At 45.5% G+C, this 72,089-nt stretch overlaps 1 protein-coding gene across 2 annotated transcripts; it reads left to right on the top strand.

Moving 5' to 3' along the window:
* The first annotated feature begins 16,809 nt into the window (after nt 1-16,809).
* On the top strand, nt 16,810-70,894 carry GFI1B (growth factor independent 1B transcriptional repressor). Of its 2 annotated transcripts, XM_089675081.1 has the most exons (7): nt 16,810-16,893; nt 32,185-32,300; nt 62,552-62,713; nt 64,668-64,933; nt 65,995-66,132; nt 66,539-66,704; nt 69,652-70,894. In XM_089675081.1, the coding sequence occupies exons 2-7, from the start codon at nt 32,189-32,191 to the stop codon at nt 69,828-69,830; spliced, it is 1,023 nt and encodes a 340-aa protein (XP_089531207.1). In that variant the 5' UTR covers nt 16,810-16,893; nt 32,185-32,188; the 3' UTR covers nt 69,831-70,894. The 2 variants fall into 2 exon arrangements, with proteins under 2 accessions (XP_089531207.1, XP_089531208.1); XM_089675082.1 differs by lacking the exons at nt 16,810-16,893; nt 32,185-32,300 and adding an exon at nt 32,312-33,180.
* Nucleotides 70,895-72,089: the final 1,195 nt, after the last annotated feature.

Genomic DNA, 72,089 nt, shown 5'->3' with positions numbered 1-72,089 from the left:
CAATGGCTGGTCAGGGTGCGGTAGACGTGGCGCACAGATCTCAACGCCACATGACCCCTGTGGGGGCAGGACAGGAAGAAGAGGAGGAGGTAGAGGAGGACATTTGTGCTCAGGAATTATTGAGTGAAATGGGTGGTTTTTCCACTCAGCGGACAGGAGTGGAGGAGCAGGAGCATCTGGTAGAGGAGGAGGAGGAGGAGACAGAGGACCCAGACGCACCGTGGCAGTATGCTGTGGAGATGGAGGCAGGGAGTTTCTCGCATTCCTTGGCACAAATGGCCCATAGCATGCTCGGTTGCTTGCGTAGCGACAGCCGAATAATAACCATCAGACAGAGGGATGACTTTTGGCTGTCCACCTTGTTGGACCCTCGCTACCATTCAAAAATGGTGGCCTTTTTCACACCTGCTGAGAGGGAGGCCAAAATAACGTACTATAAAAACCACCTATGTAGTCAGTTGGTCTCTGCCTTTCTGCGCCAATGTCCATCCTCAGACACTGTGGGCCCTGTGCGCTCGCGTTCCGCTGCCATGGCAGCAGGGGAGGGGTGGGGTGGTAGGAGCAGTGGCAGCTCCACCAGCAGCGGCTGCCTCAGTCTGCAGTCGATGATGAGTAGCTTTCTTCACCAGCGCAGTGAGGAAACTACTAACCAGCCGCAGCAGCAGCAGCATCAGGTGGACCTGGAGCAGGACCTCAAACAACAGGCTTGGGCCTACTTGGACAGCACCCTGCCAACCGAGGTAGACAATCCCCTTGACTACTGGGCAACGAAACTTGACCTTTGGCCCCAACTAGCTGAATTTGCCCTTGAAAGGCTGTCATGCCCGGCCAGTAGCGTGGCATCGGAGCGCGTGTTTAGTGCGGCAGGAGGTATTGTAACTCCGCAGAGGACACGACTGTCCACCCAAAGTGTGGAGAGACTCACGTTTGTGAAAATGAATCAGGCGTGGATTAGTCTGGATTTCAAACCACCAGTTCCTGACACAACTGACTAAATCCGCCATGAATCATGCCTCAAACATGTGCCACTTTCAGGTTTCCTCACACACTGCTGGTGTGTTCCATTTTTTGTCATAGGGTGCTGGCAGATTACGGGCCTCCTATAGCTGCTGCCAGGCCCCTAATCTGCCATGGGCCCCTGTACCACCTCCTCATGCTGCTGCCAGGTCCACAGTGTCTCATGCCATGTGCCACTTTCAGGTCTCCTCACACTGCTGGTGTGTTGAATTTTTTGACATAGGGTGCTGGCAGATTACGGGCCTCCCATAGCTGCTGCCAGGCCCCTAATCTGCCATGGGCCCCTATACCGCCTCCTCATGCTGCTGCCAAGTCCAGAGTCTGTCATGGGTCCCTGTACGGCCTCCCATTGCTGCTGTCTCCATCGCCACACTCTGCCATGTGCCACTTTCAGGTCTCCTCACACTCTGCTGGTGTGTTCAATTTTTTGACATAGGGTGCTGGCATATTACGGGCCTCCCATAGCTGCTGCCAGGCCCCTAATCTGCCATAGGCCCCTATATACCGCCTCCTCATGCTGCTGCCAAGTCCAGAGTCTGTCATGGGTCCCTGTACGGCCTCCCATTGCTACTGTCTCCATCGCCACACTCTGCCATGTGCCACTTTCAGGTCTCCTCACACACTGCTGGTGTGTTCAATTTTTTGACATAGGGTGCTGGCAGATTACGGGCCTCCCATAGCTGCTGCCAGGCCCCTAATCTGCCATAGGCCCCTATATACCGCCTCCTCATGCTGCTGCCAAGTCCAGAGTCTGTCATGGGTCCCTGTACGGCCTCCCATTGCTGCTGTCTCCATCGCCACACTCTGCCATGTGCCACTTTCAGGTCTCCTCACACATTTTTTGACATAGGGTGCTGGCAGATTACGGGCCTCCCATAGCTGCTGCCAGGCCCCTAATCTGCCATGGGCCCCCGTACCGACTCCTCATGCTGCTGCCAGGCCCGTAATCTGTCATGGGCCCCTGTTGTCGCTTGTTGGCATATTCCGCTCGTTCAGATGCTCCTTCTCCTGCTACTCCTCTTCACGGATTCCGTCAGCAGTCTTTCTTGGAATCCGTTTCCAAGAGACAACAGTTTGCGAGCACGCACCCGACGGTGCAGAAGCTGAACGTCCTCCTGTCCAAGTTGCTGCTGCCAGGCTCGTAATCTGTCATGCGCCCCTGTACCGCCTCCTCATGCTGCTGCCAGGTCCAGAGTGTGTCATGGGCCCCCGTACCGACTCCTCATGCTGCTGCCAGGCCCGTAATCTGTCATGGGCCCCTGTACCGCCTCCCCATGCTGCTGCCAGGTCCAGAGTGTGTCATGGGTCCCTGTACGGCCTCCCATTGCTGCTGCCAGGCCCGTAATCTGCCATGGGCCCCCGTACCGACTCCTCATGCTGCTGCCAGGCCCGTAATCTGTCATGGGCCCCTGTACCGCCTCCTCATGCTGCTGCCAGGTCCAGAGTGTGTCATGGGTCCCTGTACGGCCTCCCATTGCTGCTGTCTCTATCGCCACACTCTGCCATGTGCCACTTTCAGGTCTCCTCACACTGCTGGTGGTTTCCATTTTTGTCATAGGGTGCTGTATGGCCTCCCATTGCTGCTGCCTCCACCGCCACACTGTGGCTCCACACTCTGGTTTTGGCCCCGTGACTGCCCAAATGAGTGAAGTGTGCGGTGATTCTAAGATCGACGGCACTCATCTGCATGTCATACTGACTGACAGTATTATTTCTCTTCCCCAGCAGACTCCAAGGGCATTTAAATTAAAGGTACAGTGTTCTGCACTAATATTAAGTCTCTCTGAAGCCTAGAAACACCCTTTTTTAAGTTAAATTCACAGCGAATATATTCGACTCGAATCGAAATTTTTCCACGAATTCGCCGAATCAGTCGAATCGAATTTTTGAATACTTCGCTCATCTCTAATTACAACATTTTTACATCAGGGTAAACAGAACAGTGGGAGAAAAAATATGAAAAAAAGCACTATTTCATCCACCTGTACAGCACTTGTGATTCGCACAGGAACCGCACTGCATTCCTGTGCAAATCACATGCGAATTCTGTGCGGTGCGATTTGAGCCATACATTTTGTATGGCTCTAATCGCATGCATCCACACCAAAAAGATGCAGGGCCCTGTTTTTGGTCCGCACTAGAATTGAAACACATGGGTATTCACACCCATGCAATCCGATTCTGCACATCACACCGTGTTTTGCGAATCGATTTCGGGGTGTTGTTAACTAAACATACACACTTGCAGCGGTTCGCATGAACAGGGTGCGATTGTGATGCGGTGCGGAATTTGCACAGAAACTGCTGCAAATGCTGCAACGCATCAGTGTCAATCCAGGCTTAGTAAATAAACCCCTATGATTCATAATAAACAATTCATAGATCGCAGATTTCTTTATTTATTTCAACAGAATCTTCTCAATGGTGACTCTGAGCCCTCGTTCACACCGGGTGCGAATTGACAGATCAAAGTGGCATGAAAAGTCGCACCCTTTGCCACTATAGAATCGCTCAAATCAAGTCTATGAAAAAGGTTCCTGCACTATTTTTGTAATTTCATGTGCGATTTGCATTGACATCTGTGTATGAAGTCGCACAGATGTCGGCAAGATGCACATGAAGTCGCACTGATCAGCAGCTTTGAAATTGCACCGAAGTAGCTCGACTTCAACGCTGAACCCAGTGTGAACTGGGGCTGAAAGTATGTAAGGAGATCAAAATAACAGCCAGGCAGCATTGTATTTTTAAAATGAGGCCAGTGATGGAAGCCTCATACGTCTCTATTAGTTTGAAATGCTAATTGTCCACCTTTCTTCCACACTAACTTCCTTTTTGGAAAATAATGCCCTTTGAATGTAATCTCATTTGACCTTTATCTTAGGCTCCTGGACTGTCCCTCAGTGTTCTCACATCCAATGCACAGCTATGGACCCGGCATCGGCTTTCATTATGTCAGGACCTGACAGCAGTATTTTTCCACCTGTTTGCAGATGTGGCACTCTTTAAAAGTATGCATAAATGTATGAGGCACCCCAATATGCAATGTACAAACCTGAGCCCGAGACAATGCAAACAGTCTCCTTTATGAATTTAACTTCACATGACAAGCCCCCTACACATCAGATGTCCCCCCCATCACATCAGATCATGGGCCCCCCATCACATCAGAGTCCCCTCTTCCTGTCAGAGGCCCTACAGTAAGCTCAGGTTCACACTGATACAGTGCGAAAATCACATTGGTTTCTCTACGATTTCCGCACCGCATCATAATTGCACCCTGTTCATTTGAACCACTGCAGGTGTGTATTTTAAGTTAACAGCACCCCAAAATCAGTTCTCAAAACACGGTGTGATGTGCAGAATCAGGTCGTCTGGGTGTGAACCAGGGGCGGACTGACCATTCGGGTACTCGGGCACTACCCGAGGGCCCGGGGTCAGTAGGGGGCCCCATGAGATGTCCCTGGCACTTTTTTGGTGCGGATGTGGTTCGATTTGAACCATACAAAATGCATGGCTCAAATTGCACCGCATAGAAATCGCATGTGATTTACACAGGAATGTGGTGTGGTTGCCGCACTACATCAGTGTGAACCCAGGCTAAATCAGCCCCTCCTATACATCTGAGCCCACCATACATGAGTTCTCACCACATGCAGGGTCTCCCCATCACATCAGAGTTTCCCATTCACATTAGAGTCCCCTCAGTCACACAGGCTCTCCCATCACAGAGTCTCCTCTTCACATCAGAGCCTGACCTTTTGGCTGTGAAATAGGAGATTGAGAAGGTCTGGAGAAGGCAGACTTCTGCATTTTCCTAAATGTTGGGGGTGCCCCTGCATGCCACTTGCCCTGGGTAAAAGTCATGCATTGCCATGGAGTAGATGAGCTGGTCACCATCACCATAGCAAAAATCAGCCCCCCCTATACATCTGAGCCCATCATACATGGGTTCTCACAACATGCAGGGTCTCCCCATCACATTAGAGTTTCCCATTGACATTACAATCCCCTCAGTCACACAGGCTCTCCCGTCACAGAGTCTCCTCTTCACATCAGAGCCTGACCTTTTGGCTCTGAAGGCAAGAGGTTGAAAACGTCTGGAGAAGGCGGACTTCTGCATTCTCCTAAATGTTGGGGGCACCCCTGCATGCCACTTGACCTGGATCAAAGTCATGCATTGCCATGGTGTAGGTGAGCTGGTCACCATCACCATAGCAAAAATTAGCCCCCCTATAAATCTGAGCCCACCATACATGAGTTCTCACCACATGCAGGGTCTCCCCATCACATCAGAGTTTCCCATTCACATTAGAGTCCCCTCAGTCACACAGGCTCTCCCATCACAGAGTCTACTATTCACACAGCCCCCCCACCAAGGAGTTCCCCAATCACACAGTCCCCTCTTCACATCAGAGCCTGACCTTTTGGCTCAGAAGGCAGGAGGTTGAGAAGGTCTGGAGAAGGAGGACTTCTGCATTCTCCTAAATGTTGGGGGCACCCCTGCTTGCCACTTGCCCTGGATCAAAGTCATGCATTGCCATGGTGTGGGTGAGCTGGTCACCGTCACCATAGCAAAAAATGTCGTTGCCCAAGAGCTTCATTGGTTGTTATAGTGCTGGTGGCCAGTCCACTCACACCATGACAAGTCATGATCCTGATCCAGGGAAAACTGGGTCTTGTGCTTGCAACATCTGAGAGGAATTCAGGGGGGACTGTAGGATGTCTTGAAACCCTGGTTGAGAAACACTGACCTAGACCACCTGGGGGAGAAGACACTGCGGGGACTGGTGAAAGATCAGACTGGGTTGGAACATTTTCTTTTCTATACCTCCAAGACCTAAACAAGCAGTCAGTTCTAGCAATACAGGCAGAGCCGAACTGCGAGGTAGAATTTTTAAATTTCCTGGAGTTGGGCTTTGAAGTCAGTATGTAGACTGCAATGCCTGAATGGACAATGGACAGCACTGAAGCTCCAGGACCAAAGGGTGCTGGTGGTTTCAAGCATGCCAATAATATCTTGGAGAGATAACTGCCTATCCATGGGCAGCCATAGTCCTTTTTTCTTCAAATAATTCAAATTCATTTTACATAATAGGATTATACACACAACTTTTAGCGTGGATTTACGCATGTGCAGAGTGAATTTAAGGAGGTTTTCACAGCTAATTGACAAGCAGTTAGTTTCCTGCTAATTTTCTAGAGATCCACATAAAAGGGGGCTCTTCTGTGCCCCAGAGAGCTCCTACTGAACCACTTCCAAGATCTAGGCAGTTACTCTGCTGGACTGTGTCCCCCTCAAGTGGAGGGGCATTCGGGGTTCCCTGTTGGACTGGGAACCTACAGACTCTTAGATGCCAGCTATTGTCTTATTGCCTTTATGGATGGCTGCTAATCATGGAGTCTAAAGGAATTTTATCCTACCTCTCTGGATTATTTGCCTTGATGGACACTTGCCTCTAAAGGATTATGGACTTGCTGCTACTCAGGTATGATTACCCAAAAGGCACTAAGAGAACCTCTGTACAGGGATGTATGTGAAGCTGTTACTAGAAAAACCTTTTTTGTATGTTTTGCACTACTTCAGTAAAGACTGTTTGTTGTTCCTTTAAATGCCTGGTCTGAAGTCTCTCAAAGGGGTGCATTTCATGGCGTATACAAGAACAGAGCTTGTATCACGGGACTCTAGGTAAGAGTACACATAAAAAGCAAATTTGTCAGTCAGTGCAAGCAAACAGGTGAAATAAACTGATACACATTATATAAAGTATACTGTAAATCACACCAACAAAGACATCAAAATCAAACATTTCATATGCATAAAAAGTAAAAAAAGTATGACAAAAGTGCTCCGCGCTTGTAAACTTCACCTAAAGTGCTCCTGTGATGGCACATATATGGTGGGAGTGCCCTAAAATTCAGGAGTACTGAGAAGAATTAATTTAAGTCAGAAGATAATGGGGGTTAAGGTCCGAAAGATCTAGGCATATGCTTATTCCATAAAACTGAGACTACAGTAGAAAAATATAAGAGCTCATTGACATTTCATCTGATAAATGTGGCAAAGGGGTTAATACCTAAATTTTGGCAAGAGCAGGAAATACAAAAAAAAAAAAAAGATTAGATAAGTAGGGTGGACTATGTATATAGGATGGGGGAACTCAGAAAGACTACCATCAGGAAGAAGATAGAATGATGAGATTCAGAGAAAGGTGGGAGAAATGGGATAAGTTCAAAGAGGAATTTAAAGAAAAGACAGGGAGGAGATAAGAAAGGAAGAAAGAGAAGGGTGCCTTGAGAGTGAAGAGTAAAGAAGTGGAGCGAGGAGATAAGAGGGAAAATATTAGGGAGCAGAAGGGAGCAAGGAGGTGGGAGTGGGTGGTTCTCTTTTTTTTAGAGGTATAAGGGAATTGTGTATTGTTGAATATTTTGAAATTTTTTAACAATGTATTGTGATTTATTTAAAATTAATAAAATATTTAAAAAAAATAAAAAATAAAGTGCTCCTGTGCTCAAACAGTGCTCCTTGAAGAAAAAAGGGGCCGCTTACCAAACAGAAGTTATCTCGAATTAGAGTGATCAAAAGCACTTGAATTCGAACTCCAGGCTGGCACTCAGACCTTCAGACGGTTAAATGATCTCATCGATGGAGGACAAACAAAGTATCAGCCTTAGCCTCAAATGTTGCTCATATATACAAAGCATAAACAAGGAGAAGCCTCATGGTGCAGTAGAATTAAACTTTCTTTTATTCAAAAAAATTGCATTTACATTTGGGTGGATAAAATCAAGCAGTGTATAATAAAAAGCATCCGGTCGCGGTATCAGCCAGCACACTGGTATGTGATGACGTTACAGTCACAGTAGATACAGTACATTTTAGCCCAGCATGTAGGATGTTGTCTAGTGTAGTGAAGATGGCCATTGCTAGGGACAACCGTGTATGTATTATTGCTTAAGGAATGCAGCCAGCCAGTCAGGGAATGGGTGACTGGCAAACGGTGACAGTTATTCTGGTAGTGAAGGGCTGTTATGCTTTCGCCCTTCACTAGCAACAGGTACCCCACATACTGGGACCAGATCTGCAGCACAGCATACCTAGTCTGGAAGTCTCAGGAGAGCGAGAGTTGTAGAAGGGCCCCTGAGAGAGGACAAGTATGTAATTAAGTGTTCTTGCATGGCAAGACCACTTACTGTTATCTCACATATATATTCTTATTATTATAGCCAAATTTACCACCCTAACTCCTCCCACAGTTTTTAGACTACATAGACAGTAATGTACCGAAACGTGCGGATTGTTCCCGATTGGTGTGCTATTACTTTGTGGAACATTTCGCCAAATGGTTCATGAAATATCGGCGTTTTTGTGGTGAAATTGGTCCCATAGGAATGAATGGCGGAATGTTCAAAACTAGAGTGGGAGCTGAAAAAAGCTAGAGTGTGAGCTGAAAAATCAGAACATGATTTCTAAACTGCCATCACTCCCTCATTTTCAAGCCCACCTACACGAATCTTATATCAAAACGTTCAGCTATCCCTGCTGCCACGGCTAAGCCATAGTCCTGATAGTTTTCACAATATGACCATTTGTTTGCAACTCACGCTGCCCATTGACATTCATTGACACTCCACTCTAGCCACCTCAAATTTGAAGGGCAATTTCTAAACTATGACTCTGCCTTCATTTTTAATATTTTAGAGACATACTATGCATCATAATGTCAGTCTGGGTCTTGTGATTCTCACAATATAAAGCTCTTCGGTGTAGGATTTATAATTTTTAAACTACAACCGTTTGAAGATGGCAACGGCCAATGAAGTGAGCAAGTTGGAGCAGTTTGTTTTTAACAGCTCTTCTCTGCCCTTGTTGTAGAGTGAGTTGCCATAGGAACCCAGGTGTGTGAGCAGGCAGCAGAGTGACAAGCCACTCCACCCAGTTAGTCCGCCCTCTCCAGTTGTAGACTACTGGTGGAGGTAAGAACACTTCACACAATTTCCCCAGAAATTGTAGCTTTTCTAGTTTTGAATGAAGTATGTTCCCTGTATCCTGTATCCTGTAGCAACACTGGGACAAGTCACTGGGATTGAGGTGACAGGAATTGCTGGGTTGGTGGATGCCGGTACAGGCTCTGAGGTACCTGTTGCTGCATACCTAGAAAGTGGCTTTCTCTAACTGCAGTAGTGTCTGGAGTGCTTAGTATTGGTAGTACAACAAGTTAGCCATGGTCTACTAGAGGGTCAACTGTGTTCATAGTTGGTTGCTTCGAAATTTGGAACTGTACCTTAGAACTAGAGGCAAAACCTTTTTTTTTTATTTTGGATAGAGTAAGGGAGGGTTAAAACTCCTGTCAGATTTTTTTTCGCCATCTGTGTCCCATTTCAGAGATTATTATTATTATTATTATACAGGATTTATATAGCGCCAACAGTTTGCTCAGCGCTTTACAATATAACGGGAGACAATTCAGCAATAATACAGTTTAGTACAAGAGGGACAGGAGGGCCCTGCTCCTTGGAGCTTACAATCTAGTAAGGAGGGGCTAGTGGTACAAAAGGTAATAACTATGGGGGATGGACTGGTAGGAGAAATAGAAGATTCCATTATTAGCTGAGGGCAGGATAGGCTTCCCTGAAGAGATAGGTTTTCAGAGATTGCCTAAAAGTGAGCAGAGTAGGAGATAGTCTGATAAATTGGGGTAGAGAGTTCCAGAAGGATGGGGAAAGCTCTGGAGAAGTCCTGGAGACAAGCATGGCAGAAGACAGCATGGGAGGAGATTTCAATTCACTTCCAAAACTCAAATGCGTTGTGCAAAAACACAAAATTCACCGCAAAAAGCACTGCAAAGTGGTCAAAACGCAAACTGCATTGGTGTGAACCAGGCCTTAGCGAGTGTAGTTCCTAGTGTCCCCATTAGGGTGCCTTAAGCCCCGCCCACAACTAGTTTCACATACCACCCATATTTCTGAGATGAGGAAGGACACATTATAGATCAAAGTATGTAGACAAAGTACTGTACATACCTCTACTATGCTCCAATTACGTGGACCACAAAGAATTATTATACAAAAAAGATTGTTAAAGCCCTTTCCTGCTTCTTTTCACCATAATTTTTTCTTTATATTGTCTTTTCAAAAATAGGAAAAGCAATAATTTAGAGACTGGATGAAAATGTATGTAATTTATATCTTTTGATAGGTAAATAGTACATTGTTTATAGAGTTTGTTACCATGGACAGTGGTGTATTTTTTTTTGTGCTGCCCAAGGCAACAGAAAAACTGGGCACCCCCACTATATAAAAAGAGAGAGAAAGTCGGAGACCCTCCAGCAGCCCCGTGCCTATTGCCGATGACTCATCTCCTCTACACTGTCCTCAGGAACTCCTGCAGTGCCTCACATGCATGGAGAGATGGAGATGTACTTCTTTCTTCCACCACTTACTGGCACAGCTCACAGAATGACATCCTCTTTGGACCGCCGAAGTCATGATCAGGACCAGGAAGGAGAGTCTGACACCATCCAGCATCCCACAGCGTCTCGTGGATCCCAGCTCCTACTGTGCCTGTACCCCATCCTCAGTCACTGGCTACCACTGTGTCACTTCTGTCAGGGGGCGATGTCACCCCCCTGAAAAATACCACCCAAGGCAAACACCTCGTTAACCTCGTGGCATATATGCCCCTGACCATGGACCAAAAAGAGGGACAGAGGAACTTGATTCCAAAAAAGGGACAGTCCACCAAATCAGGGACAATTGGGAGTTATGACTTCAAACTAAATAACATTGGAGTTCCTTTAAATCAGGGGTGTCCAAACTATGGCCCTCCAGTTGTTGAAGTACTACAAGTCCCATCATGGCTCTGCGTGTCTTGCCTGTGGATGTCAGAGTCTTGCAAGGCCTCATAGGACCTGCAGTTCCTCAACCTGGAGGGCCATAGTTTGGACACCCCTGCTTTAAATGCATGGTCACTTTGAACTTCTGGCACATGTCCAATCAGCACTTCCCGTCCTAAGATGTTCTCTCATTGCTATTTATACAGTCTTGACCCGATAACATAACACTATCAAGCAATCAGGGTGTGTGACTGGGAGGATTAACTGCAAAATTTCCCTTGTGCTATCTCAAAAAAATGACCCATGACATGTCTTATCTCTAATGGTCAACTTATCTCTATTCAGATTGCCAGCTCAGAGCTGCACGGATTCACATGTCAAGTTATGATATCTATACAATCTGCTGAATGCTGCTGAGAATGTGTGAATTGTTACAGTTCTGTACTTCAGGGATGAGGATGATTGCATTGGGTTGGCAGTGGCCACGGTTGGAGAAGCCACCCACTATGGTCCTCTAATGCCCTCACTGAGCACCTATTGCTCCTCCTGTTCCCTTGTTTTTAAAATGTTCCTCACAAATGACATAGCACCTAGTTCAGGCTGTATTATACATTTTCGAAGAAGAAGAAGCGTAGAACTTTCCATTTCTAAACTTGCCATAGATTAAATCTTATGTTCAGTTAAATACATATTGTTTAAATTCAGGACTAGGGACACAACTTACATTTCAATGTAAGTTGTGGGGACACAACTTACATTTCAATGTAAGTTGTGTCCCTAGTCCTGAATTTACATATTCTTAGCAAGCAGTAAAAACACTGTAAGAAACATCCTAGTTCATCTTTGTAGCTATAGGTATTGTGGTAAAATTAATCGTGGAAAAATTAATCTTCAAAGTTCATCCCAGTGACTTGGTGGTTAGCCTTTCTGCCTTGCAGCACTGAGGTTCAAATCCTGGTGTCCTTTTCGCACCTACCCGACCTGTGTCCCCTGATGAGTAATGCTCATCTCTGCTCGCGCTTGGCTGGTAAAGGTGTCGCTCTCCACCCTAGTTAGGGTTGAATAAAAGTCCTGTAGCCCTCTGCACCTTTTACTTATCTTCAATGTAAAACTATATCATCCCCTGCAATGTAACCTATGTATAAGCCAGTTTTATTTCTTTATTTGTTCTAACTCTCTAACAATTGCTTTCTTCCCTTATTCCCTTATCAATTTCAGGAGTGCAACCGATCTATTAAAAATCACCTGAGTCCTTTAATTTTTAGGAGCCAACACTGCTTGTGTTAAAAGGACTGAGCTCATCTTGCCCCTATATGGGGCATAGATATATGGTAAGTTGAGTACAATGTCGGATGACACATTTACATAGGGCACACACTATTTATAACGTATATATAACTATTTAACCATACTTACTGTATAAATTATATGCTTGTTCTTAGAAGGGATAAGCTCAGGCATGTTCAGATCCTAGTCCAAAGCCCACCAGGATGTCGTCATCTGTATGGGGTCATTCATAAGTGGCCAGGGAATTCTCCACTCCCCAGCCACACATACACAAGGTGCGTATATATGAGTGGCTGCAGGGGGAGAATACTATGGCCTATTATGATTGGCCCAGTACAGTGACAGCTTCCTGATGGGCTTAGGACTAAAATCTGAACTCAACCCTAGTTTTGAGTCCTTGACTCACTTACAATCTTTGGTGCTCAGTCGCATTTTAAATATACCACCCCTCAATCATTGTTGGTCAGTGGAATTTTAAATTACCCCCTTCCCCAATCATTGTTGGTCAGTGGTATTTAAAAAATACCCTCCATGAGTACAGGTGTTCAACGTATACTTGCCCAAGACTGAATTCTTTATCTGATGCCCGCAGGATGACTTCACCGATGGAACTATGGATCCACTGTTGATCAGGGGGTCACTCTGCCGTGCAGTAATTGCATAATACACTTATTTTATGTTGAAAAACATGGGATGGTTAGGGGTATGCAGATGTCTAGCAACCCAATTACTAGATGGATTGAAGAAAGCATAATATTAGTAGACCTGTCATTTTGTCCATTCTCTGCAAGTCTGAGTTTATACAGGGCTTTCTGTTTGGGGCTCGGAATGATGGCCAGGGAGAACTGAGAAGGTGACAATCAGAAGAAGTAGTGGGGAAGGCTCCGACAAGAGAACCTGTCACTTTGCCATAAATGCATATGTGACAGATTTACCTAAGTATATGGTATTTCTTATTTACCATATATATATATATACATATACACACATATATATATATACTGTATATATATATATATATATATATATATATATATATACACACACACAGTGTATATATTTATAACATACATTTTTATTTTTTAATCATAACAATATAATAAATATATATATATATATATATGTATATATATATATATATATATGAAAACAGTATATATATTATAAACATATATCATAATGGGAATGCAGGTTGTCACTTTAAACACACAGCTAGAAGGCTTCTGACACATTTGAAGTAGTGTTGACATTTTCTGAAAGCCTGCTGAAGCCCTTCCTTTAGCAGTAAAAAGTGACAGCAGACACTCTCATTATTTCTACAGCTCCAAGACTGGTGCTTTGGAGACTTCAAAAAAGCTGCTCAAAGCTGGTTGAAAGCTTTGCAAATATTTTGTAATGTCTTGCTGTACACACTGCTCTCAAACAATCTGACACTCTTTTGTACAAGGCTAGAAGAACGCTCAATGTCAGTCATATTTTTCCATGTGTTGGCATCATGTTAAAGTATATTAGTATGGTTAAAATGTAAAACAGTGGCTAAGTGGTTAGTGCCTGGCAGAACTAGGGTCATCAGCAGGCCCGGACTGGGACAAAAAAATAGGCCCGGGCATTTTAGATTGAGCAGCAATTTTTCCGGGAGGGGGGGGGCAGTTGCAAGGGCGTTCACGGGGGAAGTTGTTGATGGAATATTCACGGACTCGCGAAGTCAGTCCTCTGCACTGTAATGTAAAGGAGCACTGTGATATAATGAGGACTGCAGTGTAATAGTGCCCCTTTACCTTACAGTGCCCTTAGAGATCTAATCACAGTGCCCCCTATATATTCAAAGAGATGGCGAAATCCAGCAAAGAGACTTCCCAATCCAACAAAGAGACATCCCCATATAGCAAAGAGAAATCATGTACAGCAAAGAGACATCCCTATATAGCAAAGAGACATCCCAACCAACAAAGAAACATCCCAACTAGCAAAGAGACAGCCCATCCAGCAAAGACACATCCTGCCCAGCAAAGACAGATTGTACAGCAAAGAGACAGTTCGTCCAGCAAAGAGACAGCCCGCCCAGCACAGAGACAGCCCATCCAGCAAAGAGACAGCTCAACCAGTAAAGAGAAAGCCCATACGGTAAAGAGAAAGCTCATCCAGCAAAGAGGCAGCTCAGCCAGTAAAGAGACAGCCCGCCCAGCAAAGAGACAGCTCTTACAGCAAAGAGACAGCCCATCCAGCAAAGAGACATCCTGCCCAGCAAAGAGACAGCCTGTTCAGCAAAGAGACAGCCCATCCAGCAAAGAGACAGCCTGTCCTTCAAGGAGACAGCCCATCCAGCAAAGATACAGCCTGTTCAGCAAAGAGACAGCCAATCCAGCAAAGATACAGCCTATTCAGCAAAGAGACAGCCCATCCAGCAAAGATACAGCCTGTTCAACAAAGAGAGAGCCAATCCAGCAAAGAGACTGCCCATCCAGCAAAGAGACAGCCCGTCCAGCAAAAGGTCATCCTGCCCAGCAAAGAGACAGCCCATCCAGCAAAGAGACAGCCTGTTCAGAAAAGAAACAGCCCATCCAGCAAACAGACAGCCCATCCAGCAAAGAGACATCATGTCCAGCAAAGAGACAGCCTGATCATCAAAGAGACAACTCATCCAGCAAAGAGACAGCCCGTTCAGCAAAGAGACAGCTCATCCAGCAAAGAGACAGCCTGTCCAGCAAAGAGACAGCCCAGTCCTCCGCTGAGCTGTAACAGTGTGCCGGCCGGTGAAGGAGAGAGGCCGACGTTGTCCCTTCAGTGTGGCTGTGTGTGCAGCGGCTGGCCGGGGACGTGTCTGTGTGTCAGCAGTGCTTCCTGCTTGTTGTCTGGAGCTGTCTCTGCCGCTCCTCCTCTTGGCCCTGCTTTGAGCACAGCCACACAACAGGAGGTGAGAGGCGGCCGCAGTCTGTGTTAGCTTCGTCCAGACCGCGGTCGCCACTTACCTCCTGCTGTGTGGCCCATTCATAAACAGGCCACTCCTCTTAAGCCTGGAAGCCCTGGCCCACCAGGCAAATGCCGGTGTGCCCTATGGCCTGGTCATCAGTTTGAATCTCAACCAAAACACCATCTGTATAGAGTTTGCATGTTTTGCCTGTGCCTGCGTGGTTTCCTCGAACATCCCAAAGACATGCTGGTAGGTTAATTGGCTCCTGTCTAAATTGGCCCTAGAAGCCGCTCCAAAGTTCTCTGTGAGACCCTGTATTTTTGTGGACGGCAGCTAAGCTGGTTTTAGGCCAGCTAGAGAACAGCGATAGTAAATTAGAACCACTTGCAGAATTGAGTGATAATGATTCGTGGGGAAATTCGTCATCAGAAACTGAAAACGATTTTGCGACTTTTCTCAATGATGTGCAAACTTGGCGCTATATTTCAAATTTCAGTGTTTTTGATTTGATTATATTATTTAATTAAATATATTATTATTATATTACCGGTATTATTTTTTTATGATTATTTATTAAATTATAATTTATGATTTCGTGTTTCAAATTTTAACATACCCGGGATGTTTACTAGACTCTTGTTCGGACAGATTTCAGTGAGTTATTCCTAAAAATTACAGGCTTACAATAAAAAAAATACATATTTCCATGCAAAAAAAGTACCACTTTGAGCACAGAAATACTGACATAATCAGACTGCTAGGGAGGCTACGAGAGCTTGAAGAATTTTTATGAGTGTGTACATGCAAATATGCACAAGTGCTATACATCCAATGCTCTCATTTTTTTCTGCCAGGAATATCTTAAGTTCATACATCAGTACAGTGTGCAAGTCCTAGATTGTAAGCTCCGAGGAGCAGGGCCCTCCTATCCCTCTTGTAGTGAACTGTATTGTTGCTGTATTGTCTCCCGTTATATTGTAAAGCGCTGAGCAAACTGTTGTCGCTATATAAATCCTGTATAATAATAATAATAATAAGTAGTACCCTTATACCGCTCCTCTTCCATTGGAACAGCCAACATCCCCCACCATAACAGCTTTTATACAAAACATTTTCTTAACATCACAGGTGCTGAATGGTTACCGAAATACAGTGCCAGCTTCACCCAAAAATGTCCCCTAAACGCAAATTAAATCTAACTAATAAACCTTACCCTAAACTTCAAAGTCAGGCAAAATTGATATTATGATGGATACCACAACGGTGAAAATAATATCACACGGGCACTAATGGCGATAAAACTATTACATCAACATTTTCAAACAAAGTGTACGTAAATTGCTGTGTTGATATAAACTGCAACAAATTATTGGCACTGAAAACCACGAACAAAACTCTGAAAAGTCCAATCTGAAAAGTGATTCTCTACCTGTAATAAAGAACTCCTTTAATTTTTATTTCTTGTCAGAAAAAAAAAATCACCATTTTTACAGAAAAAACAGCAGGCATTTGTCTGTTTTTGATAAGCTCCAACTGCAGAAACAGAATTCAGAGAAAGTTTTTGGGACTGTTTATCGTACACACTGAAGGAGAGGTTGTGCTCAACCCTCCAAGTCTGCTGGAGTTTTGATAAGCAAATATTGTCATTGCTCAGAGCTTCCTTATTGGCTGTGACTCCACCAGATTTTGACACAAGTAATCAGATTGAAAAATCAGGGCGGGGTGAGAAGCAAGGGCCAGATAGAAGGGTGTGAGGACAGTTTGGTTACACATCAGTGTGTACGCATCACAAGCAAGTGGAGACCGAGATCCTGTAATTATCCTTGTGTCAAGAGAAGTAGACAGGTACTCTATAGTAATAATTACTGTACACTATTCAGTTTTGTGCTGCTTCTAAAATATTTTCAAATACCAGTATATTTTTGCATTTTTTTGTTAAATTCATCTTTCTTTGGAATAATAATTTGTATTTTTGAATACAAATCATCTTATTTGCTTTTTCTTTATCGTACTTTATCATACCTCTGAGACATACTAAAGCATGTTGTAAAGAGAATTGGGCTATGCCTTTTCTAATTTCCTTTCTAAAATCATGTTTTTCTACTGGAATAATATAGAATTAAGCATGTAAAATTTTATTTTTTTAAATTGTATTCTTCTAATTTTTTATGGATTTTAACAATTTTGTATGACAGCTACAAACTCCACTGTCTTTACAAAAAGCACTGAGCTCATCAGCAAAAAAAAAAAACCACATGTACAGATAAAAAAAATATGTAAGAGAAAAGGGTCTAAAATATGATAGAATTGTATCTTTACTGTGAAGCATTAAAATATGTTAAGTTATTAATAAAATTCATAATTTCCATTGTTCTTATTTTCATAAATTTGGTTAGTACAGTAATTCTAGGAGAAAAATTCTAGGAGAAGGAGCTCTAGGAGCTTTTCTTTGTATGACCTGCAAAAAATCCCCCAAAAAACTAAAACAAAACCTTTTTTTTTAATTTTGCACTTCAAAATGTTATGTATAGTTATTTTTATTAATAATAATAATAATAATAATAATAATTATTATTATTATTATTATTTTGTTTTTTAACTATAATTGCTGTAGTTATAACGGCATGTTATACCTGCTCTATAACAGCCTTTTTCATTTTCTTTACCCCAAAGGAAACCTGTAATTTACAGGTCCTTAGAGAATCCCTGCTAAAAACTATTATAACTACAGCATGTTGTACATTAGCATAATTACTAAGTTGTAGAAAGTTTTACATAAAAAAAAATGGTGTACTTGGAGTATTTGACACCCAGATTTTTTTCAACACTTATCTGCCATATACAGCAAAGTTATTTTCAGTAAATAAATAATTAAATAAGAAATAATATTAACAAAATAAATGCTGTGAGAAATGTGGTGTCCCCGAACATGTGAAGTGAAGTGACCTCTTATATTGGTGGTCCATGAAAAATTGCCCCACCTGGCATTGGTGGTCTGTGTAGGCAGGATAACAATTTGCCACTGTTCACTGCTCAAAGAACCCTCAGCATCCTCATTGGGGGACCCTACTTGAGAAAGGAAGATCTAAAATGTTGTTTTAATTTTTCCTATTTGTCAAATTTGTCAAATCTTTTATCTAGTTTATTTTTGTATGCCAGATTATGATATCCTAAGTCTACAGTTGATTAATAATGTATATGACACAGGATGCGCAAGTAATAATTTGTAGACAAATGTGGGTATTCAAAGAATCAGTGTAGAAGTGACCGCCTATATTAATGGTCCATGGAAAATTGCCCCGCCTGGCATTGGTGGTTCAGTGCAGGCATTTTGCCACTGTTTATTGCTCAAAGAACCCCCAGATGAGAAAGAGTGCTCTAGCATAGGGTTTCTCAACCAGGGTTTCATGGAACACAAGGGATCCTCCAGAGGTTGCTAGGGGTTTCTTGAGCAATGAACTATGTTTTCCTCTCAGATAAGTTCCCACTGACATCAGTGATACTTTTTGCTATCTGTAAGGGGGTAATTCTTCCCAAGGACCACAAATATAAGGAGCATTCTTCCCACTGCCCATCACACTAATGTATCATGAGTTGTAGATAGTCATTTTTAGCGGGAATTCCCTGAGACTGGAAAGTTATTTCAAGGATTCCTCTGTGTTGAAAAGGTTGAGAAAGGCTGATCTAGAATGTTGTTTTAATTTTTCCTATTAGTCAAGTGTTATCTCTTATCTAGTTTATTTTTGATTATGATATTGATTATTAGCACATATGACACAGGACATGCAGTAATCATTTTTAGACAAGTGTGGGTATTCCAAGAAGTACATTTTAGTTATTCACATCAATACATAAATTTAAATATACCATTTTTAATTGACAGTATAATAATAAAATACAATAAAATATCTTGCGTATGAAGCAAGCAAACTCACTCTAGAGAAGACTAACAGGTTTTAGAAACCCCTTTCAATTGTCCTCTAAGCGTTTGTTTGAAAAATGTGCAAAATTCTGTAACGACTGGTGGTGGTGCACAGGGTGCATCGCTGCGTATGACAAGTTGATAAAGTGCTGCCAAGTGCACCTTCAGATATAATACTTTTTTAGAAAACATATTTTAAATTTGTTTATTGTTTATATGTGTACCAGGGCATGTTATTTTTATCTATTTTTTATATTTATTTTTTTTAAATATGGTAAACCAAATCAGGATGGTTTTTTAAATAGTTTTCACTTTTTAAAATGACTATTTTTGGGCATTCTCCAAAGGCATTTAACATTTTCATGTTTTTATGACACCCTTGTGCTGGCTCATAATGCATGATTTTGCACTTAACGTGAAGAACAGTGCCAGGGAACAAGTAAAATTAGTCAGTGATCACTATTGTCTAGCAAACTCTCTAACGGTCCTTTCACACGGGTGTTCCGTATGTCCGTTTTTCATCTGTCCATTTACAGATGAAAAATGGACACCCATGTATTTCTATGGACTAGCAGATGAAAACTGATGATCATCTGTTTAGATCCGTTAATGTCTGCATCATTTTTTTTGTCCCCATCAGAGTACGCCCCTTACATCAGGGTCCCAGTTAGAGTCCATCCTTACATTAGTGACCCCATCAGTGTCCCCTTTACATCAGGGTCCCAATTAGAGTCCAACCTTACATCAGTGTTCCTATCAGAGACCCCCTCACATCAGGATCTCCCAGAGCCCCCCTTACATCACAGTCTGCCTTAAGAGTTCCCCCTTACATCAGGGTCCCATTTAGAGCCCAACCTTACATCAGTGTCCCCATCAGAGTACACCCTTAAATTAAGGTCTCAATTAGAGTCCAACCTTACATCAGTGTTCCTATTAGAGTCCCCCTAACATCATTGTCTGCCTTAAGAGTCCCCCCTTACATCAGGGTCCCAGTTAGAGTCCAATCTTACATTGGTGTCCCCATCTGAGTATGCCCCTTAAATCAAGGTCTCAATTAGAGTCCAACCTTACATCAGTGTCCCCATCAGAGCCCTCCTTACATCAGGGTCTGCCCAGAGCCCCCCTTACATCACAGTCTGCCTTAGAAGTCTCCAACCCTTACATCAAGGTCCTATTTGGAGTCCAACCTTACTTCAGTCCCAATCAGCATCCCCCTTACATCAGGGTCCCAAGTAGAGTACAACCTTACATCAGTGTCCCTATCAGAGTCCCCCTTACATTGGGGTCTCCTAGAGCCTCCCTTACGTCGCATTCTGCCTTAAGAGTTCCCCCCTTACATCAGGGTCCTATTTGGAGTCCAACCTTACATCAGTGTCCCCTTCTGAGCCCTCCTTACATAAGGGTCTGCCCAGAGCCCCCCTTAGATCACAGTCTGCCTTAGAAGTCACCAACCCTAACATCAAGGTCCGATTTGGAGCCCAACCTTACATCAGTGTCCCAAACAGCATCCCCCCTTACATCAGGGTCCCAAATAGAGTACAACCTTACAGCAGTGTCCCTATCAGAGTCCCCCTTACATCGGGGTATCCCAGAGCCCCTGTTAGATCACATTCTGCCTTAAGAGTTCCCTCCTTACATCAGGGTCTCATTTAGAGCCCAACCTTACATCAGTGTCCCCATCAGAGTACCCCCCTTACATCAGGGTCCCCATTGGTGTCCAACCTTACATCAGTGTCCCCATCAGGTGGAGGCCATAGGCAGCCTTTGCTGACCTTAATCCTCTATCTGTGCACATTGAGGGTATACCACTGACCCTAGCTGCAGGCGAGTTAAAAACTTGGATGTGACTCACAGGCCGTAGTTCGGAGACGCCTATTATAGTGGATCCATACTCACCTCCCTTCCAGCGATGTAATGTCCATGTGCTCCTCGCAGGTCTTCTTGTTGGCTTCTTCTTGGGCTGGAATCTTTAGTCTTCTTGATTGGCCTGGCTGGGATGACCTAACTCCCACACATTTGCATGAGAATTCATTCATCCCGGCACTTGCAAGGATTTTACACTGAGCATCAAACTGTTTTAGAAATTTACGAAAAGGAAATGTAAGAATCCTTTACTGCAGAAAAGACATAGAGGGCCAGATAAACAAACATTGTTGAGCAATGTGGATTTGGCGCATTGCATGTCAAATAAACTATAATGTCTCAGCACATATAGTTTATTTAGCGCATTGTAGAATGTGTTACTGTTTTGCACCATCAACTCTTAGCACACTCCTCTTTTACACCAAGTAATGACAAACTAATTTTCTGTCCCATTATTTATTTGACGCAGATTGTCAAAATTTTTGAGCAAAAAAATCTAATTTTTTTTACAATTGCCACACTAGTCACATCTTTCATTTCATACCCTTCAAGTTGAACTATTTATTGGTGCTTACAAAAAGGTTTCTGTGTGCCAAATATTTGGAGCACTAGCATTAGGCTACTTTCACACTGATCTGCAGCAAAAATGCATTACAAAAATGTATATGCGTTTTTGCCGTGTTTTCAGTGCATTTTACTCAGGACATGTGTCTCAAAAACCAAATTAAAAATGCCACACGATTGCTTTTTTGATGCGTTTTTGCCATGTCTTTCTTGTAATTCAATGGGGAGGTGCACCAAACCTGCACCAAAATTTCAACAAACAGGATTTTACTAAACGCAAGGGACCCACAATTGATCAGCGTGAAGCGTTCCATAGAATTACATGGTCACACGTTTTTTATTCCACTTTTTATAATGCAAAAGCTGAAGAAAAATGGATCAGTGTGAAAGCAGCCTTAGTTTATTGGTCCAGTATGTCTATTCTGCAACAACAAAAAAATTAATTCTTCTCGACAATTTTTAAATTTAGACTAAAGCTCTTCTTTAATTCACCTTTACCAAAAAACTGCCTATGCAGATAAGGCTTGTCATACATGGGTCGATTTCCAAACAAATCAGACCTAAGAGTAATGGACCGATTTTCGCTCTGTTAGTGGGGCAGTGGCACCAGCCGATTTTTGTGGTTCCTCTCCATTTCGTTTATCGGGCATGTTGGAAAATTTGTGAAAAACGACCGATTTTCGAAATCATTGGTGGCACCATCAGATTACAAAACGAACAACGTTTTCGATTGAAAAAACATTTGGAATTCGACCCATGTACGGCCTGCTTAAGGGACATCTGTAGATAACAACAACCTGTGCAGCTTTGACCAAATTTGAATTAATCCTTGCTCTATGTGAAGGCCATGTACTTTACACTGGAAAGCTCCTAGGAAGTTGCTAAGGATGTTGCTAGGAGATGCCTAGCTGGTACTGTTCACCTTCAACATCATAGAATCTAAGTCTGTACCATGGGTGGACTGACCATTTGGAAACTCGGGCACTGCCCGAGGGCCCGGGGTCAGTAGGGGGCCCTATGAGATGCCCATGATACCTTTTTCATAGGCTTTTTCGAGTTTGGAAAGGACACAGGGGCCCCATGATCCCCTGTTGCCCAGGGGCCCCATGAGTTGTCATTCCACTCCTGGTCTGTACAAGTCTCATGTAACGCCCTATGTATCAGAACTGGGAGAAGATAAAGCATCTCTGCAATTATTGCACAGTTCTCTGAACCTAAAAAATGCAGCTTGCTGTTTTGAGGAGAGAGCACAGAGATGACCCTATCGGTGAACCGCTGCTCCTTCACTATCCAATCACAGTCATGACCAGGCTTTTCAATGGTCATGAGCTATGTTGTCTGAATTAGAAACCTAGCTAAAAATTCAAGCTTTAAAGAGGAACTTCACTGTTCAGCCATTCAAGGATGGCTTTTAGATGATAAAAGGTGAATATTTTATGAAAAATTATACTGTTGCCTTAAATTGTGACATGTCAGAAATATAATCAAATTACTGAAATGTCCACTTTAGCTGGTAACTACCTGTGTCACCTGCCTGCCTGAATAGAATTACAAATCCTTTAGCAGGTAAAGCACTGAATATACAGTATGTGTTTAGTATGTTATTATGCTATTATGTTGGTATGCTCTGTATTTAGCTGTTTTCCTGATATTTCACTATAAGTCACTAAAGACAAACTCCAGAGCTATCAAAGATTAAACCCATTACTGGGCACTCTGTCATGTGCCCATTGCCATCCTTGCTTGTGCTTTCTAGTCACACCCAAAAGCCATTACAAGTCAGTACATTTTAGGAGGCTGAGTGCAATTTTACATACTTGAACAGAATATATGTTTTTAAACCAGAGTTTAGTATCACTTTAAGGGCATTGAAGAGTTAGGTGGCTGCATGCAGACAGTCCAGGCCAGGGGTCAACAACCAGTAGGTCCAGTAGGTCCAGTAGGTCCAGTAGTAGCTGATCCGCCATCCTAAAGCATCAAACAGAGTGCAGTGCAGAGGAACTATTTGTAAGGTTGGAGCTGTAGTCTGGAGCAGGAGCCACATAAGTTGATGTTTCCTCTGTCGTGCTGCTCCTATGCCCTGTCATGGTTGGTGGGTGTAGCACCTGCCATGCATGACCCATTCATTTGAATGAGGCTACTCTGCAATTGCCCTGCAACCTTGTGCAATACAGCAAACAAGGGGTTAAACAGTCAGTGGTGTGTTGCTTTTTCACCCCCTGCTTTACTCCTTGGACCCCACAGAAGAATGCAGTTGCAGGGCAGTGGCCTCATTTATTTGAATGGGTCTTGGGTTGACAGGCAGTAGCACCCACCATAAGCAACAAAGGGTGTAATTCCTGCTGCGACATGTGTACACCTTTGGCTGCTGCCTCAGCAGCTAAAGGGGGTAGGGATTGGGGGGCAGTAAAACCATGATTCAGCTGCAGGGGTTTACCTCCTCCCAAGTGAACAAGCCCTTATGGTGCAGCTGTCGATTACAACAAAGGGCTCATTCACAGGTGCAATAGGCACTGCTGCTCCTCTGCAAAGCGACCCCAGTGCGTTTAACAGGTGGTGAGGAGGGGATGTGTTGCCCCTGCCTCCCTCATCTGATAGATGTGTCCAGGGCTGGATTAACGTAAGGGCTATTGGAGTTGCAGATCCAGGCCCCTACCTTAATATAGGCCCAGCCGCCAAGAAAAAACAGGCCATGGCTAATTGGCACCTCCAGTGCCCTGTCTCGCTTCTCTCTCTTACTATAGCTGACAAACCCTGCCCACCACCACTGCCCCTAGAATTGAATAGGGGCAGAAATTCCTTACCGCTTCCTGATTTGCTAAAAGTCCTCTGGGGCGGTGCTCTAGTTCTCCAGGTGGTGAGCGAGGTTTGTCATCCATTGTGAGAGAAGCTGGATGGAGAGCTGTAGGGAGAAAGTAGGCGCTAATGGGGCACAGGGTGTGCGGAAGTTAGGCGCTAATGGTGCACCAGATATGCACCCTATTTGCTCAATTAAGCCATGCTTGTCCCCCAACACCCCTCTCTGTCACCCCCACTTTCATTGTAGCTGGCAAACTCCGCCCACCACCCTTAGTAGCTGAGAGAGAATATGGGTGAGGATTCTACTTTTGCAGCCTCTTGATAGGTTATCTCAAGCTGGCAAGGATGAAGAGGCCAGACCAGAATGTCGGGCTCCACCTTCTCCACCACTAGGTGTGCTGTGTGGTTGGGGGTGTACTAAGTAGTAAAGGTGATGGTGAAGGTGATACAGAGCAGACCATTTTGTTAGCCGAAGCTCCTAATGGAAGACATACTGACCACCCCCCTCTCTCTCCCCCCCCTCAACAAAAGCCCACCACAAAAGACATACTGACCACCCACTCTCTCTCTTCCCTCTCTCTCTCACCCCCATCTCTCTCTTTGTCTCTATCACCCCACCTTTTCAACAGAAGCCCACCATAGAAGACATACTGACCACCCCTCTCTCTTTCATTCCCCTCTCTCTCTCTCTCTCTCTCTCTCTCACACCCCCTCTTTTCACTCATATTATTTCTCCCCCCCTCATCCCTCTCTCTCACCCCACCTTCTCAACAGAAGCCCACCATAGAAGTCATACAGACCACCCCCTCTCTCTCTCTCACCACTTCTCTCTTTCATTCCCCTCTCTCTCTTACCTCCTCTCTCTCACCCCCTTTCTCTCTCTCACCCCCCCCCCATTCCCTTCTCACCCTCTCTCTCCTAATAGAAGACATACTGACAACCCCCCCACCCCCCCTCAACAAAAGCCCACCATAGAAGACATACTGACAACCCCCTCTTTTATTCTCCCCTCTCTCACCCCCTCTCTCACCCCACCTTCTCAAGAGAAGTCCACAATAAAAGACATACTGACTGCCCCCTCTCTCTCACCCCCCACTCTCTCTCTCCCCCACTCTCTCTCATCCCCCTCTCTCTCTCATCCCCCTCTCTCTCACCCCCCCCTTTCTCCACTCCCATTCTTTCACCCCCTATCTCATCCCTCACTCTCACCCCCTCCCTCTCTCTCACACACCCCCTCTCTCTCACCCCCCTTTCTCTCACCCCCTTCTCTCTTGTCCCCTTCTCCTCCACTCTCTCCCCCACCTCTCTCTCTCACCTCCATCTCTCTCACCCCCCCCCCTCTTATTTAATTTAATTTGTTTTAACAAAACATTATTTGCATTTTCATTTTATGTATTTATATAAAAAGACACAGCAAAATCCTTGGCACAAGGCCCGTGATGCTCTTAATCCGGCCCTGGATGTGTCCGATCAGCAATGTGCGTTATCATAGAGGCATGGTACTGGGCACCCACTGTAGCGAACATCCCTACCCAGTACCCTTTTTATTACTGATGGCTTACTTTCATGTGAATTATACAGACAGGAGTATTTATTGTTTACTGTTGGCTTTCCAGTACTTTTGACAGGATTTATGATGTCATATGGTGTCAAAGGTCTGGGGTAGGCTTTCTACTCTATGATTGATGGATAGTACTTTAAGAGGGAGATTTACTAAAATTGGTACACTCGGAATTTGGTGCAGCTGTGCATGGTATCCAATCAGCTTCTAACTTTAGCTTGCTCAATTAAGCTTTGACAATAAAACCTGGAATCTGATTGGTTTCTATACAGGGTTGCACCTGATTTTGCACTCTCCAGTTCTAGTAAATAACACCCTAAATGTTCTTGCACTACTGTATGCACTTATCACATGCCACATGAAGAGGTCCTACATGACACCAAACCGTTGAACTCTTCTGCTGTGATGTGATCACTTTGAATAAAAGTATTTAGATGTTACTTGAAGATCCCTGGTGTGATGGCAATATCTATGTTATCTTATCCCATCTTGGGAGCTACATTCCCACATACAGTGGGACCATGGAGAAGGAGTATAGCCACTTGCGAACAAGAAGTCAGATCACAACATAAAAAAAAAAGAAACTCTTTGGGCGCCAATACTTTTTTGAATTAGGAATACATATTTGAATAGAATACATAGAGAGTTTAGTGGCACTTTAAGGTCAATGGAAGAGTTAACCGGGCCAGAGGTGGATTTTTTTATTTGATTAGTCAGCAGGCTGATCAAAAAAGAACAAATGGATTCCCCCATCCAAGGTGGATGGAGGAATCCTCTTCTCTGTGCTATTGTATTCTGACAGTGAGGATTCCTCCACTGATCGATAGGCTGAAATTTGGCTGGTCCTGGCTAAACTGACCAATTTTCAAATTATCTATGGCCAGTCTTAATTGGCTGCATGCAGATAGTCCAGGGGTCAGGGAAGTCTGCTAGGTTCCCCAACCTGCCTATAATTTTTTTCCATGTGAACGCTCATTCAGGGCCCATAGTCATTTATTTCTCATAGAATAAAAGTAGAATACCTGGCTTCTACAAAATATCCAATGATGTTGTCAATGACAGATTCCCTTTAACCATGAATCCACCCACTGCCCCGTGGCTTTATTTTTAGACATTCTCCTGTATTTGTTTCCAAAAACAAGCAGAAGTTTGTCTTCGGGCCCCCAGCCAGCCCCATAGATCAATGCTGTAGTGTGCATGATTAGAACAATGCTAAATCCTTGCAGGACAAATGCAAATGTCAAACAAATGAGTTCTTGCTAAAATCAAGTCTGGTGCCAACAAAAGCTCATTTTTCTCAGACCTGTTTCAAGATTATGCAGATTTAGAGATAACAGCTATGTGATAACACACAGCAAACACTACACAAGCTGCCAGAGAGACAATGATGAGGGAACATTATTATCATACACCTGGGTTCTATGCACATATATGGCGGCTGGTAAAAATACACTTTATGCTAAACCCCAGGCCAACAACTAATTAAACCGCTTAAATATTACACATAAAACTGTCTTGGCTACCAAAATATTTAAATTCTGTTCAATGAGTCTTGTGATCCAGACACTCCTGCATACAGTATAGCTTAGTTCGTGACCTCACTTCTCCTAACTGCCCTTTAACAATACAACTTGGTCACTGAACCACCCCCTGCCAGCTGATTGGATTGTGAAGAAACATTACTGTGCTAATGAGTTCCTCTGCTCACTCAATTTCCTGCTCCCCTCAGCAAGCTCCCAGTGTTGCATTGACAGCACTTTGCAATGCAAAAAGACTATTTAGCTTACCCTGTTGATCCTTCTTTTTTCTGTTTCTGTCCTGCTGTTTAGCTGATTTTTGGAAGCTAGTACAAAAATGGATTAAATGACTTATACTAGCATACACAATGTATTAAAGAACTAGTTTCAATAAATACATAACTAATTTAAATTGCAGTTATTGTTATTTTCCTGAAGTTCATGGAAATTACAGTGTATTTTTCAGTGTATACATATTTGCTTCCCTGGAGGCGTCTTATGACTTCACTGATGCCTGTAGGGTCAACGGTTTCCAAAAGATAGAGTGTGATATCAACACCATATTACCATTTCATGTACCTTACTTCCATCGTTGTTTAACATATAAAGATTTGTGGAGTCTTTTTCTATTTGTGTTTCAATGGACTCTCTCAGGCTTCTCGAACTACTGCTGAAATAATGGGTTGGATTCATTAACACACAAGAAAAGAAAATGAGAACAAATGTGGAACTGATGCTGATGGTATCAAGGCAGGATTGGCCTTTTTTTATTGTGAATTAAACAAGAATTCTTAATGGTCACTATGGACAACAATTGCAATCATATTTTCTTTGTCTTTTCTTCTGTTATACTTAGCATGCAAAGCTCATCCACATAATAAATAGACTTTGAGACTTAGAGAGATAGATGAAAGGCAATGGTGAACATAAAGGGGTTTATTTACTAAAGCTGGAGAGTCCAAAATCAGACTCCCTTCTGCATAGAAACCAATCAGCTTCCAGGTTTCATTGCCAAAGCTTCATTGAACAAGCTGAGGTTAGAAGCTGATTGGTTTCTATGCAGAAGGGAGTCTGATTTTGGACTCTCCAGCTTTAGTAAATAAACTCCAAAGAGTCTTGACATTTGAACATGACATGGACTCTTAAGGACTACCATAGTGGTGATAGTGAACCATTCTGACCTTGGGAAAGCTTGTTGTCATACACATTGGCCCCATGTTATGGGATCTAATCTTCCCTCTTCAAAAAGGTGTGAAAAGGTGGAGGTTCCTGCAGACCACGGTAGATAACAGAGCATGTCCATGGACCAAAATACTGTTGTATGTGTCCGCTTTTCTCTGCAGGAACTCCCATTCATTATTGAGGAGGCTGGAGGTTCACAACTAGCCACAAACTGCCAAAGAGCATGCATGTGAAGATCTCAGATCCTCGCATCCTTATGTGGGCATCCTTAGCTGTCAGTCTCCTTACCTTGAGAAATGTCCTAAATTTGAACATGTTAAATAGTGTCTTACCTGGGTCCAGCATCACTCACACTGGAGTATGAAAGGAAATCATACGACAAGAGCTTCAAGATTTATCCACATTCAGCATGAGAATCCTGATTAATCTGGATGCAAATCCTTATATAATGATCAAATTAATTATCAAAGGTAAATTGCTCAAACTTTCTGGTTTTAGCACTATTGAAATATCTGCTGGATAGTAGTTCATTGACTGAATTTACTTTTTGCTTGTAGCTAACCTTTAATTTACTACACCTAATAACAGTCATTTTCCAGTAGTTTATTTTGGCCATAGGATTTGTTAACCAATGTAAGCTAAAATCAAATGTACATGTTCGGATAGAGTGCAAGCTTTTGGTAGCCATTCATATTATTAGATGAAATGTAAGTAAAATTGTGCTTACAGAATGCACCTGTGTCTCCACCATTAATGTCTGACCGGAGGCTACATAGAGACCCCCAAAGTCTTCTGTGCAGTTTGTCTAAACCTGAGTTGAAACAAAAATTTAATTCTGAGATTTCTGCATTTATATACAAGAGATATAAAGGCAAATTACACCTAAAACTCATATTTTACTACAAATACAACTTTGTGGAAACCCACCAACTTCTTGCATTTGTCTGAGACTCTAGTGATGAAACTTTCCTTGCGTTAATTTGCTCCTTCCACTAGAACACACCAAAGGTGTTACTCTTTTGCCTTAGTGATTCCCATGCGTGTGAATTATCTGCATTATGAAAAGTGCATCAGTGAAAGGTAACACTCTTTTGCTTTCTAATGTTTTTGACAGTATGGTAAACCTAGAAATTCTGGTAGAGATGTCAGACAACTACCATAACCCCTCTGAGAAAACAGGCAATTTAGCTTTCCAGCAACAAATATCAGTTTTTACAATGTTTTTCCAGTGATCACCTAAAGTATAGTGTTTATAATACTCAGTATCACTGCTTGATTGGTTGGCACTACTGGCAATTCTGGATGTGCCACAGTCACATGTACACCATTGACGATATACAGTATATCAGCCTTCTCAACCATTTTTGAGAAGGAACTCTTGAAATCATTTTTAGGTCTTGGGGAATCCCTGCTAAAATTGATATACCTGGGGTCAATTGAAATAATGCCCCTTACATTGATGATGTGGGAAGATTGTTTCCTTTACATTGGTGGTCAGAATGCCACCCTTACAGACAGCTAAAAAAAGATCATTGGTGTTATGGCACTGGATTTGCCAAGTGGGTTTGGACCCAAAACTATACAGGCACATTCAGATGGGAGGTCAATCACCCACAACGTAAGGTATCCCCAGCAAACTATGGAGGAACCATAGGATTCCACGGAACCCTGGATGAGAATGGATGGTATACATATATTATGATTTAGGTATTTAAAAGGTATTCTGTTAGAAAACTATTGGTTCTTAGAGAAGGCCCTTAGTAATGTGCTAGACAAAACAAAGTCAACAGTAAAATAGAGCAAAATCTCAACAATTGTTTGTATCACTATTTGTGTCTCCACCAAAGCCAGATCTTGATCTCTTAGGCCAGCTGTGGTTGTGCCATCTACCGACTAGCCTTAATATCATATTATTAAGATCAGATTCATAGCTAAAGACATACAGAGAATGGAGGCAGAGAGGATGGAGGGGACAGCTTACACTCTCTGTGTCAGTACAGTCGAGTTGATGACTAGAAGAATAGTCATAAGCATGGCATTCCATTGATAATCCAGGAACCTATAAAAGTGCGAGAAACCAAAAAAGGGAACAAATAAGAACAAAATGAATAATATGTACAGTAAATATTGTTCTCCCCTACAATTTTGGATTCGTCATAAAGGTGGAATTTGGCTTCACATGTAAAGTAAAGAAGGAAAATGCATTGTTGCCAAGTAAAGAGAAAAGGTTAAAGGAAATAATGTACCAGGAAAATGGAATTTGTATTACATAGAAAACTATGTAAATGGTGTAACACAGAAAAGAGTGTAGTGTAGAACTTAAAGCATTGTTAAACCCAAACACACAAAAACACAGCTGCTCAAAAAAGCATAGATGTGAACGTGTCCCATAGGAGGCCATGTTAAGTGGACTGTAGTGCGTTTTTGCAAAAAGAACTAAAAAATGCATTGATGTGATCCGGGCCTTGGGGTCTTAGTCTTCACTCTGGATGGTTGAGTAAAACACCTTTTCACAGCAGCATTGTCAATCTGCAGAGAAAGTAGTATTAGTGACACTTGCAGATTTAGATGGAATTAGCTAATGAATTAATGACATTTTTAAGCATTTTTAATTACGGCAAGAGGGAAGGGGGGGCAAAGCTTTTACATACATACATAAAAACTGACCATTGTGAGCACCCCTCTCAGTGGTAGATAATTTGTGTATCCCTCTAATTACTACTGATAAGTACTGTGCAAAACAATTCCAATTCATATAATCAAAAATAAAGACAGCGAGAATGTTCACCACAAATGACAATTAATTCCGCAATCAAGCTGCGGGATGAGATGCGTGGGGGGTGCCATTCAGAATGACAAGAGAAGCGGGATGCGGGTGGTTGCTGGTGTGGGAATTACATCTATTCCCACACCTGCAACCAGCCCACAGCGTGTGGGCTAGTGTGAACCTAGCTTAACATTGGCTTCAAGAGTGGTTGAAGCCCCTTGTACACCCTGGATCCAAGGCGACTCCTTGGGGACTGATTTGTAGACTAACTGCAGATGGCACAAGGTTTTAAATGTTTTAATCAGGGCCGTGGATAAGGGGATATCGCCAGTCCTCCTGTACGGGGCCCATTTCAGCAGGGGGGTGAATTGGATCTGGGAAGGGAAGTTGATCAGCACAGCGGGGGGGGGGGATTACTTGAACATATCCCCTGTATGGCTCTCTATGCAGCAGCTGAAAGCCACCAAGCCTGTTGGCTTTCAGCTGCTTCAGAAAGAGCCATACAGGGGATCGGTTCAATTAGTGATTGATACTGATCACTCACTGTGTTCATTCATAACTGTAAAATGTGCTTTTTTTTGGGGGGGGGGGGATCAGGTTGGCTGTATGGGGCCCCGTGGTTTCTAACAGCAGCCCTGGTTTTAAGACTAAGTCAGGTGCTCTTTAGGTTCAAGGAATCAAATTCAATAAACTGACCGTACTATCCAGGAAAAAACTGTGTTAGGATCGGAGGGTCAACAAAGATGACCTCCATCTAAGTTCTGTGCAATCCACCGCACCTGGGTGTTTTTGGGAATCACTCTGCTGTGTTACAAACATTAGAGCAAAAGGGGTTATGGGGTCATCAAAAAATCTGATAGAATGGTCCTTCACAAAATTGCCTGAAAGACTGAAGCTTTGAGCTTGTAGGCTTTAGTTAACTGTTGTGTTACTTACTTGTAAACCTCTTTTTTTGCTGCAGGAAAATGCCTCGGTCTTTTCTGGTCAAGACAAAGAGAACTCACACATACCAACAGCACCGCTACTCAGATGACACATCGACGTGGGGAGATGATCCGGTCACAGCTTTGTGTCTAGGTTAGTGTATGTCGCTGCTGAAGACCTATGTAGTTGTATTATCTGCACATTGTGGATAGAGCAGCTATATAGAAACAGGTACATTTGTCACGTAACAGTTTCCTGGTCAGGCACAATGCCGATACTGTAATTTATAAACTCCACGATTAAATAGATTAAAGTAGTATTAAAGTGTTAATAAACTCACAACAGTAAAATCAGTATGTATATGCAATAAATTATGCTTGTTATACTCACTGTGAAACCTAAGGGGTTAATCCTCTGCATTGTGTAAAATGGCTGTTTGATCCTGTCTTCTTTGATCCTCCCCTTCTTCTACTGTCCCCCATCCATCTGCTGACAGTACAAAGCTCTAGGAGTCACTCAGCACATGCTCAGTTTAGTGTGTATTGCTACTGAGTTTTTTTTTTATTTGGGAGAGTCCATGTGATCAGTACTGTCCAGACAGAGGGTCAGGGGTCCTGCAGCCTTATAGGAAAATCAGGGGAGAATGAAAACTCCTCCTACAAGCTTTAACCAGTGTTTTGCTGGACACAGATAGAAGTCACAAGACTGCTCTAACTGTTGATGAGAAAAGGTATTTAGCAATTTATATTTACTAAAATAAATGGCTGTTTGATCCTGTCTTCTTTGATCGTCCCCTTCTTCTACTGTCCCACATCCATCTGCTGATAGTACAAAGCTCTAGGAGTCACTCTGCACATGCTCAGTTTAGTGTTTATTGCTACTGAGTTTTTTTTTTATTTGGGAGAGTGCGTGTGATCAGCACTTTCCCGACAGGGGGTCAGGAGTCCTGCAGCTCCTCCTACAAGCTTTAACCAGTGCTCTGCTGGACACTGATAGAAGTCACAAGACTACTATATACTGCTGATGAGAGAAGGTATTTAGCAGTTTATATTTACTAAAATAATTGTCCTTCCATGTTATGTGTACTGTCTGTGTACCAGATATAGTGAATGCAGAGTCTTGGGTTTAGTAACACTTTAGACCCTCAATGGGTTTTTTTTAGCTTAACACATTGAGAACAATAAAATAAAACTTTGCCAGCTTTCCCCTTCTCTCTTAGTGTCACTTCCCTGAATGTCTGGTCTTCACAGGAAAAAGATATCAGTGGACAGTGCACCTTAGAACCAGCCTGTTAGCTTGGAGAAAAGGAAAGTGGCTGGGGAGTGCTTTGCCATCCTAGGTTGTGGGGTTGAGTGTTTCTATTGAATCACATAGTACAGAAAGATGAAACTCTAGTGCTTGTATACAAGGGTGGCTCCATAGGATGCTGCATGAGAAAGGTGCCACCCTGAAACAGGAAATTTGGGACAGTGGTCATAGCAACAACTTAAACTGGAACATAGACAGGGAATAATAGAAGAATAAGTTACATATACAGTGAGTGATAAAATCAGCTGCAAAACTGCTTAAAACAAACGGATAGTTTCATATTACTTTAATAACTTCCATATTTATATTACACATAACATACATCACTCAGGATGAATGGCTGACACAAACCTCAGGGGTTGTAGCCTTCCCATTAGTATCAGATTGTAATTTGACTGAGACGTGTGTTTGTAACCTTTGTGAAGGGGTCATGTGTTGCAACCATGTTGGGGTGCCTTCAAGAGGCTCAAAACATAAAGGGCCAGTGTGTACCACTGAGCATTGCCCAGCTGCTTGGGGACATCTGAGACTGCTACATGAAGAGAAATGATGGACAGCTATAGCTATTGTCCATCCACTGGCCAGAATTCAGTCTTCTATACTCTATGGCATAGGTGTCAAACTGGTGGCCCTCCAGCTGTTGCCAAACTACAAGTCCCATGATTGACAGTTACAAGCATGACTCCCAAAGGCAGAGGCATGATGGGACTTGTAGTTTCACAACAGCTGGAGGGGCCGTCAGGAGGCCTGACGAATGAGTGAGCATGCTCCCAACGCACGCCATCTTGGAAACCCGGTCCATACGGTGACATCATCCCTGCGAGCCTCCTTGCACCCCTCTACTACTTCCCAAGCCTTGGACACCACCGGAGCGGTGGGAAAACACCCAGAGCGCGGCCAATGGAGCTGATGCTCCTACTGGACCTCCATCACTTGACATGCCTACTTGTTACCTACCTATGTGAGTGCAATATTACCATGAAATCTGCCTGATTTTAACCTTCTACACATAGAGTGGGGCTGCTGTCTCTCTTCTCTACCTTTGTTTGATTTTTAGCCTGGGTTCACATATATGCGGTGCGGTACATCACATGTGATTTGTACAGGAACCGCACCACATTCCTGTGCAAATCACATGCAATTTGTGTGCGGTGCGATTGGAGCCATACATTTTGTATGGCTCTATTCGCACCGCACCTGCACCAAAACATATAGGACCCTTTTTTTGGACCACACTAGAATCGGATCACATGGGTATTCACACCTATGCAGTCCGATTCTGCACATTGCAGCGTGTTTTGCGGACCGCTTTTGGGGTGTTGTTAAGTTAACATACATAGAGTCCTACTCTTAATCAGCGTCTCCGTATCCTAAACACCCAGTAGTGCTGATATCTTCTTAATGAATATTCTTCCTCCACAAGTAACTTACAGTTTATGTCCGACGTCACGTCCTGGCGTGTTTCGTCACTTCCCACTTCATCTTGTAAGTACGTTTTGCTATGTCAGATACCTTGCATTGTAGATAATGCACTATATGCTATTTAGATTTCTTTGAGGTCATTAAGTGGAGGAAGAGCATTTTTAACACTTGTGGAGGAAGAATATTCATCAAGAAGATATCAGCACTACTGGGTGTTAAGGGTATGGCGTTGGACTGTGTGTTTTGGACTTTTGCTGGAGAAAGTATATTTTGTCATCTGGGGTTTATTGTGTTAGCACATAGTATCATATCGATATATTTACTAACTTAACCCCTTGACGCCGATGTCACACAAATATGTGGCCTCATGGAACTGGGCTTTTTTCCATGGGGCCGCATATTTGCGTACTTGTCTTTGTGCTGCGAGCACGCCACTCGGTGCGCTCCCAGCACAAAGACCACAGTGTCACTGAGAGCCCCAGGTCCCGTTCTAATGATCGTGACCCGGGACTCCCGATTCCAGGTCACATGATCGCTGTGATAGCCTCTCATTGGCTATCACAGTGATCAGTCACTGTGCAGTCCGGCCCCCTTGTTTTTTTTTTCTCTCTATGAATGGAGAACAGAGATACATTGTATCTCTTTAACTCCTGGCATAGAGAGAAAAAAAAGTTTGTTAAATAAATAAATAAATATTACAAAATAAAATAAAAAATAAAGAAAAATATCTAGATCAAGGTTTGATCTAGTTCAGTGCCAGGGTTATTGTCAGGGTTAAAGGTCAGGGTCAAAGGTCAGGATTTAAAAAAAATGGTATTAGTGTCAGTTAGTGTCAATGTTAGGGTCTATGTCAGTGTGTTTTAGGTAAAAAAAAAGACAAAAACAAAATGTGCACTATTGTTTCTGGGCTGTACTAAGGGTACAAACAACAAATAGCATACACATATATGGTATTGCTGCAATCGTCAAGAGCTGGAGAATTTATTTTGGGTTGTTCTTTGGTGGTAGGTTATGGTAGTAACAAGCTAAATAAAAAAAATGATTTTTTTTTACTATTTTGGGCCAGTTTTCCTTTGATAATAAAAAAAAATCAGGAGCTATTCATTACCATCAAATGAAAGCACAATTTGTCCTGAAAAAATCAAGGTATAATCCTCCTGGATGTACAAAGTAGTTGTGATGATATGTACGGTTTTACTAACACATGTCAGCATTGCAGAATTGTGCTCTGGCATTTAGATTTGATTAACCCAGGGGCGGACTGACCATTCAAGCACTCAGGCACTGCCCGAGGGCCCGGGGTCAGTAGGGGGCCCCATGAAATGCCCCTTGTACCTTTTTATAGGCTTTTTTGGGTGTGCTTTGAGTGTGGGCAAGGACACAGGGGTCCCATGATCACCTGTTGCCCGGGGGCCCCATGAGTTGTCAGTCCGCCCCTGGTTTTACCGTTAGGCGTGAAGGGGTTAACATACACGCCCGCAGCGGTTTGCATGAACGGGGTGTGATTCTGATGCTGTGCAGAATTCGCACTGAAAACACTGCGAATTCCGCACTGCATCACTGTGAACCAGGGCTTAAAGGGATGAGGTGGCAACCCTAGTGCTTCCATATGTTTGAAGTTAATTAATGTCTCTGTGTATTGTTTTTAAAAAAAATATTTTCAATAAAAATGTATTGAAACTGAAGAAAGGAAGTGGCTCCAAAAAGGTTGGAAAGAAATACGACACTGAGATATTACAAAGCATTTTATTAAAATACTAGTTGTTTATGATACACGGTGCTTTAGCAAACAAAATATCATTGAGCTACGTTTTCCATCTATGTTTATGCTGGGTATGCTGCAGAGGGGGAGAGTGAGGTCTGGGGTAGTTCCCCTGGTCTCATGACAGGTTTGCTTTAGAGGTGCAGAGAGCAGTCAGGTGCGGCCGTGTGAATCATTATTACACAGCCTGTGTAATGCCAACAGTTATTCCTAACCCTTCAGGCTTATTCAAATGAGCTGTAGTCAAATCTAGCAGTGTGGATCGGTTTTCTGTGTAATCCACAAGCATGTATAACTGTTTCCCTGGAACTGATCTTATGTTCACATCACTGTTTATTCATCAGATAGATAGGGCAGTTTTTGGATCCAGAAGCTCTGCACTTATTGCGTCTCAGTCCTTGGAACCAATTCTTGCTTTCAAGGTCTGAGCATCATTGCTCACTTCCTAGGGACACCTTTTAGCACCCAAAGTTTTAAACTGGCCATACACACCACAATCTGATTCCACAATCTCTATATTCACCTTTAACAGCTTCCTGACAGCCCTATAACAGATATACTGCTACAGGGTGGCACAGGCACGCAAAATCTTGTGTGTATATATATATATATATATGTGATTTTACATTACCAGGTAGGGGGCGCGCGTGTGCCCTACCCGCTCCACCATTCGCGGCTGTCAATCACGGGGTCCTGGCCTGTGATTGCTGAGGATCTCAGACGGGGAGGAGAACTGTATGTAAACAATACAGTTCTCCTCTCTGTCAGCTCGTGCACACTGCTTTGGATGGCTGTGCAAAGCACAGCCATCCAAAGCAGTGTGATTACAGTGAAGCACACACACAGAGCTTACTGTGACCCCTGGTTCACATATCTGCGTTCCTGCGGTCCCTGCGGTCAGAAGAAGTCCCTGCACTTCTTCTGAAAATGCAGCCCGCACGGGAACCTCAGTTCCCAGTACGGTTGCGATTTCCAGTGAAGGCGGCGTACCATTAGAATTAATGGCACCTGCCCACGGGTTCGCATTCTTCTGCATGGTTTTTTATGCAGATCCGCAGCGACACCACCTGCACATATGTGAACCTAGCCTGAAACAGCACACAGTTAAACCTTTGCTCGCCCCTCATGTTAACTCCTTCCTGCTCAGTGCCATTAGTACAGTATCAGTGCTTTTTTTTTAGCACTGATCACTGTATTGGTGTCACTGGGGGTGTCACTCTGGGTGGATAGGGGAAGGAGCACTCTGGTGGAAAACCATATTCGCTGCCTATTTGGGATTGTCCACATTTAAAGTAACGGGCACCAGATCCCCTATCCAGGGATACCTCCAAATTGTTGGGTGAAGAAGAGGAGTTCATCCAGTACCTGGGGTGGTACATTAAGGAGACATTGAGTAGTTCTTCAACAAAGACTGCCACACGGAAGGCTTGGAAATATTTCCAGGAAGTTGTCCTCAGTTTATAATTTTTCTTGTACACCCCTAACCCTATCCCAGTTCGAATCCCCTAAATAAAACAACAAAACCAAAGCTCAAGGACTGATCTCTGACTGTCGATGCAACCCTGTGGGAAGATGCGTAATGCCTGGTTGTGTAGGACTATAAGGAGACCCAAATCTTTCAGCGACTCCTAAGGGAGTAGTTAGAGATGAGCGAATCGAAGTATCCGAAGTGGAATTCGAGTCGAATTTCGGAAAAATTTCGATTCGTGCCGAATCCGAAAAACAGCCTAATTCGGACGCGCGAATCGAAATTTTTCCGAAAATGGCGGCTGACATGTGCGGCGACGGAGCGGGGATGTCGGGGAAGGCGCGCAGACAAGGCGCGCTGCCCCATAATGCATTCCTCAACGACATGTGATCGCATCAGCCAATCAGCAGCCAGCCAGCCAGCACTGTGTAATGGTCGAGGTATATATAGCGGCCATTTTGGAAATCTTCATTTGCCTGCAGTCATTGAACAGAGGCAGACCGCTCTGTACTAGGGACAGGGACAGAGTTAGGGCCACAGAAACGAGAATTGGGGACAGAGAGAAGTTACTTAGGGACAGAGAACCATTACTCAGGGACACAGACTTGTTAATGAGGGCCACAGAATCGTTATTTAGGGACAAAGAAACGCTAGTTAGGGCCACAGAATTCATACTCAGGGACAGACAGAATTGTTACTCAGTGCCAGAGAATTGTTACTTAGGGCCACAGAAACGTTATTAGGGCCACAGAATTTTTACTCAGGGACAGACAGAATTGTTACTGAGTGCCAGAGAATTGTTACTCAGGGACAGACAGAATTGTTACTGAGTGCCAGAGAATTCTTACTCAGGGCCACAGAATTCATTCTCAGGGACAGACAGAATTGTTACTCAGGGACAGACAGAATTGTTACTGAGTGCCAGAGAATTGTTACTCAGGGACAGACAGAATTGTTACTGAGTGCCAGAGAATTGTTACTCAGGGACAGACAGAATTGTTACTGAGTGCCAGAGAATTGTTACTCTCACAGACACAAAATTGTTACTTGCACAGACACAGAATTGTTACTTGCACAGACACACAATTGTTACTCAGGGCCACAGAATTCATACTCAGGGACAGACAGAATTGTTACTGAGTGCCAGAGAATTCTTACTCAGGGCCACAGAATTCATACTCAGGGACAGACAGAATTGTTACTCAGGGACAGACAGAATTGTTACTGAGTGCCAGAGAATTGTTACTCAGGGACAGACAGAATTGTTACTGAGTGCCAGAGAATTCTTACTCAGGGACAGACAGAATTGTTACTGAGTGCCAGAGAATTGTTACTCTCACAGACACAAAATTGTTACTTGCACAGACACAGAATTGTTACTCGCACAGAGACAGAATTGTTACTCAGGGCCACAGAATTCATACTCAGGGACAGACAGAATTGTTACTGAGTGCCAGAGAATTGTTACTCAGGGACAGACAGAATTGTTACTGAGTGCCAGAGAATTGTTACTCTCACAGACACAAAATTGTTACTTGCACAGACACAGAATTGTTACTTGCACAGACACACAATTGTTACTCAGGGCCACAGAATTCATACTCAGGGACAGACAGAATTGTTACTCAGGGACAGACAGAATTGTTACTGAGTGCCAGAGAATTGTTACTCAGGGACAGACAGAATTGTTACTGAGTGCCAGAGAATTGTTACTCTCACAGACACAAAATTGTTACTTGCACAGACACAGAATTGTTACTTGCACAGACACACAATTGTTACTCAGGGCCACAGAATTCATACTCAGGGACAGACAGAATTGTTACTGAGTGCCAGAGAATTGTTACTCAGGGACAGACAGAATTGTTACTGAGTGCCAGAGAATTGTTACTCTCACAGACACAAAATTGTTACTTGCACAGACACAGAATTGTTACTCGCACAGAGACAGAATTGTTACTCAGGGCCACAGAATTCATACTCAGGGACAGACAGAATTGTTACTGAGTGCCAGAGAATTGTTACTCAGGGAAGACAGAATTGTTACTGAGTGCCATAGAATTGTTACTCAGGGACAGACAGAATTGTTACTGAGTGCCAGAGAATTGTTACTCTCACAGACACAAAATTGTTACTTGCACAGACACAGAATTGTTACTCGCACAGAGACAGAATTGTTACTCAGGGCCACAGAATTCATACTCAGGGACAGACAGAATTGTTACTGAGTGCCAGAGAATTGTTACTCAGGGACAGACAGAATTGTTACTGAGTGCCAGAGAATTGTTACTCTCACAGACACAAAATTGTTACTTGCACAGACACAGAATTGTTACTTGCACAGACACACAATTGTTACTGAGTGCCAGAGAATTGTTACTCAGGGACAGACAGAATTGTTACTGAGTGCCAGAGAATTGTTACTCAGGGACAGACAGAATTGTTACTGAGTGCCAGAGAATTGTTACTCAGGGACAGACAGAATTGTTACTGAGTGCCAGAGAATTGTTACTCTCACAGACACAAAATTGTTACTTGCACAGACACAGAATTGTTACTCGCACAGAGACAGAATTGTTACTCAGGGCCACAGAATTCATACTCAGGGACAGACAGAATTGTTACTGAGTGCCAGAGAATTGTTACTCAGGGAAGACAGAATTGTTACTGAGTGCCATAGAATTGTTACTCAGGGACAGACAGAATTGTTACTGAGTGCCAGAGAATTGTTACTCTCACAGACACAAAATTGTTACTTGCACAGACACAGAATTGTTACTCGCACAGAGACAGAATTGTTACTCAGGGCCACAGAATTCATACTCAGGGACAGACAGAATTGTTACTGAGTGCCAGAGAATTGTTACTCAGGGACAGACAGAATTGTTACTGAGTGCCAGAGAATTGTTACTCTCACAGACACAAAATTGTTACTTGCACAGACACAGAATTGTTACTTGCACAGACACACAATTGTTACTGAGTGCCAGAGAATTGTTACTCAGGGACAGACAGAATTGTTACTGAGTGCCAGAGAATTGTTACTCAGGGACAGACAGAATTGTTACTGAGTGCCAGAGAATTGTTACTCAGGGACAGACAGAATTGTTACTGAGTGCCAGAGAATTGTTACTCTCACAGACACAAAATTGTTACTTGCACAGACACAGAATTGTTACTCGCACAGAGACAGAATTGTTACTCAGGGCCACAGAATTCATACTCAGGGACAGACAGAATTGTTACTGAGTGCCAGAGAATTGTTACTCAGGGACAGACAGAATTGTTACTGAGTGCCAGAGAATTGTTACTCTCACAGACACAAAATTGTTACTTGCACAGACACAGAATTGTTACTTGCACAGACACACAATTGTTACTCAGGGCCACAGAATTCATACTCAGGGACAGACAGAATTGTTACTGAGTGCCAGAGAATTCTTACTCAGGGCCACAGAATTCATACTCAGGGACAGACAGAATTGTTACTCAGGGACAGACAGAATTGTTACTGAGTGCCAGAGAATTGTTACTCAGGGACAGACAGAATTGTTACTGAGTGCCAGAGAATTGTTACTCTCACAGACACAAAATTGTTACTTGCACAGACACAGAATTGTTACTTGCACAGACACACAATTGTTACTCAGGGCCACAGAATTCATACTCAGGGACAGACAGAATTGTTACTGAGTGCCAGAGAATTGTTACTCAGGGACACCTAATCGTTGAATTAAATAGTATGTCAGACAACATGCAGAGGAGTGGCAGAGGAGGCAATGTTTTAGGAGCGAGCAGACGTGGCAGCAGAGGAAGGGGTCGAGGCAGCAGTATTCGCAGCCAGAGGCCAGTGCTCCCGGTGTCATCCAGCGGTCGTGTCTCCACCGACAACCCTGCCGTCATTGATTGGTTGGCTCGGTCGTCTTCCTCTTCCCAGGTCACCTCTGACACCTACAGCCAACGGTCGGTGGGTACGTCAGACACAACCGTTAGTTGGCATGGCCCGGGACCAAGCCCACTGAAATCACGTGTCCTCTACCTGCCCCTGTCCTTTGCTGTTCCCTCACCAAGCGAAGTATCGCATGCTGTGGGCTCAGCCCCACTGTACAGTGAGGAAGAGCTAACAGAGGGCGGTCAGGAACGGGGGGAGACATCGGCCTTTTCAGCAGCCAAGCGAACAAGTACTGGCGAGGAGAGTGGCTCGGTAGCCGGTCTAGAGACAGGTCTGTCTCCTGACCCAGACGCAGCCGAGGGGGCTAGTAGTGAGGCGGAGACCCTACTTGATGATGAGGAGGTTGATCGCACTTGGCAGCCTCGTCGTCATCAGGCAATTTCTTCCGCATCATCAGGAGAAGAGGGTGGCAGCTTGGCAGCGAGCAAAACAGTCGGTGGGTTGCCCAGGAGACAGCAGCAGGGTCGCATCAGTGTCAGTGGAGCCAAACGTCCACGGAGTAGAGCACCAGCTCCACTGCAGCCTACCACCACGGCCAGTAGTGGTGCCGGTGCGCACGGAGGAAGTAGCAGTCAGCCAGTGAAGAGTAGCGGGGGCAAAGTTTCCTACTCGGTGGTGTGGCAATTTTTCCTCAAGCCGCCCGAGGAAGTAAACGTAGCCGTATGTCGACTATGTGGCCAGAAATGCAAGCGTGGCCAGGGGGCCCATGTTGGGACTACAGCGTTGCGTCAGCATATGCAGCGTCACCATTCGGTGGCCTGGGAAAACCGTGATAAACATACGGCGGTTCTGCCTGCCCCAGCCCCCGCTCCATCACCCGCTCCGTTACTTGCTCCGTCACCCGACGTCGTCAATCGCCCTCTATCAGCCAGTCAAGGCTCCAACACCTCTGCTGAGGGGAGTTGTCGCTCATTGGCATCTTCCGCTCGTTCAGATGCTCCTTCTCCTGCTACTCCTCTTCTCGGATTCCGTCAACAGTCTTTCTTGGAATCCGTATCCAAGAGACAACAGTTTGCGAGCACGCACCCGACGGTGCAAAAGCTGAACGTCCTCCTGTCCAAGTTGCTGGTGCTGCAGTCCCTCCCTTTCCAACTGGTGGACTCAGCACCTTTCCGAGAAATGATGGCTTGTGCCGCGCCGCGGTGGAGAGTGCCAAGCCGTCATTTCTTTGCCCAAAAGGCAGTGCCAGCCCTGCATTCACATGTAGAAGAGATGGTGGGCCAGTCTTTGAGCATGTCGGTCTCTGCCAAAGTGCACGGCAGCGCCGACGTGTGGAGCTGTAACTACGGTCAGGGACAGTACATGTCATTTACGGCCCACTGGGTGAACGTGGTGCCGGCACAGCCGCACCAGCAACTTGGACAGGTCACGACGCTTTTGCCTCCACGTTTGCACGTCCTTGGTCCAGCAAGCATGTCCGCCTCTACCACCTCTTTTTCCGCCGTGTCCTCAGCCGCCACCCCCGTGCCAAGTCCCATTACCCGACCGGCATATCACATGTGCAGGGCGCAACGGTGTCACGCTGTGCTGCACCTGGTATGCCTTGGCGAACGTAGTCACACAGGGGAGGAACTGCTGAGTGTAATGAACAGAGAAATCGACAGATGGCTGTCTCCGCGCAAACTAAAAATCGGAACCATGTTGACTGACAACGGAAAGAACATGGTGTCTGCTCTGCGTCAAGGAAGGTTGTGCCATGCGCCATGCATGGCTCACGTGTTCAATCTGGTTGTCAAGCGGTTCCTAAAATCCACCATCCCACTGCAAGACATCCTTAAAATGTCACGTAAACTGTGCATGCATTTCAGCCATTCCTACACCGCAAAGAACACCCTCATTGAGCTGCAGCGGCAGAACGGAATTCCACAGCATCGCCTGATCTGCGACGTTGCAACAAGGTGGAATTCAACCCTACACATGTTAGACCGCCTTTACGAGCAGCGAAAGGCCATCACCGATTTCCTGATGTTACAAGCGGATAAAGGTACTCCCCTGTGTAACTTAGATGTCAGCCATTGGCAGCTCATGCGTGACACCTGCCGCTTGCTCAGGCCCTTTGAGGAGGCCACGCTATTCGTGAGTCGGCAGGACTATGGGATGAACGACGTCATTCCTCTGTTGCACGTCCTGGAACAAATGCTGTTAACAATGGCTGGTCAGGGTGCGGTAGACGTGGCGCACAGATCTCAACGCCACATGACCCCTGTGGGGGCAGGACAGGAAGAAGAGGAGGAGGTAGAGGAGGACATTTGTGCTCAGGAATTATTGAGTGAAATGGGTGGTTTTTCCACTCAGCGGACAGGAGTGGAGGAGCAGGAGCATCTGGTAGAGGAGGAGGAGGAGGAGACAGAGGACCCAGACGCACCGTGGCAGTATGCTGTGGAGATGGAGGCAGGGAGTCCCTCGCATTCCTTGGCACAAATGGCCCATAGCATGCTCGGTTGCTTGCGTAGCGACAGCCGAATAATAACCATCAGACAGAGGGATGACTTTTGGCTGTCCACCTTGTTGGACCCTCGCTACCGGTCCAAAATGGTGGCCTTTTTCACACCTGCTGAGAGGGAGGCCAAAATTACGTACTATAAAAACCACCTATGTAGTCAGTTGGTCTCTGCCTTTGTGCGCCAACGTCCATCCTCAGACACTGTGGGCCCTGTGCGCTCGCGTTCCGCTGGCATGGCAGCAGGGGAGGGGTGGGGTGGTAGGAGCAGTGGCAGCTCCACCAGCAGCGGCTGCCTCAGTCTGCAGTCGATGATGAGTAGCTTTCTTCACCAGCGCAGTGAGGAAACTACTAACCAGCCGCAGCAGCAGCAGCAGCATCAGGTGGACCTGGAGCAGGAGCTCAAACAACAGGCTTGGGCCTACTTGGACAGCACCCTGCCAACCGAGGTAGACAATCCCCTTGACTACTGGGCAACGAAACTTGACCTTTGGCCCCAACTAGCTGAATTTGCCCTTGAAAGGCTGTCATGCCCGGCCAGTAGCGTGGCATCGGAGCGCGTGTTTAGTGCGGCAGGAGGTATTGTAACTCCGCGGAGGACACGACTGTCCACCCAAAGTGTGGAGAGACTCACGTTTGTGAAAATGAATCAGGCGTGGATTAGTCTGGATTTCAAACCACCAGTTCCTGACACAACTGACTAAATCCGCCATGAATCATGCCTCAAACATGTGCCACTTTCAGGTCTCCTCACACTGCTGGTGTGTTGAATTTTTTGACATAGGGTGCTGGCAGATTACGGGCCTCCTATAGCTGCTGCCAGGCCCCTAATCTGCCATAGGCCCCTATATACCGCCTCCTCCTGCTGCTGCCAGGTCCAGAGTCTCTCATGGGTCCCTGTACGGCCTCCCATTGCTGCTGTCTCCATCGCCACACTCTGCTGCCATGTGCCACTTTCAGGTCTCTTCACACTGCTGGTGTGTTAAATTTTTTGACATAGGGTGCTGCAAGATAACGGGCCTCACATAGCTGCTGCCAGGCCCCTAATCTGCCATGGGCCCCTATATACCGCCTCCTCATGCTGCTGCCAAGTCTAGAGTCTCTCATGGGTCCCTGTACGGCCTCCCATTGCTGCTGTCTCCATCGCCACACTCTGCTGCCATGTGCCACTTTCAGGTCTCTTCACACTGCTGGTGTGTTAAATTTTTTGACATAGGGTGCAGGCAGATTACGGGCCTCACATAGCTGCTGCCAGGCCCCTAATCTGCCATGGGCCCCTATATACCGCCTCCTCATGCTGCTGCCAAGTCTAGAGTCTCTCATGGGTCCCTGTACGGCCTCCCATTGCTGCTGTCTCCATCGCCACACTCTGCTGCCATGTGCCACTTTCAGGTCTCTTCACACTGCTGGTGTGTTAAATTTTTTGACATAGGGTGCAGGCAGATTACGGGCCTCACATAGCTGCTGCCAGGCCCCTAATCTGCCATGGGCCCCTATATACCGCCTCCTCCTGCTGCTGCCAGGTCCAGAGTCTCTCATGGGTCCCTGTACGGCCTCCCATTGCTGCTGTCTCCATCGCCACACTCTGCTGCCATGTGCCACTTTCAGGTCTCTTCACACTGCTGGTGTGTTAAATTTTTTGACATAGGGTGCTGCAAGATAACGGGCCTCACATAGCTGCTGCCAGGCCCCTAATCTGCCATGGGCCCCTATATACCGCCTCCTCATGCTGCTGCCAAGTCCAGAGTCTGTCATGGTCCCTGTACGGCCTCCCATTGCTGCTGTCTCCATCGCCACACTCTGCTGCCATGTGCCACTTTCAGGTCTCTTCACACTGCTGGTGTGTTAAATTTTTTGACATAGGGTGCAGGCAGATTACGGGCCTCACATAGCTGCTGCCAGGCCCCTAATCTGCCATGGGCCCCTATATACCGCCTCCTCATGCTGCTGCCAAGTCTAGAGTCTCTCATGGGTCCCTGTACGGCCTCCCATTGCTGCTGTCTCCATCGCCACACTCTGCTGCCATGTGCCACTTTCAGGTCTCTTCACACTGCTGGTGTGTTAAATTTTTTGACATAGGGTGCAGGCAGATTACGGGCCTCACATAGCTGCTGCCAGGCCCCTAATCTGCCATGGGCCCCTATATACCGCCTCCTCATGCTGCTGCCAAGTCTAGAGTCTCTCATGGGTCCCTGTACGTCCTCCCATTGCTGCTGTCTCCATCGCCACACTCTGCTGCCATGTGCCACTTTCAGGTCTCTTCACACTGCTGGTGTGTTAAATTTTTTGACATAGGGTGCAGGCAGATTACGGGCCTCACATAGCTGCTGCCAGGCCCCTAATCTGCCATGGGCCCCTATATACCGCCTCCTCATGCTGCTGCCAAGTCCAGAGTCTGTCATGGTCCCTGTACGGCCTCCCATTGCTGCTGTCTCCATCGCCACACTCTGCTGCCATGTGCCACTTTCAGGTCTCTTCACACTGCTGGTGTGTTAAATTTTTTGACATAGGGTGCAGGCAGATTACGGGCCTCACATAGCTGCTGCCAGGCCCCTAATCTGCCATGGGCCCCTATATACCGCCTCCTCATGCTGCTGCCAAGTCCAGAGTCTGTCATGGTCCCTGTACGGCCTCCCATTGCTGCTGTCTCCATCGCCACACTCTGCTGCCATGTGCCACTTTCAGGTCTCTTCACACTGCTGGTGTGTTAAATTTTTTGACATAGGGTGCTGGCAGATTACGGGCCTCACATAGCTGCTGCCAGGCCCCTAATCTGCCATGGGCCCCTATATACCGCCTCCTCCTGCTGCTGCCAGGTCCAGAGTCTCTCATGGGTCCCTGTACGGCCTCCCATTGCTGCTGTCTCCATCGCCACACTCTGCTGCCATGTGCCACTTTCAGGTCTCTTCACACTGCTGGTGTGTTAAATTTTTTGACATAGGGTGCTGCAAGATAACGGGCCTCACATAGCTGCTGCCAGGCCCCTAATCTGCCATGGGCCCCTATATACCGCCTCCTCATGCTGCTGCCAAGTCTAGAGTCTCTCATGGGTCCCTGTACGGCCTCCCATTGCTGCTGTCTCCATCGCCACACTCTGCTGCCATGTGCCACTTTCAGGTCTCTTCACACTGCTGGTGTGTTAAATTTTTTGACATAGGGTGCAGGCAGATTACGGGCCTCACATAGCTGCTGCCAGGCCCCTAATCTGCCATGGGCCCCTATATACCGCCTCCTCATGCTGCTGCCAAGTCTAGAGTCTCTCATGGGTCCCTGTACGGCCTCCCATTGCTGCTGTCTCCATCGCCACACTCTGCTGCCATGTGCCACTTTCAGGTCTCTTCACACTGCTGGTGTGTTAAATTTTTTGACATAGGGTGCAGGCAGATTACGGGCCTCACATAGCTGCTGCCAGGCCCCTAATCTGCCATGGGCCCCTATATACCGCCTCCTCCTGCTGCTGCCAGGTCCAGAGTCTCTCATGGGTCCCTGTACGGCCTCCCATTGCTGCTGTCTCCATCGCCACACTCTGCTGCCATGTGCCACTTTCAGGTCTCTTCACACTGCTGGTGTGTTAAATTTTTTGACATAGGGTGCTGCAAGATAACGGGCCTCACATAGCTGCTGCCAGGCCCCTAATCTGCCATGGGCCCCTATATACCGCCTCCTCATGCTGCTGCCAAGTCCAGAGTCTGTCATGGTCCCTGTACGGCCTCCCATTGCTGCTGTCTCCATCGCCACACTCTGCTGCCATGTGCCACTTTCAGGTCTCTTCACACTGCTGGTGTGTTAAATTTTTTGACATAGGGTGCAGGCAGATTACGGGCCTCACATAGCTGCTGCCAGGCCCCTAATCTGCCATGGGCCCCTATATACCGCCTCCTCATGCTGCTGCCAAGTCTAGAGTCTCTCATGGGTCCCTGTACGGCCTCCCATTGCTGCTGTCTCCATCGCCACACTCTGCTGCCATGTGCCACTTTCAGGTCTCTTCACACTGCTGGTGTGTTAAATTTTTTGACATAGGGTGCAGGCAGATTACGGGCCTCACATAGCTGCTGCCAGGCCCCTAATCTGCCATGGGCCCCTATATACCGCCTCCTCATGCTGCTGCCAAGTCTAGAGTCTCTCATGGGTCCCTGTACGTCCTCCCATTGCTGCTGTCTCCATCGCCACACTCTGCTGCCATGTGCCACTTTCAGGTCTCTTCACACTGCTGGTGTGTTAAATTTTTTGACATAGGGTGCAGGCAGATTACGGGCCTCACATAGCTGCTGCCAGGCCCCTAATCTGCCATGGGCCCCTATATACCGCCTCCTCATGCTGCTGCCAAGTCCAGAGTCTGTCATGGTCCCTGTACGGCCTCCCATTGCTGCTGTCTCCATCGCCACACTCTGCTGCCATGTGCCACTTTCAGGTCTCTTCACACTGCTGGTGTGTTAAATTTTTTGACATAGGGTGCAGGCAGATTACGGGCCTCACATAGCTGCTGCCAGGCCCCTAATCTGCCATGGGCCCCTATATACCGCCTCCTCATGCTGCTGCCAAGTCCAGAGTCTGTCATGGTCCCTGTACGGCCTCCCATTGCTGCTGTCTCCATCGCCACACTCTGCTGCCATGTGCCACTTTCAGGTCTCTTCACACTGCTGGTGTGTTAAATTTTTTGACATAGGGTGCAGGCAGATTACGGGCCTCACATAGCTGCTGCCAGGCCCCTAATCTGCCATGGGCCCCTATATACCGCCTCCTCCTGCTGCTGCCAGGTCCAGAGTCTCTCATGGGTCCCTGTACGGCCTCCCATTGCTGCTGTCTCCATCGCCACACTCTGCTGCCATGTGCCACTTTCAGGTCTCTTCACACTGCTGGTGTGTTAAATTTTTTGACATAGGGTGCTGCAAGATAACGGGCCTCACATAGCTGCTGCCAGGCCCCTAATCTGCCATGGGCCCCTATATACCGCCTCCTCATGCTGCTGCCAAGTCCAGAGTCTGTCATGGTCCCTGTACGGCCTCCCATTGCTGCTGTCTCCATCGCCACACTCTGCTGCCATGTGCCACTTTCAGGTCTCTTCACACTGCTGGTGTGTTAAATTTTTTGACATAGGGTGCAGGCAGATTACGGGCCTCACATAGCTGCTGCCAGGCCCCTAATCTGCCATGGGCCCCTATATACCGCCTCCTCATGCTGCTGCCAAGTCTAGAGTCTCTCATGGGTCCCTGTACGGCCTCCCATTGCTGCTGTCTCCATCGCCACACTCTGCTGCCATGTGCCACTTTCAGGTCTCTTCACACTGCTGGTGTGTTAAATTTTTTGACATAGGGTGCTGCAAGATAACGGGCCTCACATAGCTGCTGCCAGGCCCCTAATCTGCCATGGGCCCCTATATACCGCCTCCTCATGCTGCTGCCAAGTCCAGAGTCTGTCATGGTCCCTGTACGGCCTCCCATTGCTGCTGTCTCCATCGCCACACTCTGCTGCCATGTGCCACTTTCAGGTCTCTTCACACTGCTGGTGTGTTAAATTTTTTGACATAGGGTGCAGGCAGATTACGGGCCTCACATAGCTGCTGCCAGGCCCCTAATCTGCCATGGGCCCCTATATACCGCCTCCTCATGCTGCTGCCAAGTCTAGAGTCTCTCATGGGTCCCTGTACGGCCTCCCATTGCTGCTGTCTCCATCGCCACACTCTGCTGCCATGTGCCACTTTCAGGTCTCTTCACACTGCTGGTGTGTTAAATTTTTGGACATAGGGTGCAGGCAGATTACGGGCCTCACATAGCTGCTGCCAGGCCCCTAATCTGCCATGGGCCCCTATATACCGCCTCCTCATGCTGCTGCCAAGTCCAGAGTCTGTCATGGTCCCTGTACGGCCTCCCATTGCTGCTGTCTCCATCGCCACACTCTGCTGCCATGTGCCACTTTCAGGTCTCTTCACACTGCTGGTGTGTTAAATTTTTTGACATAGGGTGCAGGCAGATTACGGGCCTCACATAGCTGCTGCCAGGCCCCTAATCTGCCATGGGCCCCTATATACCGCCTCCTCATGCTGCTGCCAAGTCCAGAGTCTGTCATGGTCCCTGTACGGCCTCCCATTGCTGCTGTCTCCATCGCCACACTCTGCTGCCATGTGCCACTTTCAGGTCTCTTCACACTGCTGGTGTGTTAAATTTTTTGACATAGGGTGCAGGCAGATTACGGGCCTCACATAGCTGCTGCCAGGCCCCTAATCTGCCATGGGCCCCTATATACCGCCTCCTCCTGCTGCTGCCAGGTCCAGAGTCTCTCATGGGTCCCTGTACGGCCTCCCATTGCTGCTGTCTCCATCGCCACACTCTGCTGCCATGTGCCACTTTCAGGTCTCTTCACACTGCTGGTGTGTTAAATTTTTTGACATAGGGTGCTGCAAGATAACGGGCCTCACATAGCTGCTGCCAGGCCCCTAATCTGCCATGGGCCCCTATATACCGCCTCCTCATGCTGCTGCCAAGTCCAGAGTCTGTCATGGTCCCTGTACGGCCTCCCATTGCTGCTGTCTCCATCGCCACACTCTGCTGCCATGTGCCACTTTCAGGTCTCTTCACACTGCTGGTGTGTTAAATTTTTTGACATAGGGTGCAGGCAGATTACGGGCCTCACATAGCTGCTGCCAGGCCCCTAATCTGCCATGGGCCCCTATATACCGCCTCCTCATGCTGCTGCCAAGTCTAGAGTCTCTCATGGGTCCCTGTACGGCCTCCCATTGCTGCTGTCTCCATCGCCACACTCTGCTGCCATGTGCCACTTTCAGGTCTCTTCACACTGCTGGTGTGTTAAATTTTTTGACATAGGGTGCTGCAAGATAACGGGCCTCACATAGCTGCTGCCAGGCCCCTAATCTGCCATGGGCCCCTATATACCGCCTCCTCATGCTGCTGCCAAGTCCAGAGTCTGTCATGGTCCCTGTACGGCCTCCCATTGCTGCTGTCTCCATCGCCACACTCTGCTGCCATGTGCCACTTTCAGGTCTCTTCACACTGCTGGTGTGTTAAATTTTTTGACATAGGGTGCAGGCAGATTACGGGCCTCACATAGCTGCTGCCAGGCCCCTAATCTGCCATGGGCCCCTATATACCGCCTCCTCATGCTGCTGCCAAGTCTAGAGTCTCTCATGGGTCCCTGTACGGCCTCCCATTGCTGCTGTCTCCATCGCCACACTCTGCTGCCATGTGCCACTTTCAGGTCTCTTCACACTGCTGGTGTGTTAAATTTTTGGACATAGGGTGCAGGCAGATTACGGGCCTCACATAGCTGCTGCCAGGCCCCTAATCTGCCATGGGCCCCTATATACCGCCTCCTCATGCTGCTGCCAAGTCTAGAGTCTCTCATGGGTCCCTGTACGGCCTCCCATTGCTGCTGTCTCCATCGCCACACTCTGCTGCCATGTGCCACTTTCAGGTCTCTTCACACTGCTGGTGTGTTAAATTTTTTGACATAGGGTGCAGGCAGATTACGGGCCTCACATAGCTGCTGCCAGGCCCCTAATCTGCCATGGGCCCCTATATACCGCCTCCTCATGCTGCTGCCAAGTCCAGAGTCTGTCATGGTCCCTGTACGGCCTCCCATTGCTGCTGTCTCCATCGCCACACTCTGCTGCCATGTGCCACTTTCAGGTCTCTTCACACTGCTGGTGTGTTAAATTTTTTGACATAGGGTGCAGGCAGATTACGGGCCTCACATAGCTGCTGCCAGGCCCCTAATCTGCCATGGGCCCCTATATACCGCCTCCTCCTGCTGCTGCCAGGTCCAGAGTCTCTCATGGGTCCCTGTACGGCCTCCCATTGCTGCTGTCTCCATCGCCACACTCTGCTGCCATGTGCCACTTTCAGGTCTCTTCACACTGCTGGTGTGTTAAATTTTTTGACATAGGGTGCTGCAAGATAACGGGCCTCACATAGCTGCTGCCAGGCCCCTAATCTGCCATGGGCCCCTATATACCGCCTCCTCATGCTGCTGCCAAGTCCAGAGTCTGTCATGGTCCCTGTACGGCCTCCCATTGCTGCTGTCTCCATCGCCACACTCTGCTGCCATGTGCCACTTTCAGGTCTCTTCACACTGCTGGTGTGTTAAATTTTTTGACATAGGGTGCAGGCAGATTACGGGCCTCACATAGCTGCTGCCAGGCCCCTAATCTGCCATGGGCCCCTATATACCGCCTCCTCATGCTGCTGCCAAGTCTAGAGTCTCTCATGGGTCCCTGTACGGCCTCCCATTGCTGCTGTCTCCATCGCCACACTCTGCTGCCATGTGCCACTTTCAGGTCTCTTCACACTGCTGGTGTGTTAAATTTTTGGACATAGGGTGCAGGCAGATTACGGGCCTCACATAGCTGCTGCCAGGCCCCTAATCTGCCATGGGCCCCTATATACCGCCTCCTCATGCTGCTGCCAAGTCTAGAGTCTCTCATGGGTCCCTGTACGGCCTCCCATTGCTGCTGTCTCCATCGCCACACTCTGCTGCCATGTGCCACTTTCAGGTCTCTTCACACTGCTGGTGTGTTAAATTTTTTGACATAGGGTGCAGGCAGATTACGGGCCTCACATAGCTGCTGCCAGGCCCCTAATCTGCCATGGGCCCCTATATACCGCCTCCTCATGCTGCTGCCAAGTCCAGAGTCTGTCATGGTCCCTGTACGGCCTCCCATTGCTGCTGTCTCCATCGCCACACTCTGCTGCCATGTGCCACTTTCAGGTCTCTTCACACTGCTGGTGTGTTAAATTTTTTGACATAGGGTGCAGGCAGATTACGGGCCTCACATAGCTGCTGCCAGGCCCCTAATCTGCCATGGGCCCCTATATACCGCCTCCTCCTGCTGCTGCCAGGTCCAGAGTCTCTCATGGGTCCCTGTACGGCCTCCCATTGCTGCTGTCTCCATCGCCACACTCTGCTGCCATGTGCCACTTTCAGGTCTCTTCACACTGCTGGTGTGTTAAATTTTTTGACATAGGGTGCTGCAAGATAACGGGCCTCACATAGCTGCTGCCAGGCCCCTAATCTGCCATGGGCCCCTATATACCGCCTCCTCATGCTGCTGCCAAGTCCAGAGTCTGTCATGGTCCCTGTACGGCCTCCCATTGCTGCTGTCTCCATCGCCACACTCTGCTGCCATGTGCCACTTTCAGGTCTCTTCACACTGCTGGTGTGTTAAATTTTTTGACATAGGGTGCAGGCAGATTACGGGCCTCACATAGCTGCTGCCAGGCCCCTAATCTGCCATGGGCCCCTATATACCACCTCCTCCTGCTGCTGCCAGGTCCAGAGTCTCTCATGGGTCCCTGTACGGCCTCCCATTGCTGCTGTCTCCATCGCCACACTCTGCTGCCATGTGCCACTTTCAGGTCTCTTCACACTGCTGGTGTGTTAAATTTTTTGACATAGGGTGCTGCAAGATAACGGGCCTCACATAGCTGCTGCCAGGCCCCTAATCTGCCATGGGCCCCTATATACCGCCTCCTCATGCTGCTGCCAAGTCCAGAGTCTGTCATGGTCCCTGTACGGCCTCCCATTGCTGCTGTCTCCATCGCCACACTCTGCTGCCATGTGCCACTTTCAGGTCTCTTCACACTGCTGGTGTGTTAAATTTTTTGACATAGGGTGCTGCAAGATAACGGGCCTCACATAGCTGCTGCCAGGCCCCTAATCAGCCATGGGCCCCTATACCGCCTCCTCCTGCTGCTGCCAGGTCCAGAGTCTCTCATGCCATGTGCCACTTTCAGGTCTCTTCACACTGCTGGTGTGTTTAATTTTTTGACATAGGGTGCAGGCAGATTACGGGCCTCACATAGCTGCTGCCAGGCCCCTAATCTGCCATGGGCCCCTATATACCGCCTCCTCATGCTGCTGCCAAGTCTAGAGTCTCTCATGGGTCCCTGTACGGCCTCCCATTGCTGCTGTCTCCATCGCCACACTCTGCTGCCATGTGCCACTTTCAGGTCTCTTCACACTGCTGGTGTGTTAAATTTTTTGACATAGGGTGCTGGCAGATTACGGGCCTCCTATAGCTGCTGCCAGGCCCCTAATCTGCCATGGGCCCCTATATACCGCCTCCTCATGCTGCTGCCAAGTTCAGAGTCTGTCATGGGTCCCTGTACGGCCTCCCATTGCTGCTGTCTCCATCGCCACACTCTGCCATGTGCCACTTTCAGGTCTCCTCACACTGCTGGTGTGTTGAATTTTTTGACATAGGGTGCTGGCAGATTACGGGCCTCCTATAGCTGCTGCCAGGCCCCTAATCTGCCATAAGCCCCTATATACCGCCTCCTCATGCTGCTGCCAAGTCCAGAGTCTGTCATGGGTCCCTGTACGGCCTCCCATTGCTGCTGTCTCCATCGCCACACTCTGCCATGTGCCACTTTCAGGTCTCCTCACACACTGCTGGTGTGTTGAATTTTTTGACATAGGGTGCTGGCAGATTACGGGCCTCCTATAGCTGCTGCCAGGCCCCTAATCTGCCGTAGGCCCCTATATACCGCCTCCTCATGCTGCTGCCAGGTCCAGAGTCTCTCATGGGTCCCTGTACGGCCTCCCATTGCTGCTGTCTCCATCGCCACACTCTGCCATGTGCCACTTTCAGGTCTCCTCACACTGCTGGTGTGTTCCATTTTTTGTCATAGGGTGCTGGCAGATTATGGGCCTCCCATAACTGCTGCCAGGCCCCTAATCTGCCATGGGCCCCTATACCGACTCCTCATGCTGTGACGTTGCAACAAGGTGGAATTCAACCCTACATATGTTAGACCGCCTTTACGAACAGCAAAAGGCCATCACAGATTTCCTGATGTTAAAAGCAGATAAAGGTACTCCCTGTGTAACTTAGATGTCAGCCATTGGCAGCTCATGCGTGACACCTGCGCTTGCTCAGGCCCTTTGAGGAGGCCACGCTATTCGTGAGTCGGCAGGACTATGGGATGAACGACGTCATTCCTCTGTTGCACGTCCTGGAACAAATGCTGTTAACAATGGCTGGTCAGGGTGCGGTAGACGTGGCGCACAGATCTCAACGCCACATGGCCCCTGTGGGGGCAGGACTGGAAGAAGAGGAGGAGGTAGAGGAGGACATTGGTGCTCAGGAATTATTGAGTGAAATGGGTGGTTTTTCCACTCAGCGGACAGGAGTGGAGGAGCAGGAGCATCTGGTAGAGGAGGAGGAAGAGGAGACAGAGGACCTAGACGCACCGTGGCAGTATGCTGTGGAGATGGAGGCAGGGAGTCCCTCGCATTCCTTGGCACAAATGGCCCATAGCATGCTCGGTTGCTTGCGTAGCGACAGCCGAATAATAACCATCAGACAGAGGGATGACTTTTGGCTGTCCACCTTGTTGGACCCTCGCTACCGTTCAAAAATGGTGGCCTTTTTCACACCTGCTGAGAGGGAGGCCAAAATAACGTACTATAAAAAACACCTATGTAGTCAGCTGGTCTCTGCCTGTCTGCGCCAACGTCCATCCTCAGACACTGTGGGCCCTGTGCGCTCGTGTTCCGCTGCCATGGCAGCAGGGGAGGGGTGGGGTGGTAGGAGCAGTGGCAGCTCCACCAGCAGCGGCTGCCTCAGTCTGCAGTCGATGATGAGTAGCTTTCTTCACCAGCGCAGTGAGGAAACTACTAACCAGCCGCAGCAGCAGCAGCAGCATCAGGTGGACCTGGAGCAGGACCTCAAACAACAGGCTTAGGCCTACTTGGACAGCACCCTGCCAACCGAGGTAGACAATCCCCTTGACTACTGGGCAACGAAACTTGACCTTTGGCCCCAACTAGCTGAATTTGCCCTTGAAAGGCTGTCATGCCCGGCCAGTAGCGTGGCATCGGAGCGCGTGTTTAGTGCGGCAGGAGGTATTGCAACTCCGCGGAGGACACGACTGTCCACCCAAAGTGTGGAGAGACTCACGTTTGTGAAAATGAATCAGGCGTGGATTAGTCTGGATTTCAAACCACCAGTTCCTGACACAACTGACTAAATCCGCCATGAATCATGCCCCAAACATGTGCCACTTTCAGGTCTCCTCACACTGCTGGTGTGTTCCATTTTTTGTCATAGGGTGCTGGCAGATTACGGGCCTCCCATAGCTGCTGCCAGGCCCCTAATCTGCCATGGGCCCCTATACCGCCTCCTCATGCTGCTGCCAAGTCCAGAGTCTCTCATGGGTCCCTGTACGGCCTCCCATTGCTGCTGCCTCCATCGCCACACTCTGCCATGTGCCACTTTCAGGTCTCCTCACACTGCTGGTGTGTTCCATTTTTTGTCATAGGGTGCTGGCAGATTACGGGCCTCCCATAGCTGCTGCCAGGCCCCTAATCTGCCATGGGCCCCTATACCGCCTCCTCATGCTGCTGCCAGGTCCAGAGTCTCTCATGGGTCCCTGTACGGCCTCCCATTGCTGCTGTCTCCATCGCCACACTCTGCCATGTGCCACTTTCAGGTCTCCTCACACTGCTGGTGGGTTCCATTTTTTGTCATAGGGTGCTGGCAGATTACGGGCCTCCCATAGCTGCTGCCAGGCCCGTAATCTGCCATGGGCCCCCGTACCGACTCCTCATGCTGCTGCCAGGCCCGTAATCTGTCATGGGCCACTGTTGTCGCTTGTTGGCATATTCCGCTCGTTCAGATGCTCCTTCTCCTGCTACTCCTCTTCACGGATTCCGTCAGCAGTCTTTCTTGGAATCCGTTTCCAAGAGACAACAGTTTGCGAGCACGCACCCGACGGTGCAGAAGCTGAACGTCCTCCTGTCCAAGTTGCTGCTGCCAGGCTCGTAATCTGTCATGCGCCCCTGTACCGCCTCCTCATGCTGCTGCCAGGTCCAGAGTGTGTCATGGGCCCCCGTACCGACTCCTCATGCTGCTGCCAGGCCCGTAATCTGTCATGGGCCCCTGTACCGCCTCCCCATGCTGCTGCCAGGTCCAGAGTGTGTCATGGGTCCCTGTACGGCCTCCCATTGCTGCTGCCAGGCCCGTAATCTGCCATGGGCCCCTGTACCGACTCCTCATGCTGCTGCCAGGCCCGTAATCTGTCATGGGCCCCTGTACCGCCTCCTCATGCTGCTGCCAGGTCCAGAGTGTGTCATGGGTCCCTGTACGGCCTCCCATTGCTGCTGTCTCTATCGCCACACTCTGCCATGTGCCACTTTCAGGTCTCCTCACACTGCTGGTGGTTTCCATTTTTGTCATAGGGTGCTGTATGGCCTCCCATTGCTGCTGCCTCCACCGCCACACTGTGGCTCCACACTCTGGTTTTGGCCCCGTGACTGCCCAAATGAGTGAAGTGTGCGGTGATTCTAAGATCGACGGCACTCATCTGCATGTCATACTGACTGACAGTATTATTTCTCTTCCCCAGCAGACTCCAAGGGCATTTAAATTAAAGGTACAGTGTTCTGCACTAATATTAAGTCTCTCTGAAGCCTAGAAACACCCTTTTTTAAGTTAAATTCACAGCGAATTTATTCGACTCGAATCGAATATTGTCCACGAATTCGCCGAATCAGTCGAATCGAATTTTTCATTTCTTCGCTCATCTCTAGGAGTAGTGCTACATATACTTTTACTCACCATCCAGACATTTTTAAGACATGTACCTTTTCTAAAACAGCTCCATCCTTAAAGGTAGGGCAATGTTGTAGAACATCTAACTATTGTGCAGGGCTGGTTATCCTTTCAGTGTCTGAGGCTGCCTGTTATATGGAGATTTTAGAAATGTACATGTAGGAAAGCTTGGCTGAGATATTTTATTTCAGCTGTTCTGGGCATGACGAGGATTCTGTTATGATATGTTTTCTCAGCTCAATCAAAGCCGGATCTCCAGACATAAATAAATTGGCCAAGTGTCTATATAAACATTGCGGTTTCTCAGTCACACACACGCTGTGTCAACACATGCATTTTGTAGCACAGGTTTTAGCAAATTACACATAAATCATACACGCAGTCATAGCTCTGTGACTGTGCTGTTTACCAACATTTACTTCATTAAGGCAGTTTAATATTACCCAGCATGCATAGCATAAGGGAGCCAGGTTGTGCGAAACACATGAGAATAGCATATCTAGTGATTTATTAATGATATATTATGTGCATAAATTTCCATCCTAATTGTGGACCTTGGAAACACCAGCTACACCTAAGGCCTCATGTACACATGAACTCACCTAGTTGTTAAACTCTCTTGGCAGCAGAAAAACGTTAAACGCGGCAAAAACACGTGTAAACGGAGTACGGCGTTTAGCGCTTGGACGTTTATTCATATGATTGGCCAGAATATTTTCCATTGACATAGATAAACGTCCAAGCGCTAAACGCGGCTAGCGTTTAGCCACTTTTACATACGGTTTCGCCAAAATTTTCCTCTCTTAAACGCAATTATGGAATGTTTAGCTGCCCCTAAACTCTGCAGCTCCTAAACTCTGATAAAAGCCTATGTGTACATGGACAGATTTTTATTGAGTTGAGTTCAGGGGCTTTGGCAAAAAAACGCAAAATTCTCCTAAACTCATGTTTAGGAGCAGCAGTGTACATGAGGCCTTAGGGTTCATGTACACGGGGCATTTGGAAAACTCTTCTGAACGATGGAAACTGACTGCTGGAAAACGTAGGTTAAAAAATGTAATTTTGCATACCGCGTTTATGTGTGTTTGCGTATAGAAGCGTTTTTAAGGGCTCGTTCACACTTGGCTGTTTTACCAATGCTTGCCAAATGCCCCTCTAGCCGCCGCATGCGAGGTTTAGCTGCGCTTGCTAGACGTTTGCCGAGCGTTAATAACGCCCCACAAACGCCTATAATGCAGTTTGAGTGGTGTTACTGCTCCGGAAACACCCCGCAACCGCACCGCAAACGTCGGCCGGGCGTTTGCAGAGCGGCACCATAGACAAGAATAGGAGGCTTCAACGCCTCCTGACTTGACCAGAGGCGTCCGTTTTGCCGCGATGCAACGCAACGCGACCGCTCCCGCAAATGCTTTTTAATAAACAATTATACCCATTTAACCCCTTATTAACCCTAAGTAAATCCTACCTAGCCCTAATCAACTCCTTTCTCACCTTGTCCCCATAGCTATTTTTTTTCTACTACTTTTTTAAATAGAATGTATTGCTAAATCTCTTATGGGACTTCATATCACAGCTTTATAGTAGAAATACAATAGTAATTTTATTCGTACAAATTAAAAAAAAAGTAAGAACCAAACATATATATATCTTTTAATGCATTACATCATACAACGAGTATACAAAACTACTTGTCATAGATAGCGTCATAGATTTGATGTGTTTCCATTCAGCTGATGCATTTCAGAGATACATAGCTTCTTCCTCAGGGGTATCAGGGATTCCACATCAAAAGATGACAATTATTACATGGAGAAAAATCCGTAGCGTATAAAAACAACAAATATAGATATCACCATTTGACCCAGATGGACAGAGCAGGCGTGCAGATAACCAAGGATCATGGGCAGCAGAAGGGAGTAAAGGCACCCAAAGACCGCTGAGGCCTACAGGATGTCAGTCACGTAGTTTGTTAGTTCATTAGGGGTGTTCATAAAGTTTTAAATATTTTCAAGTTTCAATGCCATATACTCATTCTGCCTACAATCTCAAAGGCATGGAATAAAGTCTGCAGCCACTCAAAGCAAGAGACACCAATCACTAATAATAATAATACTTTTTTTTTATTTATTGTGTTTCTGTAAACCAGCCTTTCTCAACCAGGGTGCCCAGTCACCCTGTGGTGCCTTGAGGTTTCTTCAGGGGTGCCTTGGCAAAATGTCTAAAAGTTGTCCAAAACTTGTATACAAGCCTGACTTTTAGTTACATAAAGCCACAGATCTTCATTTTGCGCCATTACAACCTTCTAGCCATCGGCATCCTGGCAACCAATGACATCATCAGTTGATGAGGAGGATGTCAATTGCCTGCACAACATCCTTTTTTGACTCTCTCCTGCCCCTCTCCATCAGTGCTGGGGTCACATTAGCTCAGTGATGGAGAAACACTGAGAGAAACACTGTAATACTAGTCAGTACCAGGGTGCAAAAGTGTATTTGATTTGGAAGAATAAATCACTTCCAACGTTGGGTGTCCTACATGTGTGGATGTTGCTGCGTTATATAAAACTATTAGAATAGTTTTTTTACATTTTAGAATGGGGTGCCTTAAGACTGTCCATAATTTTAAAGGGTGCCTTGACTGAAAAAAAGGTTGAGAAACACTGCTGTAAACAAATATCACAAAATAAAAAAATGTTTGATTCATTAATACATTTCCCTGCTTTATTGCAGAAAGGTAATATTTGTATAATTATAAAAAGAACAAATTATTATTATAGTTATTATTTTTCTTATTACTGTCATTATTACAAGTAGTTATATAGCGCTTTATTGATTGTACATTCACATAAGTCCCTGCCCTCGGGGAGCTTACAGTCTAAGGCCCTTATATCTTATGCATGTATACAAATAGTTACAAATAGTAGGGCCAATATAGGCAGGAACCAATTAACCTACCAGTGGAGTTGTTTTACTAAAACTGGAGAGAGCAAAATCTGGTGCAGTTGTGTATGGTAGTCAATCAGCTTCTAACTTCAGCTTGTTCAATGAAGCGTTGACAATAAAACCTGGAAGCTGATTGGTTACTATGAAGAGCTGCACCAGATTTTGCACTCTCCAGTTTTAGTAAATCAAACCCAACATGTCTTTGGAGTGTGATAGAAAACTGGAGTACTTTGAGGAAACCCACACAACACAAGCACAGGAAGAACATGCAAACTCCATGCACGTAGTGTTCTGGTTGAGATAAAATATAAAAGCTTTGTTTGTCCCCCAGAAAGATAGTTGTATTACTTTATAGTCATTAGAGCAGAACTAAAGGCCACTGCACTTGGCTAGCCATCAACAATGCGAAGCCTGCAAGCTCCCTCGCCACTGGTAAAATCTTAGTCCAGTATTTTTCTGGATTCTGCATCTTTGAATCTACTTGATTAGCCAGCCCAGGATGCCTTAACTCCCCTGCATGAGCACAGTAGTTAATATATTCCCAATGCCAAAAAATGTACACTGAGCTGCCCAAGCACTGTTCAGTTTACCTTTAGGAGAAGCAAAGGAGGAATTATTGGAATGAAACATTGTTGGCAGGTAGGCTTCTATTGCAGAATAGACTGTATGTTTCATTCAAAGCAATGTTTCATTCTAAGGCTATAGTTCCACTTTAAGCAACGGCAGTGTTATCACAGAAATAATAGACTGAAATATGAAAATTGCTTTTATCTTTAAGGGGTATACATGTGCAACAACTGAAGTGGTTAAAGGTACATATACATTTTGCAATTATAACTCATTCACAGGGCACCATGTAGACCCAAATTTCTTTGAGGCATTCCCCCGGCCAGCTGGTACCCTGACTGCTAATGGTTACCTATTGCTCTGAAATGTAGCTAGTCTAAGGTTGCAAATACATAGACTGCTGGGCTCACAAACTACCTTTTTTATGCACTGCAGCAGTCTGTGGGAAATTTAAGACAGCATTATGGGGCTAGCAATGCCAAGCCTGCTTCTGCCTACTCTTTTCTTGGTCTTACATAAAATCCATCTAGGGAACGTGACAAGATCAGGGGCAGACTGACAACTCATAGGGCCCCCGGGCAATAGGGGATCATGGGGCCCCTGTATCCTTGCCCAAACTCAAAAAAGCCTATGAAAAAGGTACCAGGGGCATCTCATGGGGCCCCCTACTGACCCCGTGCCCTCGGGCAGTGCCCGAGTTTCTAAATGGTCAGTCTGCCCCTGGACAAGATCTTTTGTTATTCTTTGTCTTTGTAATGTTAGTGATAGTCGGAAATTCTGGAGGAAATCTACAATAAAGGAACCTATTGGGTAATATAAAATGACAAAAACCACACAAAACTGACAGGTTGGATTGCGTTGTCCTTCAAGCTTTGATTTGAGTTTGAAGATGCTTGGCTTATTTCATGTCTTATTGTTCAGTTGCTGATATAATAAGGATTAATGGTAAATATTAATCCCTGTTGCTTTTGAGTAGATCAACAATCTAAGGATCCACTAGAAGGAGGTCTACTGTGCAGTGACCACAAAGAAAACAGCCCTGAAGACCAGGCCAGGAGCAAGTCTCAGGAGTACCAAATAGATGAGAAGGGGAAGTCAACATTTCTATCCAAAAGCAACTCAAGCCCTTCCACACCAGGTATTCTGCTAAATTATTATTTCCACCCTGTTTACCCCAAATAGAAAAAGCCAGTAAATACCCTAACAGAAGTATGTTATAATGTAAAATGAAAGAATTAATAGAAGAAATGGAAACTTGAATGGGCTCGTTACTTTACTTACCACCAGTGGACAACTCTAAAAGCGCTTAAGATGTTATCTGTCTGCCTTCACACAGTCTATCCGTGTCATGATTGTCACGCTGTACCTTTCATAGAAGATGTCAGCCACCCAACTTCAGCATGGAGGACATACTTGCAGGAAGCTTCAGCTAGGCTGCTCCATGCAAGTTTAGATGTGAGGAAGTACACCTAAATGCAGAATTATACATGTGTCCTGCATTACAATATATATGACGGGTCCCCCATTCATATTTGGATTTCCCTTGCCAGACCCAGTGTCTTTGCTTGAAAAGAACAAATGCAGATTGCTGAGGAGTGGCTTTTATATTTCTGTGTTTGTTGAGGCGACTCTTTTTGCCCCAGATTGCAAGGAATAATAGGCAGGCAATGAGGGGTGATTGTTGGGCACCACCCTTTTTATACCGATGTTGGGCTTTACCACATACTTAAAGCATAATAGCCATATTCAGTAAAAGATATCAAAAGTCTTTAAGACTTAAAGGATAAGATCACCTTGGGAACATGTTACATGTTCCACCCGTTTTTAAGGTGGAACATGTAACATGTTCCCAATGCTACATTCGGAAGTACTTACTATTACTTACTATTTTGGTACACACAGAATTTCCCTAGCAAAAAACACATACGTTGTAAAAAACTCATTCATTTAAGATAAATTCTCCATCCTGCTCCTTCAATTTGTCATGTCAAAAATAAACATTAACCCCATTAACCATTGGAAAATCAAACAAACATTGTAAAAGCAAAACATTTCAAACCAAATTTTATTGGTGTAGGACCATGCACTGTGGAAAAATGCAAAACGTTTGCATTTTTTGCACCACACCACCTATTACAATTGCATTGTGGTGTGAACGGGACACATAAAAACAATTTTTTTCTATATGCCCTCGTGGTGACTGGCATTGATCAGTTGCAGATAAATGCAGGTTTCCTCATATAGTGTGAACAAGCCCTAAGATACTGTATATAACCAATGCCTTATTACAGTTGACTGTATCAACATCTCACCTTCTGTCTTTGCCATTACAAGAATATGAGTAATGCAAAGTAAAGTAGAACTTTTGCTTATTCTAATGCAATCTTATATGCGTTATCCTTTCATGCTTGAATTGACAGATCTTTTTAAGTGAGTAGTATTATGGCTTTATTGTTTTACAGCAGGCCTGTTGGGGTCAACAGAGTAGAGTTGATTGTGGTGGTTAAGTAGGATGGTGGATGTACACTTCTCAAATCTCTTCACCATCCCACAATTCCTTACAGAGACATTTTAATACAAGAGAATCTAAGCTTATTTATATAGAAGTAGTTCCCTTTTTATTTTGTTGAATTATAGGCATTAATAATCTTTGAGGAATTTTGGGCTGGTGAAAGGATGGGCCTAACCCTTGAAGGTCTGGGTGCCTTTGGAAACACCACATAAGCCAAGGTTGAATTTCTATCCCCATTACTCCAAAGGACAGTTGTCTCAACCTATTGCAAACTGCTCTATTCTTATTTTGTTAAATTATATCAAATTAACACAACAGAAGCAGTGCATAGTTTGACCAAAGGAGAAAGTTAAGTGGATAAAAGACTCGCCGGGAATCACGTTCTCATGATTCAGCAAGTGAAGTTAGGGTAATAGTCAAACTAAACATGACTATTTAAGTAAGGCTTATTGAAGGCTATCTAATAAGGAAACACAAAGCAAACTATCTATTCCAGTTACCAAGTTGCCTAATATGGTAGACTTTTATCATATAGGTGGGTATAAAGTATTATTTTATCATTCTTCATTGCTTTTTCCAGGCATTTCCTTGTCCTTGTTTCCTCTAAAAGCCTACAGTTCTCCTGGTTTGTCTGCTTTCTACAAGCAGAACTTCTCATGGGACTCCCTAAACTCTGCCTACAGCTTCAAGCAAATCCCATCCCATCTACACCCTTCCATGTTGCAGCACTCCATAAACTTGTACAATAGTTCTTCTACGACTGACTCAAGCTATGATCACCCTCTGAATTACAGCATGGGGTACACTTCAGCTATGGAAACCTACCACTGTGTAAAGTGCAGCAAAGTAAGTTTGAACCATTGCTTTGCTTTTCAGTTCAGGTGACCCTGCATGGACTTAACATTAGGCCTTTTTAATTATTTCTGGCACAATTAAATGTACGAGAAACTGCAGTCAAAATGCATAATGACAGCTTGGACATTAGGATCAAAGGATAAATTCTGATCTCTTTGTTTTCTGCACGCTGTTCCAGTTTCATTGATTGTAAAGTGCAGATCTCATTGCACCCATGTATTCATTAAAAGCATCATCATTTTACAAGCATGAATAGGAACTAAAATTAATATTTTGGCTATTTTATATATGTGTATATAGATTTTCAGCCAGCAGTGGACTGTGTCCACTGTCCAGATATACATAAGTGTGAGAAGAAGTTACCCATCTAGTATAAATGGATTCCCAAGTGCCAGAAGGCCCTTGTGAAGCTACACAGTCTGCTCCAATGGAACATTCACCCCTGCCCCCGCCCCTTGCATGTTGCATCCCTGCACCATCTTTATGCCTTATTCATGCTTGTATGATCTTCTACATTGTTTTGATGAATATTGCTTTAAAGCAGTCCATTCACTATGATTGGTCTGCCAACAATGGACCAAAAAAGGAATATGATAGAAGCAAAATGGAGCTGTGTGAGAGCTTCATCTTATGATGCCCCAGGGGCAAATTCCTTCTCATTACAGCACTGGCACTGTGCTTAGTCAGTCTCATTGAGCAATGATTTAGAAAATGTCCATGCAGATGTTCAGAAGAGGAGGTAGTCATGTAACCTAAGTTAGAAAACTGACAGAATGTGGAAACTGCCAAAGCTGATCTTTCCATCTGAAACCTTTATGCCTGGCTGTCATATTGATCCAATGCATATAATACTTCCCATGATCCAGACTCCAGACTTGGAACAAGTGCTTTTATTGCTGGCTGTGCCACCACTGAAGAGGTTTACCCTCACTTTTTCAACTGTTGGCCACACATGAAATCTCTCCAATTGGAACATTTACAACAATAAAACCTGACTGGTTCTACCTTGGCTAGAATTACACTTTAAAGGCTTTTTGTATATTTTTCTACAGGTTTTCTCTACTTCCCATGGTCTTGAGGTACATGTACGAAGATCTCACAGCGGGACTAGGCCATTTGTTTGTGATATTTGTGGAAAGTCATTTGGTCATGCAGTGAGCCTGGAGCAGCACCTTAATGTCCACTCACAGGTGAGAAACAAAGCAATTAATAGTTGGAGACTATCAAATACAATCCCTTCGAAATATGGACATGGCTAAGTGGAGGTGGGCAGGTCTCAGCAGAACATGGCGGAAAACTTTAAGCTATTCATTTACATGGCATCACATGTTCTTAGACATTTTAGCTTCTGCTGAAGAATCTCACAGTAGCTCAGTGGCCACAAATGAGAGTAAACATTTCCTAAAAGAAATACAAGGGCTTCCATTGCTGACTTCCTTCTGAAAATACACTTGACTACCTATTCTTACGTTCTGGATTTAATACTTTCTGGGTCACTGACATGAGAACCTCCCAACATTCACCAAAAATGAATTTATCAGTTTTAGTTGGTATTTATAAAACTTCCTTCAGTGACTAACACCTGACTTCTTTCAGGAAAGGAGCTTCGAATGCAAGATGTGTGGAAAGACATTTAAGCGCTCCTCTACCTTGTCTACCCATTTGCTCATCCACTCCGACACACGGCCCTACCCCTGTCAGTTCTGTGGAAAGCGTTTCCATCAAAAGTCTGACATGAAGAAGCATACTTACATTCACACAGGTAAGTAATTACTAAAGAATATCCTGTACCTCCATGTTATAGGAAAAAGGATTTAATCAACCCCAGGTGTCAAGCAAAATCAGGAATATGATAACGGATAAAGGAATTACTGCCATTTTAGACAAAGTAAAAAAATCTACTTTGTTTACCTAAATTGAAGGAATATACAATTTTCCCTTGATCACTTGCAGATTGATCATGGTTCCAATGACTGCAGAAACATGTACAATGCTAATGCTAATCCTGCTGCAAGATGACCAGAGTGGGGAATTAATTTCTGTATAACTTCTAAACCAGGGATAAGCTTATGAAGCAAACACAACAAACTCTTCCTTTAGTACTAGGGATAGAATTCTGTGGGCTGAAGAAAGTAAACCCTGCATAATATACCATGGCAACTTATTGATTGGTGTTGGTGTTCATAAAGGATGTAGTTTATTGTGACATACGTTTTCACATCTTCCGGCATCAGCTTACTTTGTGGCTCTTGGTATTTGACCACATGACATCTTAGAGCTGCAAACGAAGATTGTGATGAAGGCCAACTCTGCCAGATGGTGTGACTGTAGGCCTGGACAGGGAGCAAGTAGCTAAATAATGTCCATCATCTGTTCCTGACTGCGGGTCCACTCTCATTATTATCTGAATGTTGAAGTATCTTCACTGAGGGCCATCAAACCAAGATATCTTATTAGTACTGGGCGGATGAGCAAATCCCCACCCAGTTCTCCCCTGCTCTGAACAATTAGTGTGCATAGCTAGAATTATGCCATGACTGTTGTACATAATTAGAATTGAAGTATGCATTAAAGCTGAACTCCGGACACCTTTTGCAAAACCTGATATCACCTTGACAAGTAGCGATGACATCAACACTGAGCGGTGTATACACTTTATTAGTGAAATAATTTTATTGAGAAACTACAGCCAGTTATTGTTTTGGACATAGTGGGGAAGAGTTAGACCCTCTGTCATTACACCAGCTTTGGTTTATGCTCCTGTTGGCAATGGCCACTGGGACAGGATGAATATCTTCTTGGTCAAACAGATGGCTATCAAAACCTGATTTTAAGGGTTTTAACCCTTCCGAACTCCACTTGAACAAAAAAAATTGTTGGGGTTTCACTTTCTTTTTAAAAGGTAATTTTATTAAATAAAGTTTTCCACTTGTACAAAATAGACAAAGATAGATCTACAGATACACAAGTGTTAAAAATTGTACAATGTCAAAAAATGTACAGTACAGACAAGCAGTAGATTTCATATTGTAGTTTGAAATATGTCTGATAGTACACTTTAAATTAATAAATTAACCTGCGCAATGTTCATTAGAAACATTATATGCACTCTTCTCTAAACAATATTTAAAGGTTTCACTTTAATCCTTCAATAGGTTCCTGGGTCCTATTATTTTATTCCACTTGCCATATCTTAGTCTGAAAGTTCAACATGTACCAGAGGTCCCCTGCCATATGACTGTTGCTGCCTTGTCAACTCCCCAACCTCACATGCTTTTTTCCAGCCCTTGAGTACACAGAGAGTAAAGTCAGGCAGCTGACATGGCAGAACTTCATAAGACTTCATTCAAGAGTTGAAGCTTACACAGGGCTTAAAGATGGCCATACACTGCTTGCTGTTTGACCGATTCCTGCTGGCTCAATGGACATTCGAACCACACATGGTCCTGTCAGCATAAGTTATCTATCTATCTATCTATCTATCTATCTATCTATCTATCTATCTATTCTTTATTTATATAAAACAATTTCTTGCAACAGCACGCATAAAAAGAGGAAGCCATCGAGGGGTGTGCAGTAAGGCACTTTCAACAGTTCATAGTTAACATTAGTCATTAGCATACCGTATAAAGAATTCAAGAGATCATACATGGCCGCCATGTCTCTGGGTCTCAAATAGTACAGGTGTGTGCTTTAAAAGCACCTAAAAGAGGTATTATCACAAGAAATGGTTCCCTCGTGAAGAAAAAAAAAATAAACTGGGTGGAAAAGATATAAATATTACAATGAGGTATAGGAGGACATATCGCATACCCTATGCTCGTCCAAGCCTATTAGGGGTGGGACCCTATCGCTTACTCACAAAGCTACAGTAGTGAGCCTGGATGAGGCTGTGGGGCCTGTGCTACCATTGCACTGAAGTATTGGTCACCCAGTCATTAGGAGGGAAAAGAGGACGAACAAAACCTACCAGAAAAACTAGACTAACAAAAACAATTACAGACAGGATGCAGATCCAGCAATATTAAGAATAAACCTAGAATCCTCTCTGTTTAAGGCAGTAGTTAGCCTCAGGGCCTCGGATAACTCATTTGACAAGCTCTGCTAGAATAGCGCATGATGGAGGGAATGCGGGCAGGTGTGTATGGGGGGGGGGTAAGTCCCAAGTAACCCGGAACTATAGTGGATCTAAGTAGCCCAAATGGAGTAAAACCTTTAATATTTATCCTTGCATTTGGCCATCCATTCTTCCACTTCCATTCTATTGGTCACCAATCACACCCTGTCTGTCCAACTAGGGATCTGGGGTTTCTTCCAATAGGCTGGGATTAGGCATCTGGCTGCGTTGAGGAGGTAGGGCAAAACGCACGTCATATAATGTCTGAGAGGAGAATGTAGCAAAAAGTGAATCAGTGAGTCAGGAATATCAAAATCCAGGATGAGTTGATGTCCATCCAGAATGGACATATCTCGGGACGCTCCCACTAAATATGTAGGGATGTGCCGCGTTGACCACAGTCCCTCCACCAGGTGCTAGACTGAGAAGTGTAGATGACTGCCAGCTTGGAGGGCACCCTTTACCAGCACGTAAGCTACTTATAACTATTCTCTTGCATCTTCATGTCAGTAGAGCTGGAGTAAGGCTGCGGGGGATTACCATATTTCAGAAACAGATGATTAAAGGCTCCTTTTCCTTATTATGTTTCTAGGAGAAAAGCCACACAAATGCCAGGTCTGCGGAAAAGCATTCAGTCAGAGCTCCAACCTCATCACACACAGCCGTAAGCACACAGGTTTCAAACCGTTCACCTGTGATTTGTGCGGTAAAGGCTTTCAACGCAAAGTGGACCTTCGCAGACACAGAGAAAACCAACACGGATTAAAATGACTTTTAACAGCAGCTCCAATCTGAGTATACAGGGACACCATCCTCAACTGATTCTTCACCTGTGATCAGAAGAGATGAATCAACCAGTTCTGCTTTTTTCCTTTGGAAACACCAACAAGGAGATCTCTGCAGAGAAGTTCTCCACCCACCCAATCTATTAATAGAGGGGTCCTACTCCCTTCCTGGATTTTTCATCTAGTTAAAGTATATGGTGTCAAAAGTTTTGTTCTAGTTTTTGACAGAGTAAGGAATGTTGACAAGTTCTATTGTTAGTCAGGTTCTACTTCCTACCTGTGTTCCAACTGAAGAGATTTCAGGTTCTGTCAGGTTCTACTTTCTGCCCCAGATATACAGGAAATGAGAATGTTGTATCTTTAAAATGAGCTGAAATTCCATCTTTGCAGGTTTTTACAGAAACAAGTTTCCCCATGGGGAAATTTACCCCTATGTCTTTTTTGTTGACAGCTGTAAAATTTTGATTTTCTTCCTGAAACCACAAGTGCCATCTTAATAGCATCATGGTCCCCTGGGCAAAATAATGCATGCTGGGCACTTACCAGGGAGATGGTGACCTGTGGTGCATGTAGTGTGCTGCAGCAAACAGTGGGTGTGGCTAAATTATGCCTGTTTAGTCTGATTATATTTTTTTTATAATGTTTTAATTATCTTTTTACAAATATTTTTTTACCTTTTTGCACAACGCTGTTAGGGGGTCTTTGGTGAGATACCAGGGGTATAAACAGACCCCTGAAGTCTCACTTTTGAGACAGAGAAAGGGACTGAGGAAATACATTCCCAAGTTCCTTCTGCAGCCTTAGCTGCACTGAAGATGAATGAACAGGAGACAGAGGCTCCTGTTCATTCATAAACTGACGCATAGTAAACACGGTTTACTATACTTCCGTTATGAATGAGCACAGTGAGTGATCAGTTCAGATCTATCACTGTGTTCATTCAGAAAAGGAATGGGCCAGTAATTACATATTTACAACCCCCTTCCCCCACTCTCCATGCAGTAGATCTCTCTGTTTGCCTGCAGCTGCTGGTGGGAGAGCAGAGAATCAAGCAGCATTGGGGGGGGGGGGGGGGGGCACACAGGGGGACCCAGGCAGCAGGAGGGATCTAAAAGAGGGAGTGATCAGTGCTGTGGATAGGGTAAATGACTAGGACCAATATTTTGTGGCACTCCTTGCAGCAGCTGAAAGCCGGCAAGTGGGAGAAGGACATGCTGGCTTTCAGCTGCTGCAGCCACATAGAAAATCGGTTCCAGTTATTTCCTCCACCCCCTGCACTGATGGCTCACTCTGACCACATGTGATTCCCCTTGTTAGGGTGAGGGGGGATGCAAGGTGCCTGTGTGATAAGACAGCCCTGGACACCACGGCCTCACAGATACAGTTACTCTTCTGGACTCTATGCAAGTTTTAGGAAACAATGTGGCCGCAGTTCCAGCTTATAATCGGAAGTGATATAATTTGCACGTGACCTCCTAAGGCACTCCCTCCTTCTATCCACTTCCTTCAGTTACATATAATTATGCTCAGAAATTTGCATACCCTGGCAGAAATTGTAAAATGTTGGCATTGATGTTGAAAATATGACTGATCTAAGGATAGTAATCATATGAAGCCATTTATTATCACATAGTTGTTTGGCTCCTTTTTAAATCATAATAATAACAGAAATCACCCAAATGGCCCTGATCAAAGGTTTCCATACCCTGAAATTTTTGGCCTTGGTAAAGACACACAAGGTGGCACACACAGGTTCAAATGGCCAGTAAACGTTTAAAAAGGATCCCAACAAATACAGTCATGGCCAAAAATATTGACAATCCTGAATTTTTTTAGATAATGCATCACTTCGCCCAGAAAATTGTTGCAATTGCAAATGTTTAGACATTCTCATTTTTATTTATTTTGTTTGTATTGGTATGACACAAAAAAAGTGGACAAGCCAAATCTGACATATTCCACTCAAAACCCCAAAATTGTAAGAAATAATTGCAATCCATGTTTGTGATGCTCCTGTAATTTGCAATTAAACTCACCTGTATTAATTCACAAATCTTAATGTTCCTGTGTCCACTGTGCACAACATTGTCAAGAAGTTTACAGCCCATGACACTGTAGCTAATCTCCCTGAACGTGGATGAAAGAGAAAAATTGATCAAAGAGTGCAACGAAGGATTGTTCCAATGGTGGATAAAGAACCTCGATCAACTTCCAGACACATTCAAGCTGACCTTCAGGCACAGGG

This window comes from Staurois parvus, unplaced genomic scaffold (assembly GCF_062004578.1).
Source record: "Staurois parvus isolate SC_StPar_1 unplaced genomic scaffold, SC_StPar_1.0 ptg000154l, whole genome shotgun sequence".
In the NCBI taxonomy this organism is placed as follows: Eukaryota; Metazoa; Chordata; class Amphibia; order Anura; family Ranidae; genus Staurois; species Staurois parvus.
Note: the sequence above shows the minus strand (reverse complement) of the source record. Positions and strands in the feature narration are given on the sequence as shown.

What these genes read in the sequence shown, in the direction of transcription:
- GFI1B (XM_089675081.1), top strand. Translation starts at nt 32,189, where the DNA reads ATGCCTCGGTCTTTTCTGGTCAAGACAAAGAGAACTCACACATACCAA. An exon ending in GGTCACAGCTTTGTGTCTAG is followed by an intron (nt 32,301 to 62,551) that starts GTTAGTGTATGT and finishes GCTTTTGAGTAG; the next exon opens with ATCAACAATCTAAGGATCCA. An exon ending in ACTGTGTAAAGTGCAGCAAA is followed by an intron (nt 64,934 to 65,994) that starts GTAAGTTTGAAC and finishes ATTTTTCTACAG; the next exon opens with GTTTTCTCTACTTCCCATGG.